This window comes from Pteropus medius, unplaced genomic scaffold (assembly GCF_902729225.1).
Source record: "Pteropus medius unplaced genomic scaffold, Ma_sr-lr_union100, whole genome shotgun sequence".
Classification (NCBI taxonomy): Eukaryota; Metazoa; Chordata; class Mammalia; order Chiroptera; family Pteropodidae; genus Pteropus; species Pteropus medius.
Window position 1 is genome coordinate 16,390,112 of NW_024349799.1, and position 60,948 is coordinate 16,451,059.

Sequence of the window (60,948 nt, forward strand, 5' to 3'; positions counted from 1 at the left end):
TTGTCTTTCTGACCCTTTAATCAATGAGCCCATTCGTTGCTCAATTCAGCAACAAACAGCATTTCTTGAGTGTCTGCCATGTGGCGGGCTCAGTGCTCAGACAGGAGCTATAGAAGACACAAATCTGCCCACGGAAGCTTACAGTCCTGTGAGGGAAAGAGAGGCGTTTAGGTTGACTTCCAGGTTTCTCAGTTGTCTGCCTCTGGCCCTGGATGGTGGCACCAGCTCCTGAGCTTGGGCATGCAGGATGAGGGGCAGGTTTATGGAGGAGGGTAAAAAGCTCTGTTTCCAACCTGTACATGTGAGTGAGTCTTTGTGGGCCATCCCACAGAAGTCCAGAATTCTGAGTGGTCAGAATTGCAGGTCTTGAGCTTAGGAGAGAGGCCTTGACTGGAGAAGGAGAGGTAGGAGTCACTGGGGTGGAGCCACGTGGTAGTTAAAGGTGGATCACCGAATATGATCACCCGAGAGTGTGTGTAGACTGCCTGGGGCAGCATTTAAGGGCAAGTGGAGAAAGGAGAGCCAGTGAAGAAGACTGGGAAGGAAGATGAGAGAAGAGTCGGAAAGGCTGGAGAAGGGGAATCTCAGAAGCCAGGAGAGGAGACATTCCAGGAGGGAGGGGAGACGTGGTACAGAGAAGTCCGGCATGATGGCCCAAACCCCTGCTTGGGCTGACAATTCGGAGGTCATTAGAGACCTCATTAAAAGTGCACTGAGGCAGTTCATGCCTCTAGGATGGCTATGATCAGAAGTGCTGGCAAGGATGTGGAAAAATTGGAACCCTCGGGCACTGCTGGTGGGAATGTGAACTAGTGCAGCTGCTTTGGAAAACAGTCTGGCAGTTCCTCAGAGGGTTAAACATGGAGTTACCATATGACCCGACCATCCCATTCCTGTATACCCAAGAGAAAGAATACATATGTCTACATAAAAACTAGCATACAGATGTTTATAGCAGCATTATTCACAATAGCCAAAATTATAAATGATCCAAAAGCCCATCACTTCACAAAGGGATAAAATGTGATATATCCAAAAAATAGAATATTATCTTGCCATAAAAGGAGTAAAGTACTGATACATGCTACAACATGATGAACCTTTAGAACACTATGCTAAGTGAAAGAAGCCATTCATAAAAAAAAAATCCACACCAGATTATATGATTCCATTTATATGAAATGTCCAGAATAGGCAAATCCATAGAGATAGATAGTATATTAGTGGTTGTCAGGGGCTGGGGGAGGGATAATGGGGAGTGACTGTGAATGGGTCTGGGGTTTCTTTTAGGGAGTAACAATGTTCAAAAATTAGATAGTGGTGATGTTTGTGAATATAGTAAAAACCATTGACTTGTACATTTTAGTGGGTGAATTGTGTGTACATTATATTTCCATAAAGCTGTTAAAAAATATAAGTGCCTTGAGGACAGGCTATTATGTCCTCAAGAGCAGGCACAGGGCAAGTAGTGGGCAGCGGTACATGGTCTTTGTTAAACTACAGGAGAAGGAAACCCTGGGGCCCTGGGCTGGGAGGAGCCCATTTACCCAGACGCCCTTCGTAGCACTCGAGGCTGTGTTGGCACACACATCCAGGGAGTTCATGTGAAGGGTGTCCCCTGGAATTATGCAGCAGTAGCCTTGCCAGCATCCCTAGGCCTGCTAGCATGTGTACCTGGCTGTGGGGGTGGATGTCCCAGACCCTACTCCATTCCCTCTGTGGCCCACTTTTGACCTAGCATTCTGCCAGGTGGATGGCCTGTGTGGGTTGCAGGTGGACTTGGGCTTGGGGGCATCAAGCCAGGGCTCCTGCCTGGTAGTTCTTGACTCTCACTTAGGAGCCTGACACGGCCCCTTGCAAAGCAGAAAACCCTGTTGTCTGCCCCTACCCCATCCCTGCAGTCTCTGGGTGGGGCGTGGGTGGAAACAGAAGTCCTGGAGGCCATGCTCTGGCAAGGAGCCTGTGCTGAGAGCTGGTGGTGGCTCTGGCTCTGACTTAGGGGTGAGGTAGGGGTTGGAGAATGGCCCCCGGGCCTCACTCCTCTTTATCCTCATTTCCCCAGTGACAGTGCATCCAGCAATCCCAAGACCCCTGATGGCGGACACTCTTCTCAGGAGATAAAGTCTGAGACCTCATCCAATCCCAGCTCTCCGGAAATCTGCCCCAACAAGGAGAAGTAAGAGTGAGGGTGGGGGAAGGGCTAACTTTAGCCACTTGGAGCCCTGAAATATGTCTCTGCCCCAGGCATCGCTTGCTTTGAGAACTTTCTGGAACACCAAAGCCAACAGGCAGGGGTGTGGGGAGCCACTGGTGGGCAAGCTCAATCTCTGCATGTGAGCCTGCCCTGCCCTCTGTCCTCCTGTGACCAGGGTGGGCCTTCCTGTTCCCTGCAGGCCCTTTATAAAGTTGAAGGAGAACGGCCGAGCCAACATCTCCCGCTCCTCCTCTAGCACCAGCAGCTTCAGCAGCACCGCGGGGGAGGGCGAGGCCATGGAGGAGTGTGACAGTGGGGTAGGTGTGGCCCTGTCCAACCCTGGGGAGCAATAAGGTACCTGGGCCCAGCCAGACACCCGCTCTGTGCATTAAAATAGCAACTGTGGGCAGAGCTGCATCCAGGCTCTGTGGATAAAGGGGAAGTGTAGAAATAGGAGGTGGCTCAGTCAGCCATCTTTACCCTCTGGGACCAGTTGTTTAAGGGGTCTCCCTGGAGTGACATAGGAGCAGCAGCAAAAAGTCAGAGGCAAGAATGAGTGGGTATCCCTCCCATGGGGTTCCTGGCTGGAAAGCAGAGGGGTCTGTGTTCCATGGGACTGGCTCAGGGGCACTTCCTAGGGGTTGGAGGGGAGATGTTGGAGCCAGAGTTGGAGGCTGCAGAAGGAAAGAGCATGTTCAAGCGAGGAGTGGGAAGTGGGGGCTGCCCTGGGTCTGCTGAGGGTGGGCTAGCCTCGCTCACCCGGCCTCTCTCCCCAGAGCAGCCAGCCGTCCACGACCTCGCCTTTCAAGCAGGAGGTGTTTGTCTACAGCCCGTCCCCGAGCAGCGAGAGCCCCAGCCAGGGGGCAGCTGCCACCCCCATCATCATGAGCCGGAGTCCTACAGGTCAGTGGCGTCTGGCAGTATGTGCCACGTGACTAGGGGCAGGAGCTGGAGCTGTGCCCTGACCACTGTTTGTGGGGCTCATGCCCCAGGCATACTGAACTGGGCAGTTTTCTCTCTAATGCCAAGTGCGAGGCCCTTGAGCTCTGCTAGTTCACTGCATCTGTTCACGAACCTTAAGAGGCCTGTGTTCTTGTCCTTTCCTTGCCTTACTCATGGGGAAACTGAGGCTCAGAGAATTCAGTGATTTGTGGAAAGAGATGGGATTGTGTGAGTCAAAAGCTGAGACTTTTCCACTGACCTCTCACTCCACTCGTCACCGACCCAGGACCCCTCCGTCACAGTGATGGTCCTGCATATGTAAGGATACGAAGTGGGGAGTGTTGCAGGTGGAGGGGACAGCACATGGAAAGGCCGTGTTCTGGGACCGCACCTGGGTCAGTGTTGCTGGAGCTCATGGAGGGGACAGGAGACAGAGGAGGCAGCTGTCAGAACGCCAGGCTGGGGCTGCCACAGAGACTCTGGTGAAGCCACTGGAGAGTCTTAAGTCTTTGAAGGTTCTTAAGCAGAGAAGCATCATTTGGAGTTAGAGAAAGACCATTCTGGCAGCTGCAGCTGGTTGAGGAGAAAAAATTGATGGGGAGCAGGTACGGGGAGTGAGATCAGTGAAGGGCCGTGGATCTGCGGGGGTGTGTCTGGAGCAAAGGGAGAAGCTCGTGGATTCAAGATGCCAAGGAATTAAAATCTTCTGGGCTCACTCTGGGCCTTTCCGGATTCTGTGATCCCTGTAGTTGGGCAGAGCAGGAGGAACCAGCTCTGTGGAGAGAATGGAGGGTTGGCACCTGAGGGGCATCCAGGTGGATGTGTACGGTAGGCATTGCTGGGCGTCCAGAAATCAGAACTTCAGTTTTGCCCTTGGGTAGGGCAGCCCATGTGAAGGCCAGTGTAGGACTCTGGAGCCTGGGTCCTAATTCTGGATCCCCCACTTACTTGCTAGCAATGTGACACTGGACAATTACTGAGCCTTTCTGTGCCTTAGTTTCCCCAAGCAAAAAATGAAGGGAGGGGAATAGTTTCTATCTCATGGTTGGTTGTGTAAAGATTAAATGAAACTTACAACTGTTAACCTAAGTGTTTGTTAAATAATAGGAATAGAACAAGAGTATAATCAGTGGCTCTCAACTGGGAGTGATCTCGCTCTCCAGGGCACATTTGGCAATGTCTAGACAAAACGTCGTTTTGATTTTCAGGATTGTGAGAGGAGGGCGGTGCTGGTATCGAGCGGGAATGCTGCTAAGCATCCATCCCTGCAGTGTGCGGGGCAGCCACCATGATGAAGAATTTTCTGGCCCCAAATGTCAGTAGGCTGAGGTTAGAAACTCTAAATGGTGGAGGCACGGGAAGGGCCGGTTCAGGTGTTTCCTCTCACTCAGTTCCCTTTGGCTGTGCAGCTGTGGAACTGGGTTCTAATCCTGGTTGCGGCATTGACGGGCCCATCTCTCTGAGCCTCAGTTTCCTCATCTATACAGTGGGATAGTCATACAAATTCCCTGACTTAAAAAAGTAAGGCTTAATTAACTATTAAAAGAATAAATGAAAGAATCTGTAACAAAGCTTGGCTCCTACTTGTTGTTAAATAAATATCAAAATAAATAAGGTTTTGAGTAAAGGGAGATGTAGAGAGTATGAAAGTCACCCAGAGAAGAAGGGGACCTAAAATGCTCCTGGTAACTCCTGCCTGGTGCTTACTGTACCACATGACCCCCTCCCCACACCGTATTTAACCCTGAGGGGCTGCCTCTCACCCTTGACCTTACAGAAGTTGTGCTCTGGGTACCGACAGAACCACTCTGGTCCTGCAGAGATCTGGAAACCTGTTTTAGGCTGTCTGGCTGTATCTGTGGAGAAATGAGGTTGAGGGGAGGGAGGTGGCCTGAAGGGCCTATCAGTCTTCCATAATCTCAGACGCTCCTACCGTCAGTCATTTCATACCTATGCTCCTTGAGAAAGGATTGGTGAGTCACACAGAGGCGCTCATGGTGCTGGGTGGAAGCCTTTGATTGAAGCACCAGGACTAAGTCAGCGGCCTCCAGGTGGCATGTACTGAGCTGTAGGTTCCCTTCCTGGGCCAGAGGAAAACCAGAAAGCCAAATGGCCCCCCTGCCAGTGGTGGGCTGGTAAATGTTTGACAAGTAGCTCTCGTGCCCCACACCCCACGTATATGTTTATTGTAAATATTACTGATATAAAAGATCTGAACACAATTTATAAGTAATGATAATATATACAGTATTCTTTACTATAAATCCCACATAGCCAATTGATGCTCCTAAAACATTTTTATTGATGTTTGCCTAACCTTTGTATTTGTAGACAGCTTAAGGTTGCAGATGACAAGCAAGTGTAGTGCGGACATGAATGGTGATTGATATTATTTTGTCAGTGACACGAGCAACTTTGCAGAATCAAACAATAGTTTTCAAATACTGGAAGAATATTTACTCAGTTTTTTGTGTTCTTCATAATGTAATAGCTATAGATACAATACATTTTCAAGTTTAATCTAGGTTATTAATATTTTCTCCATTAGTTTAAGTCTAGACAACAAAATAAATCAAGCTCTAATTAGTAGCGTTTGCTGATTTCTGTGGTGTAAATAGTCCTACCTTGACTGATTTCAAGCTACCACTGTGATGTGGAGTTGGGAAGAACTACCGGACAGATACAATCAATGTAAATAAGCTTAAAAGAATAAGTAATAGTAAAATGTAGTGAAATAACTAGGGAGTGATGACTTTTGAGTATTTGTTACCTTTGTGGAGGATCATTTATTTATGAACTTATATAATTTAATTTTTAAAAAATAAATATGTGTAACAACTAGCTCACAACATATCTAAAAATTTAAGAGTTGGCTCTCGGGCTCTTGTGAATTGGTGCAAGTCAGCTAGAGTGCCTAGTGGAGGGGAGGGGGCCACTCTCTCCTGGCCTCCCTATCCAGTTCCCCCTCAACAGCCCCAGTGACCTTTACAGCCCCACCCTCTCTTCATGGCATTCTTTTTTTCCCTAGATGCCAAAAGCAGAAACTCCCCGAGGTCAAACCTGAAATTCCGCTTCGATAAGCTCAGTCATGCCAGCTCTAGTGCGGTAAGGATCTTGGGGTGTCGGGGTACCAGGGGGAGCCTCCTGCATTCTGCATTCTAACCTCCTCTGAAAGCCAGCCTTCCTTCCTGGGGACACATCACAGCAGTGGAAGGAAAGCTCTGGTCAGAACTGGGGATGATGCTGTCAGTCCCTGCAAGGTGAAGCCATCAGTCTGGGGGTCACCAGCCACCTCTGATGTCCTGTGTGAGAGCCATACCCTTGGATACACACAGATGTCAATTGTGAATTGTTGGCTTCTGGGGCCTCCAGTCCCTTCCTGAGCTCACCAGAGAGTTAAGAACTAAGAACGTGGAAGCTACAGTTGGTGGGGATTATGTTGTTTAGTTTTTTAAAACTCTTATATGGATTTTTCTTGAAACAGGGTCACTAATGTGAAAGAGGAGTCCTTTGCCTGTCAAAGGTAGGTCAAGTGTTTGTCTGGCTATGGCCACGTGGCCTGATAACCTGAGAATGGCCGGAGAGACCCTGACAGCTGGGGGGAGGGTCATTCGCCTCTTTGGAAGCCTCAGTGATGGAGAGGAAGGCAGGTTGGCCTCACGCGTAGATGGGAAGGGTTGCCCGATACGACTGGGCCAGACTAACCGAGTCAGTCTTCCTGTCCTGGAGGAGGCTGGTTGAGGAGCAGTAGCCCAGAGCCCACTGAGGGAGGAGTCCTCAGTTTTCCCCCTGGCCTTTCTGCTCCAGGCAGCCTGTCCCTCTTTGTGTCTTTGGCCAGGGCTCTGGGGTAAGATATGTCTTCCCTGAGCATCCAGAGATGTCTTAGCCCCCTAAACATTGTGTAGGATGACCTGAGGGACAACTTCTGCTTCCATCCTCAGCCAGGGGAACTTGTGGTTTTCAGCGGAGCAGGACATGGGTCCAGCTCGCCTCAAGGCCATAATTTTTGCTGTGAAGTTACTAGAGACTCATTCGGACTCCCACTCTGCCATGGGGCTCCAGGAGTGTGAGTCATAGTTGGAAACAAGGGGAAGTGCAGAGCTGAGCCCATTTTATACAAACCTGATCACTGAAAAAACAGAAGAGAAAGTGGGAATGCTGACATTCACCTCCAACTCCCATCCTGTACTTCTCATGCCTCTGTTCACCAAATTCATGTTTATGCCCAGCTTCTCAGGCTGTATAAAGTGTGGCACTCTTGTATTCGGCCATTGCCTGTCCTAAGCACGTTCAGTGGGCTGTGGCCATGGGCACATGTGTTCTCCTTCACCCAGCATTTGGTCATCATCTCCTTCCTCTTTGTTTCCTCCAGGGAAGCCCCGATTCCGTCTTGGAGAAGGCTCCTATTCCAGCATTTGGGGGTGCCATCCACTACTCTGACCATCACAGGCCTGTTGCCCCACTGGCCACCTGCCCACCAGACCAGCTGTCTGTCCCAGTGTCCCGAGCTGGCCACAGCCCTGCCCAGTCCTTCGTCAAGATACTCTGGCAGCCTCTTCCCATCTCTGGACAAGGCCTCATTCCTCCAGGCTCGCCTGCTCCTGACTGCCCAGTGTGCTTTGTGTCTAGGTCATTTGTCATCTTGTTTTGTCTGCAGAGGCAAGAGTTGGGCAAGGGAGGATCTGGCTGCTGGGGACTCAGAGACCAGAGAGGCAGAGAGAGTGGTGAGGTGGGGAACCGAGGCCAACAGCAGGACTGCGCCTGGGGAGGGGCAGCGCTGAGTCCTGGATGTGGCAGGCACAGCAGATGCGTTTAGTGGTGGTGGAGAGAGCACTCTTCCAGAAGCCAAGGTTTGTAGCTCCTCAAAGATGTCCTGACAGAAGTCGGCTCTGTTGCTCTCACATCTCTGGTTTGCTTCTGTTTGCTTCTGTGCTAGGAGCTCCTTGCCTACCTACTGACACCGGGCCCAGGGCCGCTTCCGTCTCTGTTGCCAGTGTGTCTTGAGCGACCTGGCCGATTGAAGCCGAGACCGAGCTGGGTGTGTGTGGGAGCCGGCGCCACTTTCTTCCTTGATGGCCTCATTCACACAGGCCCCAGTGTGTTTGCTGTGGGAGAAGCCCTGTGTCAGTCTCTCCCCTTGGAGCAGATGTTTTTCCCATGAATGGGTGGGCAGCCAGGAGTGAGAAGGGAATCTCGGAGAGCGAGCCAGTGAGTGCCAGGGCCTTGGCTGAGCAGAACCTCAAACCCGAGGGCTAGGCCAGGATCCAGGTCTCTGCTGGTTGTGGGAGTTTATGAGAGAGACTTCAACCCACCTCTTAGGTGAGAGCTAGAGAGGTGAGGTGGGGATGACTTGTCAGGTTTTGTCAGGCCAGTGGGTGAGTATAGAACTTAGGTGTGGGAAAAAAGGAGCGTCCTTCTGCATTTTATATTCCCAGCATCTGTGGGGGGCCCGGTGCTGCCTAGGGGGCTCTTTCTAGCTACTGTGCCCTTTGCCTATGTCAGAGCTTGATTCCCCAATCCTCCTCTTCCCCTTTCCCACTGTGGGTCTGTAGGCAGTTGTCGCATTGGTGGGATACCTGCAACCTGGTCACTAGCTGGCTCCAGTTTGGGCACCGCCACCCTGCACCCTCAGCCAGAGCTACCTTTGCTGGGGTGAGCCAGCTCCGTCTCTGAGGAGCAGCTTTCTCCTCACTTCTTACCCTTCCCAGTCTGCAGGTCGTTTCTGCTGACTGGCCCTGGTGGGGTTTCAGGCGGGGCATCCTCCAAGTAAAGTATAGATCTGAAAAGCAGACCCTTAGAGGTGCTGCAGCTTCCAATGTATATGGGGCCTCTGTGACCCGAGGCTGCAAGGGTGACTCTGGCTGGGCTCCTGCTTTAATGAGCAGATGACAAAGATTTCCAATAGGATCTGGGCCTATTCCCAAATCAAGACACATAAACATTATACTTGTTTTTGACTGATGTGACAATTTTCCCAACTGCTTTGAACATTAGAGCAAAACCTCAATCCTTTGTCCCCCACTCATGTGGACATTGTGGGACCCTCTCTGCAGGTGGCGGACCTCTCCCCTCACACTGTTTGGGAAATGTGTTTACTTAAAGTACTAGTCCAGTAAAATTTATTCTAGTTAGAAGGTCAACAAATGTCTTTCGCTTTTATTAAAAATCACTGTAGCAGCACCCATTGTTGGAATGAGGCCCAGGGATTCTGGCAGCATTCTGTTGGCTGGGTTTCTGAAGGAACTTGGAAGGTCAAACCGCATTTCTTTGAAAACAATTCCAGAGTTCTGGCTCGCTTCTCTGGGTAGCTTGTATTTACAGCCTCTTGGTGGTCGTGCTGTGTTGTTTCGTGGTCTGGGGGTCCCCTGGAGTTTCCAGGTCATCCCTGGTCTATCCTACTTGGGAACCTCATACCCACCTTCCCCTGCTGCTCCGGCTGCTCTCCCTGCAGCCCCCGCCTCCTGGGAGGGCTTCGCTCCTACCTCTGAGCCAGGGGCCAGGATGGCTGGGTGTATCCAGGGAAACGGAGAGGCATAGCTGTGACCTGAGAACTGGTATCTACCCTCTGTTTGCTCATGGGGGTGCTCAGGGCAGGATCTGATATGTCCCTCCCTCTGGGGCCTGTGTCACCATCTCTAGGAGTCCATCCTATGACTTCCAGCCCCGCTGAGGTTCCAGGGCTAAAGGCGAGGAAGAGAATAAGAATTGTAGTCTCCCTTCACCCGTCGGGACCATGGGCAGGCAGCTTGTGTTCCTGGACGCTGCCTCCTTCACACTCCCCTTGTATCTTCTCTGGCCCCAAATGTCTTTCCTTTTATTGCTGCGCCCAGTCTTGGGGCTCAAAGATTTGCTCAAGCCTCATTGGTCCTTGTGACTAGCCTCATTCTGATGGTGCTCATGCTGGTACTTGAGGCATTCTGTGTGTGATCTCCTGGACACAGGAGAAGTGTTTCCTGGCATGTCTCTGGCTCTGGGAACTGCCTGACCCATGGAAGAAGCTGTATTTGTCAGGCTCTGTAGGGTACCCGTATGCCTCTGCTCAGTTGATGCTTAAAAACAGATTCAGAAAGAGCTCGAAATAGAAGGTCTGAGCTAGAGTTTCTGTCTATGCTAATGAATGGAAACTGGTATTTCTTAGAAAGTATTCTGTGGTTCAGCCTTGTTGGTATCATTTTGATGTCCTTGCTTTCCCTGCCCCTTTCAGCAACCATGTCATCTTGCAGATGAGAAGCCTCAGCCCCAGTGAGGGGAAAATAACTTGCTTGAGGTCAAATAATCAGCTAGTGGCAAAGCTGGGATTAGAACACATAACCCAGGGCTTTTTCTTTGGCACTGCCTACATGGTCGATTAAACAAATGACTGCATTTCCTAGGGCTCTGAGTTTTGTGGAAGCCAGTTAGCTGGTGTCTTGGCACTCACTGGGAGGTGTCAGCAGTCAAGGGTGCTGGCAGGGCCTCAGTCTCTGTCCTTTCATCAGGATGGATATCCTCTCGGATTTTTCAGTAAGGGCTCTGGGGTTTTGGATGCAGCTTGGGCAAAGCAAAGGAAGAGGGAAAGAGATTTCAGTGGATTGTTCCTCAGAGACATTGGTTCTTCATCCCTGGTCTGTAAGGGGGCTAGAGGCCAGGGCAAAGGTGCAATTAACCAACTCTCAGTTTCCCCTTTTTAAGTTAGGAAGAAAGGTGTAGAAGAAAACTCTTTGATTCTCCCTGATCCTTAAACAAAAGTAGATTCAAGTGACAAGGTGGGACGAGAGCCCGTTTCATTTTCTTACCCTGACCGTTTAAAGTGCCAACACAAACACTACCTTCTTCATTTAATTTGGAGTCGACAGAGGCAGGTCTGTTGTAGGGGAATGGTTGGGGTTCAGGAAGATCTTATGGCTGCTGTTAGCCAGCAGGGACCTGGCCACTCAGCCATGCTTGGGACCCCACAGCTCCTCCCCCAGCCTCTAGCCACTCCTTTCTCAAAGGGAAGGGTGGGTCAGTGGAGTTTGCCAAGACTGTCTCTGTAGTCTGGGGCGGGGGGTGCTGGTTGGGGTGTTCTTCTATAAGCTCTGATATCTGTTTTACCACCAGCCCCTTGTCTGCCCCAACTCCACATCTCCCTCCCTTCAGCTTGGCCATGTGCCCCTTTGAGAGAAGGAGTCAGCCCCTGCTAGGGCCAAGGACAGCAGAGCCCTGCCTAATGAGAGGCTGTTGGGGCAGTGGCTCTGTCCTGTGCCTTACCAACCAGGGGAGAGGATGTTTGGCTGGAAGACTAGAGTTTAAATGCCATCGTCTTTGATTTTGTGACATTTTGCTTGGAGGAGTCAGTCCCCCACTTCCCACTCTTTAGCATGTGTGCCAACTCTCCCCTGTCATGGCATTCCCCTTCCACATTCCAGCCCGGGGAGTGCTGACGTTTAAGTGTGAAGAGATTCCCCTGCGTGATAGAACCTAAGAAGTGTAGCTTGGAAGTGATGATCCATGTGATGATGACTTTTCTTTCTTTCCTCTTTGTGAGGTGAGTTGTAGACCCTGACTGCCTATGTAATGTAAATAGTGTACATTTAATTTATTGCTATGGTAGCATATTGTATTTGTTAATGTATAAAACAAATTCTAAAAGGTCAACAAATGTATATTTTGTTGCTTAAATGTGTCTTTGCAGAAATTGACAATAAATAACATATTTTGTGTCCATCAGTGTTCAGACTTCTTTGCTTGAGGCCCCAGTACTGAGCATCGCCTTTTAGTTCACCAGAGGTTGAATACTGGCAGCCCGTGGGCCATATCCTGTAGATATGTTTTAAAAAGTTTCAATTAGTTGCTGATGTTTAAAACTGACTGCAGTTAAAACTTTTGAAAAACCTAGAATTTTTACAGCAAACCTGAATTTTCTGCTTCTCTTAAAAATTAGATGCTGGATCTATCTACCCCTTAGCGATGGCACTAATTGGTCAGAGCGCACTAGATGCTACCCCCTTTGGTGGGACCTAAGTGTGCCATAGTCCCCACCATTCCCTATTGTTTACACCTGGAGCATTATTATTTGCTTATTCCCTGTGGGCATCTGAGTGTGCGACCACTGCTATTCGCTGATATATTTGCAACCTAGGATTTTCTTCCTTCTGCCCGCGTTCTTTCCAGATGCCCAATTCACTTCTTCAAGGATTCTTTTACGATTACGTGCCCTCTCTTCTATCCTCTTGGACTCCTGAATGGCCACACCCTTACGTATGTACGCTTTGCTTTACAACATTTGGATGTAAGTTTAGAAGTAGTATCTGTATTTTTTTTTCCTTAAGAAATTTGAAGGCAAGGACCAGGCCTTTATTTGCTGGGATTTGGTTGTGTGATCTTTGGCAAATTACTTAACTTGTCTGGATTTGCTTTTTCTTTTAGGTATAATTGGAAAAATAATCCACATGAAAAGCATGAGGATAAAAAGTGAATTTATAATTGGAAAAGAACTTTGAAGAAAATGACAGGTGTTATTCAATAATAATTGTTATTATTATACTAACAATAACAGCCGCTGAAATTTATCGAATGCTTACCATGAGCTTAAGTGTTTTACATATGCAGTCAGTTTTGCTATAACGTGACATACTAGTTCCTAAAAAGTCAACACTATGCAAAATTGTGCAAATGGAAAAAATAGGGCTAGGAATATAACACAATCTTTGTCAGTGACATGTAAAAATAAAAATTTATTCACCACTCAATGAAAATGGTAGCACAGTTTTTACACGTGTTAAATGATTAAGAAATACATAAATACTACAATAAACACAGCATTTTACTTTGAAACAGACCTGAAGTTTGACTGTGGAAGCGGGTGTTGGAAGGGTTGCCGCTTGTTATTGTGAAAAAGTGGAGTGGGAGGTTTTCTGAAGTCAGATGGAGAGCATTAACACCAGACATGGATGGGTGTAGCTCGATACATGGTGTGCCGAGGTAGCTGGTGGATGTCTGAGGTGTGTGCATGTGGGTTTTGTGTGTTCCTATACAGCGCAGTTCAGTCGGGTGCAGTTTTCTGCATTCATCTACTATTTCTCATGGAAGAGTTGCATTATCAAAGTGCAATTTGTTATACTCAGAATTTTCTTCTAATATATTAATTGCATTGGACCAAATTCCCATTTTTTAAAACAAGTATTCCTGCAGAACTGTGTTATCTCATTTAGTCATCCAAACAACCCCATTAAAGTATGTTATCATCCCCACTTCATTTAAGGAATCGGAATCAAATTTTTTTCAGTTTGGAATCCAAATTTGATGCAGATCTACATGGATATGCTGAATTCAGTATGAAGCTGTATTTCATACTGTGGTGTTCCACATACAGAGGGAGGATGCACTGGATAAAGTTCATTCCAGCCTTCTTTGGTTTCTTTGTCCAGCTTAGAGTCACATTCCTGGAACCCATGTCTGCAGCATCCTGGGCGGCTCTCATCACACCCATGCTATGCGGTGCCTCACCTGAGCCCATGGTTTCAGAGTTTTAGGCTTCCTATTTCTCAGAGTTTTAGGTTCTGTCTGTTGAGTGAAGCTGCATGCTTTATACAAACAACCCATGCCCATCTGCACCTCGTGGTTTGGCTGCTTCCTGGATTCAAGCCTTCTTCTAGAAGCTGGGGGATCACTGATTCCCCAGAGCCTTGGTGGAGGTTGAATATTTCTGTCTCTATGGGTAAGTGCTGTCGGAGGCACAGACAACCTTCAGCTGGGCCAGTTCCTGTCCTTCCAAACCTTCACCCTCCCAGGGCCTTGCAGGCTCACCTTTCAGTCTAGATCTGTGTTCAGGTGTCCCCCACTAGATGAGGCACTCCTCGAGGTTAGGGGCTCATCTTCTGGACTCTTGAAATCTATTTTCCCCGCCTCAGTATACAGCAGCTCAGAGCAGTCCTCAGACTTCCTGTGGGCCATTATTCTGCCTGCCAAACAGTGAAAGGCTGCTCAGGCTGTGCTCAGTTTTTCCTTCAGTCTCATTTTTCAAGTGCCTGCTGTGGCCAGTGGTGCTATCAGTTTTGTTCTAACCATCTCTTCTTTGCCTTCTGGTAGCTGGCTTCAATAATAATATTACAGTCCAGTTCTCTAACTTTGCAGTAGCTATCAGTTATTAAAACAGTGTCAGTTCATTTCAGACTCAGTCCTATTTTGTTTTAAATTTCACGTTCAATTCAAAGCCCTCTCCACCCTCTAGGACAGGCTAGCCTGTGGGTCCAGAATCTTGTGTGTGGCAAGGATCCCCTCCTTGACCCAACTTTAGTCAAGCTCCTCTGAACCCTCTTTTAAACTAGGTATCGTCTTTGGCCTGTTCTTGGCCTACCCAGCCCAGTTTAGCAAAGAATCCTGTTCAACTGTTTTTTTGAGAATTCCCCACTCATCACCTTTGATATCCAGTCAAATTGCTTTTTCCCCACCCTTGATACCTAACCAAGTTCCTCTCAGTAATTTTCCACCCAATCCCTCACCTTGCCTAGTGGCTAGAAATCCCCACTTGTCCATATTGTATTTGGAGTTGAGTTCTCTCTCTCTCCCTTATTGCAACAGTCTTGAAAAAAGTCTTCCTTGACTATTGAACTCTTTCTGGTGCAATTTTTCTTTGACAAGTGGCTGGTCTGCCTTCACGCCTAAGCACCTCCTCTGCAATTTTATACCGGTGTTGGGCTGGAGATGAGAGTGGCAGAAGAGACCTCTAATTTTGAGACTGACTCTGAAAGAGCACAGTGTTAGTCTGGGCACTCTGAGAAGTGGACACCAAGACAGGAATAAGGAATTTATTGGAGGAAAGGCCTGTGAGAGGAAATGGGGAGGGAGCTGGAGAAGGCTGGAGAGCGGTCAGACCCCAAGTGAAGGAGAAATGGAAGGAAGAAAGGTGGGGTGGAGGACCTTTGATATCAGTTCAGTTCTAAGAAAAATTCAGCAAGGCTGTTGGGGAGGTCCTTAGCCAAAGTCACCTGCCAGAGGAGTCTTGTATATCACAAGAATGAGCCTAAAATTATCCTACTTGCCATACCCAGCCATTGGATGAGAGCAGCTTATGGGAAGCCTGGCTTTGGTGTAAGCTATGGAACACAGTGACAGGTTTCAGAGCACAGCAAATGGGGCCATTGGTCAGTATGCCCCCTGCAGCTGGAGACATGGGAGGCATATTCTCATAGTCACTATATGAACTTGCCCCAATTTTGGTTGGTTACAGTTTCCCTTCATTTGTGGCTAGGCCCACATTAGTGTAGGGGGAGGCTGAAAACCCCTTTCCCTTAGTTCTCTGTCTGTCTAATACCAATCCTCCATCGGTTTCTTTTGCTTGGTAGGCATTCAGATGCAGCTGTTTTGTCATAAGTCCCCTGCCATGAGAGAGAAGGCTCAGGCTGGACCTATTTCTACCCTTTCCTTAGCCCCTGCTCTAAGAAGTCCACCTTGCAGCCTTTGGTTAATGGTATAAGAACTTGAAGCCCTGCTACCTCCTTGGTGTCCGCTCAACTCTCGGGCTGTTCCTTATCCCAGTCACCCCAGTGGGAAGCAATGTCTGCTGCTCTTTGCTGCATCCCAGCACTCTTTCTCTTCACTCTGTGTCTACCTTCTCCTCTCTCCAGACCCTAATAGCAACAGGTGGTCTTGGCAATGTTAAGGCAACCACCATACTGTGACCCATTGGGGGACGTTTTTGGAGGACCCTCAATCTTGTAGGAATAGAGAGAGACAGGTCAAATGCTCTCCCTCCTTTGTGGAGCCAGTCCTCCTCTTTAATTCCCTGGGGAATGAGTTGGTTTTTTTTTTTTGGTTTTATTGTTGGTTCTGATGAAATGGTGCCTCTCTGCAAGCCTGGTGGGGCTCCATGGCTGGCTCCAGTGACTACAACGTTTTTCTGAATTTGAGATGTGAATTTGGTGGGTTACTGCTGTGGCCCTTTCAAATATCTGCCCTCAAACATTTAACGGTGCACATTGTGTTCTTATGGCAGACACTATGGGAGCCAAGGTTAGGTTCTAGAGAGGAGCTCTGAGACATGGTTGTGACACCTAAGGGTAGTGATCTTTGGAAAGGGGACATCTGGTATCCATTTCTTCGGACAGAGATAATACCTGCTGACAGCATCAGGGTCTGGAGAAACTTTGCAGATGGTCGTTCCCAGATTTAGACCAGCAAACCCATCCCAGAACAGGGTACAGCTCCCATCTGCAGAGGAAAGCCTTCTTCTCTAGCAGTTCAGCTGTAAGGTGCATAAAAATCACCCAGAGAGATTGTTAACATGCATATTTCAGGCACCATTTCAGAGATTAGAATTCAGTTGGGCTGGGTGTGGCCCAGGAATCTGCATTTAACAAGTATATGGAGGATTCTGATGCAGTCTTTCACTTTGGCAACCACTAGTCCGTCCAGTCTGCAGTTACTATGTAAGTCTCTCTTCTATCTCAGGCCCAATGAGAAAGGGGTGGGGAACAGTAAAGGTATAGGGGGGTTGAGAGATGCTGGTCCCCCCACAATGTCATGATCATTATCACAAATGTGGGAGAAATGTATGTCCCAGTAAGACACAAGTTCTTGCAGGAAAATGAAAGGGAATCGCTAGAGAGAACAGAATAGAGAAATATACATAAAACATGAAGCTCTTTAAGTAGTAGTTTAGGATGAAAATGGATTATGGCTATGTGAATGACAAGGGCATCCTGTAATAAGAAACACTGGGAGAAAAGGTGAGCACCATGCACGAAACAAAGAATCTGGTGGAAAGAAAAATCAGATACTGAGAGAATTGAAAATTAAGTTAAAATTAAGATACAGCAAGAGCCTCCTCCAAACCAAAGCAAATTATTAGATGAAAGATGTTATGTGAGACTGCGGAAACCTACTTGCAACCTAGGAGCAAAATAGAACTGCTGGAAAGAGCTGAAGAGAACACCCAGCAGTAAAGTGTTCCTTGTCACTAATGATGTTAAAGGGAAAACAATCTAGTAACTACAGTAGGTAAAGAATGTGGTTGATGAATTGACTCTATCAAGTGGAACGATAATGTGAAACAGCCTATATAAAAGAACTAGTAAAAACAAGCTACAACATAAACTGCTCCACGTTAAACAAAAATAAATGATTAGCTAGACACAGGAGAGACTGTGTTATGGAAAGGTGTATTTTTGAGAAAGAGGGTAGAAAACTCAAATTATTAGATCAGATAAATTTTATCCCCCGTAAGACATTACATTAAAAATTAAAATATAAGACTAAAAAAGAAGTATTTATAGCCTTGCTCTAAAATATCAATTGGCAGGCTACAAGAATTTATCACTAATAAGGGATTTGAGGAAAAGTCCAGGGAAAATGGACAAGGCCCAGATGAAATCCAGTTATACCACTTAGAGTGCAATGGTGAATATACTAGAAAAGATTTTAAGTTTTTTAATTATAGAATTTTCCACTAAGGAAGAGAGTTTCCAAAAACTGGAAAGGTTAAAATTCCAGCAGATACAAACATCTGTAACCTATTACAAGGACTCAGCAATGATAAAATTATCTAACATTTTAATTCAGTGACTTATTGCCAGCCTGTATTTATTAGGATGACTTTGTTGCAGGGCTTTGTTGCAAGCTAGTTTAAGCTGAAAAGAAAAAAGGAGGCGTTTATTAAAAAGAGACTGGGTTGTCTGCTAGAATCCAAGGACAGAGATGCAGCTAAGTCACTGCAAGAGTCACAAAGATTATCAGGTTTCTTGCCTATCTCTTGCCTCTGTTTATGGCTTTTCTCTGTGCCTCTCTGTATTTTTCTTTCTTTTGGGGGTTTTGTCTTTCCTTACGGATTTGTGATAATTTTTTTATTTAGCTTTAGTCTCTCCCTGAAGACGAGCCGAGCTGGTCTTAGCACTGCCTAGACTATGAAATGGACCTGGTCCTTTGAACGTTTTTTTCTTTCCGCCCGTTGGCACGATATTAAGCTTTGTCAGTAGAGGGCGCAAGAGAGACGTTGCTGGAGGGGAGGAGTTTTGTTGCTGGTTCTGCGGTGCTTGCTTGGTAAACTCTTTGCCTCACAGGAGCGTTCTTGGGATTTAGGTCCGGTTCCTGCACCACGGGGAGCTCTTCCAGCCCCAGATTCCTGTAACTTCTCCAGTGCCCAGCTCCTGCAGTGCGTGACAGCCAGCATCACCCAGTGGCCAGCAGCTTCTCTTGGTAACAACTTCTTCTTGCGCCACGTTGGTTCGTAACTCGGAGTCCCAGGTGAAATCTGGAAATTGTCCCCCGTATGTGAGTGAGGTCAAGGAGAGACCGAAGAAAGAGCAGACCACTCCAGATTGGTAGGTGGTAGTTTTAATAAGCAAGGGAACTTACTTACAAGGCTTGTTTTGGGCAGCCCCAAGATAGGTAGCTCTCTATAACCGCCCACTAGAATCTTAAAAGTTTCTATAGAGATTTCACCTGAGTTCAAGCATATATTCAGCCCAGATGGGGGTCTCAACAACACATTACTATGTCAAAGCCGTGATCTTAGGGCAGCTTGTAGTGAGGGGAAAGCAGGCAGAATGCCCTTTCCAAGGACTGGTGGAGGTAAGGAGCTTCCGATTGCTCAAGGGTCAACTGACGGTCACGTCCTCTCCATGACCTCCTCCAACACTTTACCCCTTCTGACTGGCTCTTACAATCTTACCTGTCCTCCTCTTTTGTTATGTGCCCTGAGCCCAGCAAGGGCTTTCACTGACATTGAGTTGGCTTGTTTGGTGGCTATCTAGCTGCAGATACCCAGGCAACAGTATAGGCACATGCAAAAACAACAACAAAAACATCAAAATAGTGATTCCCAAAATAAGTAATAAGTTTTTAAATTAAGAGCTCCATGATCCAAACCATTGATTTTTAAGTCCCCTTGGTTAGGGTTAGATCACTTGGGATATTGTTTACTTTTGTCTTTATGACATTTAATAGAGATGATTCAATAGCAGATTTATCAGGTATGAACATACAACATCCTGTTTGGGTAATGGCACAGGTGTTTCCTTGTGAGGCAGTAATAATGTCCAAAGCTTCCTATTTTGGGGGACAGCTTTTTTCATTAGAGATATTGTAGTGTTCAATAAGGACAGGCTTTGTGTAAAGCTTGCTGGGTGAATTTAGTAAGGGCTTCTATGTGTGTTATAATGTCCTCTAGACCAATGGAAGGAACAAAAATGGTGGCCAGATGATCACACTAGTGGAAAACAGAATGTATCCATCTGGCCTTGAGAAGAGGAAGGTTGGCAATAGCTGTTACTGTGGGGGCAGATTCTCCTGTGTGCTGAGGGAAAACCCAGGTGCAGGAGCTCAACCACCCAGGTGGACGCCATGGCCAAAGACTTGTGCCGTGTAACTACTGGGTCCCACTCGGGGCACTACCTGGTGGCGTGACCGGTCAGCATCAAACTAGTTGCTATCCTTTAGTGTGACACAATGACTGCGTAATTCCAGTGATATCCATTTCATATTTCTAGTGCAACTGGTTTTGTTCTGTTTAGAGTGATGTTTTTGTTCCCAACGTAGGAGGGTTGCCCAGCGGGGCTCAAATGTCCATACCCGGGGTGGCCATATAAATCTCTCCCATATCCTATCATAGTCATGGCTCAAATGGTGGTATTTTTAGGACCCTTTCGGTCAGCAGTTTGAGGGTCTGCATGTGTAGTTTGAAAGACAGAAAAAGAAACCCATACTCAGTGTTACTGATAGTGTGTGGCACAGAACAGGTTTCTGGATCAGGGTTGAGAATATCAGATGAATTAAGAATATGAGTCCCAGGTTGCTTTTCCTTAATATACCACTTTAGGGCCTTCCAGTACCCTCTGGAGTGGTGATGCCTACTATGGTAATTCCGACAAGCTAGAGAGGGGCAGCTGCCCCCACACCAAGCAATTGGATTTGTTCCTTTGTGAGACATATGTGGGCCCACTGACGAAAGGTATTTCCATTGTGTGTCTATCCTGTGACCGGACATCATGGGAGCACAGAAGCCTAAGGTCAAAAAGACATATTTAAAAGGAACTTGTATGGGAAGGTCTTTCCCTTCTAAAAGAATACACTTGTGGCCTGAGATGTTAATGTGACTGCAACTTTAGGAACCTGACAGTATTTGCAAACCACGTATCTGATATGTGCTTAATATCCAAAGTATGTAAGGAACTCATACAACTCAATAGCAAAAAAATTCTAAATAGCTTGATTTAAAAAATGGGCAAACTATTCTCAGAAGAATAGTTACACATAGCCAAAAGGTATATGCAAAGGTGCTTAACATCACTAATCATCAAGGAAATGCAAATCAAAACCACAGTGACCTATCATCTCACACCTGTTAGGATGGTTATTATAAAGACAAAAGATAAGTAAAGGCAAGAATGTGGATAAAAGAGACTTCTTACTGATTTTTTATAACATTGCTTTACCCTATTATTTAAATGGTTGCATAGTGTTCTACTTTATGGATATAGGAGTGGTTATTTAATCAGTTTCTCTTAGGACAGGTATGGAGTTAGTTTTCGTAGCTCTCCTCCCCTTTTTCATGTCCCCAAAATATAACAGTATTTTCAGTTATGTGAACAATCAGGGTTTACTAGTGATTATAATGATATAAATTTTGTTCAGTGTAAAGATGAGTAGAATTTCATTTTCTTGTTCAGTTTTGTGTCTTCCCCCGAGAGAATAGTTACCTGAATTTTATTTTGCCTACTTTCTCTCATACGTAGACTCATTTCTTTCCTGAAGATCTGTGGAACTTCCTTTTATCCTGGCATGGAGCCCTTTGTCTTTTGCTTCATCTGGCCTGGTTGCTTGCTCAGCCTCCTGTACAGCCACTATCCTGGGACTTCTGTTTTGCTCTCCTGAGTTAAATCTGTGACTTTTCTGGATCCCATGAACTCTTTGTTAATTTACTCCCTGATTCTCCTGGGGCTGGTCCCCTAGTAGCTTCTAAATAAGAATGGAGGACAAACTTTTTGAGTCCTTTCTTATCTGAAAATATCTGTTCTGCCTGTAATAATAGATTATTAGTTTGGCTGGAATTTCTGGGTTGAAAATATATATTTCTCCAGAATTTTGAAGGCATTGCTCCACTGTCTTCTAGCAACCAGAATAACTATTCTGATTCTTGAGCTTTTATAGTTGATTATACTATATTTCTTTTCTGGACGCATTTATGTTCTGCACATGCAGTTGATCTGAAATTTCTTGGTGATATATAAGTCCCGGTGTGAGTTTTAAATAGATTGCTTTCATTGTTTTGGGCACTTAGCGAACTTTTCAGCCTTGATGTATGTGACCTAAGGTAGAGAAATTTTTATTTCTTTGATTTTATTGCAAGTTTATAATCCCGTGTAAATTTAAGATCAACTTTTCTAGTCCCTCCCTCTCCCCCAATTTTTTGAATTTTTATTAGGATCATATTAAAGTTATAATTTAATTTAGGGAGATTTGGCATCTTTATTATATTCAACTTTCCTGTCCACAAACAGAGTATATATATCTTTCTATTCTTTCCAGTTTTCTTTTATGTATCTCAGTGGCCTATAGAAGAAACCGAACATTTCTTGTCAAATTTATGTATAGTTATTCTTCCTTTTTTGCTGCTGTTATACATGGGAGCTTTTTATTCCTATTATATTTTCTACCCAGTTCTTTGCATGTGGAAACATTATTATTTTTGGATATTTTTTGTACCCAGCCAAATTATGCTATTCTCTTATTGTTACTAGTAGTAGTTTCTAAAGGACTTCGTTTTTTTTCAAGTATACAATCCACATAGCCTCCACATAACACATTTTTGCCTTCCCTCTTCCAATGAAGGGGATCTTTTTCCTCCACATCTTTTAAGTTTTTGATGCTAGCATAGAGGAAAGCTATAGTATTCTTTTTCTTTTTTTCCCCTTTATTTCTCTATACCCACACACGACACATTCTACACACAAATATATCTTTCTTCCAGATAGCTTACTGAATTCTTTAGTTTTTATTGGATTTTTTGATTTTTCAAGTATAAATCATTTCATCTGAAATGATATTTTCTTTCCAATTTTTACTGCCCTACTCCCTGTAAGGTCTTATAACTCAGTCAGGTTCTCCGAAACATTAAATGAAATCGGTGAGAGCAGAAATATTTGTATTCATCTTGACTTTACTAGGAATGCTTCTGGTGTTTCACACATCATGAAATTGTGGTTTCTGAGCCTTTATTAAATTAAGGTTTCTTTAAATCCCTAGTTTACTGAGAATTTCATTTTTCTTTTTAAACACAGTAATCAATGTTAAATTTTATCAAGTGCCTTTGCTTATCTCAGGATGTGATTGATCATTGTCATTGTGCATTGTTCTCTTAATGTAATCCTGTACTTAATCCGATAGTATTTCGTTTAGATCCTTGCATCAAATGCCTTCACTCATGAGAAAGCCTGGCTGTGGGAGCGGGCGCCTGGTGGTGGTGGTGGTGGGTAGGACTATTTTGCTCCTTGTTGGGTGGGGCGGGTAGGCAGGATCATCCTTTTTTCTGAATTTGAGGAATATTGGAAGAGCGGAATTTTGCTTTTAAAAATGACGCTTGGGACCTTTGCCCGTCAGCCGCGGGATGGCGCACAAAACCTTCGAGTCAACGGGTGACACAGCGGGGGACAGAGCGCCGACCTCTCTAGGCTTTTCTTTAGCTGGTTCTGCGGGAGACCCGCCTTTCCGGTCTCCCCATTGGCTATCGGCCTCAATGTTCCTTCTTACTTTCTTTTTGTTGACATAACTCCTTTTTCTTGTCTTCCCAAACCCAGGCTCAGGGTACATCTCCTGCCTGGCCCTGCCCCGTGGCTCGGTTTGCTTCTCTCTGATCTCTCACCAACCAGTATTTACAGAACACTGCTGTACTCGGTGGGTGCCGTATGAAGTGTGTTTTGCTCCGGAAAGCAATGAACTCTAGGGCAGGAAGGGACTCCGGACTACCTGACAAGGCGAATAATTGTGACTCTGTAGTGAGAGCAGCAATAACATAACTCCTTGGGTCAGATAGCAGTGATGGGTTTATTATCTGCAAGTGGGAGGGACAGAGTATGGAAGGTTGTGTTTGGAGACAGAGAAATGTCCTGCGTAGCTAGTGAAATCTGGGGAAGACAGGGAACACTTGTCCAGAAGGCAGCTGCTGAGTTCCCTTATCCTAACCAAAATTCTTATCTACACCCAACTCTTAGGATAACAGTGCGGAATGCAAGTCTCCATATTAACTTCCACCCCCACTCAAGCAGGTGATTTGCAGAAACAAAGGACAATTAAATAGAGAATCTCAGCTACAGACACAAGTACATACATTAAGAATCACCAGCCATTTCAAAAGCAGGAAATCCATGAAAGCGTGATGATAAACAACAGACAGACAAATAGGAGAAGCTTACCAAGGAAATAGACCCAAAAAAGCATAAGAACGGGATTTTAAGACAAGTATAACAGTATCTTCAGAGAAATATGGGAGGGTAGCACATCCATGAAACAAAGACAGTCATTATGTAAAAGTATTGATTAGCAATCGCGCAAATGAAAAATGTAATTGTTAAAAAGTGAATAAATGGCCCAATAGCAGAATGGACTCAGCTGAAGAAAAAAGTAATGAGGTAAAAATCAAGCTGATGATTTTCCCTAAGACATGACACATAGGGATAAAGAGATGTGAAATATTAAATGTCTGAGGGCAGGTGGTTCACTTCCAGCTATGACCCTGGGTCAGAGGTTGGAAAAATTTATGAATGAACAGAGCTTTCTCAGCTCATTTACTTTTTATATACAGGAAGCTCAGTTCCAGATCCCACTGACGTGAGTCCTCTAACTTTAACGCCTGTCTCTATGGGAGTTAAAATTCCATCTCCTAAAGTTCCCAGTAGTCCCAGAGGCCACCGATTCAACTCTTTACTGCTCAGAGTTCACTCTTCACTTCTGGCATCTGGTCGTTTTTCCTTCTAGGCTTTCAAACTTGACTATTTTTAAAATTAAAAGTATATTATCCAGATTTTCTATGTTTTGGAGGGGAAAAAGTGTTTCCCACATCTGATCATTCCTCCCATTTAGAAGTGAAATCAATGGCAAATCAAGCTTTTAGATCATTTAAAAGTAAAAAAAAATATGAATACTTTCAAACATACAATAAAATATGAGAAATAATTCTAGACATATAGGCACTCCCTACAAAAATTAGATGATATTAATTTATTACTTTTTTTGGTCACGTCTCTCAAAAAAATGTTATAAATACTACCAAAGAATTATCCCAATTCCTTCCCTACCATTCTGTCCTCTTTCTCAAAGGAACCATTTTCCAGAATTTGATGCGAATCATTTTCAAGCATGTTTATATTTTAGGAGACAATTCTTAAACTTGTGGTCTCAGGATATATTTACACTTTAAAAAATTTTGAGGACCCCCAAACCCAAAGAGCTTTTGTTTACATGGATTGTATCTACCAATATTGCCATATTAGAAGGACATTTAATATATTTATTTATTAATTCACTTAAAAAACAATAAGTGCCTATTATATGTTACCATAAGTAGGATTTTCACTGAAAAGTAATATACTTTCCAAAACAAATATTTAGTGAGAAGAATGACATTGTTTTACATTTTTTTTCCAAATCTTTTAATTATCTGGCTTAATAGAAGATAAATGGATACACATCTGCTTTTGCATTTATTCTGTAGTGATATCTTATTTTGGTTGAAGTATATAAAGAAAATCTAGATATATAAATACTTGGCAAAGGGAGGAATATTTTAATAGCCTTTTCAGTTAATTGTGGATATTTTTCTATTATACTACATCAAAACTTGAGAAATGGTAGTTTCTTAAAGGTCAGTACCAATGTGGAATCTGATACCATATTAGTGAACTTTTTACCCTGTATGACATTAAAATCCTTTGGTCTTTCTTGCATTTTGAATTGATCTTTCACCCATGTGTGACTTTGTTACATAATGCATTGGTTTTTTTGGAAAATATTGGCTCACTGAGTTATCTGAGTTATGCATAACTTCCAAATGTTAGAACATTTTATTATATATTGTTGATATATTTCATTATATGTTGTTGAATATATATGCGTATATATATATATATATATATATATATATATATATATATATATATACATACATCATCATCATCATCGTCACTGGTCTGATCAGAAAAGGTTTAAAGTATTAGGAAGCTGTAAAGCTCACCATGCTGGATACAAGTTTTCTAAAATTCTATTATTTGCTTGAAAGCTCAAATATTACCAGCAATGGATGCTGTCAGTTGTTATCCTAACAGAGATAGGCTCACTTCATTTGTTTTTGAGACTATCTGCCAAGCACTTAAGTCTGAATAACCATTGTTTATCAGTCAGTTGTTACTTCAAATAAAAACTGCTCCTGGATCAGGGCACAAATGTTTTTGAAGCTAGAGCTATAGACCCCAGGCACTCTGGCTTAGCTGGCACTGAAGCCATGGTGGCTGCTGCTTTGGATCCTCATGGTGGATTTGCTAGACATGGTTTCTGAAGAAGGGAAGGCTGATGAAAGCTTGAGAGGCTGGAGAGTAGATCTGAGAAGACACTGGCAGCTAGTTGTATAAGGGGCAATAGGATGGGTTCAGTCCTGGAACGTGACCTTGCAGGTTGGGAAGGGTTGGGCTTTAAAAACATTGAGACCCCCAATTAATCTATGACAAGAGAGGCAAGAATATAAAATAGGGAAATGATAGTCCCTTCAATAAATGTTGTTGGGCAAACTGGATAGACACAGGTTAAAAAAAAAAAAATCTGGACCAGTTTCTTACACCATATGCAAAAATAAACTCAAAATGAATTCGAGACTTAAATGTAAGATCTGAAACCATAGACCTAAAACTCTTAGAAGAAAACATAGGCAATAAACTCTTTGACATCAGTTTTAGCAGTATCTTTTTGGATATGTTTCCTAGGGCAAGGGCAAAAAAAGCAAAAGTAAACAAATAGCACTACATGAAGCTAAAAAGCTTCTACATAGTGCAGGAAACCATCAACAAAATGAAAAGAAAACCTGCTTGATGAGAGAAGATATTTACAAATGATATATTCAATAAGGGGTTCATATCCAAAAAATATAAGGCATCCATACAACTCAGCATCCCCCCAAAACAAATAATCCAATTAAAAAATGTGCAGAGGACCTATGTAGACTTTTCTCCAAAGAAGACATACAGATGGCCAGCAAACATATGAAAAGAGATGCTCAACATCACTAATCACCAGAGAAATGCAAATTAAAACCATAATGAGATGTCACCTCACACATGTCAGAATGGCTATCATCGAAAAGTCAACGAATAACAAGCATTGGCGAGGATGTAGAGAAAAGATAACCCTTGTGAACTACTGGGATTGTAAATTGGTGCATCCACTATGAAAAACAGTATGGAGATTCCTCAAAAAATTAAAAATAGAACTACCACACAACTCAGCAATTCTACTTCTGGGTATTTATCTGAAGAAAACAAAATAATTCAAAAAAATATACTCAGTTTTCTTTTGATTAGTATTTTCTAAACATGTCTGTTTCTATTCTTTCAAGTTTTATGTATTCTTACATTTTCAGTGTGTCTCTCAAATACATATATCTGTATTTAATTTTTAAATCAATCTGTTAAACGTTGCCTATTAACTGATGAGTTAGATCTATTTATATTTACTATAGTTTTATCTACTTCCCTCAGTAGAGTTTGAGATCCTTATTCATGTTTGTAATGCAATTTGAGGCCCCTACTGGACATTCAGCAATCATCAATTGAGTGAATTGATGAATGACTGAATGAACATCAAAACAGTTCAACTCTACCTGTCAAAATCAAGGTCAAATGCTGGCTCTGCTGATTGATCTCTAAAGGATTGCTCTTTCTTTCAAACCGCCACAACCCAGTGACTAACCATTTTATCAGTTACTATTCACTTTCTATTTATTGCATTTTCACAAGGCAGGTTGAACCTAAGTAGAGATTGGGTCTCACAATTACCTCCTCTTCTATGGCCTTCACCACTGCTCCTGTTTATGAATTTGTGTTGATATGCTTGAGAGTTTTCTTTAGATAGAAGGGTGGAGTTGTTGCATGAAGAAGAGATGGGAAGTGAGAAGCCACATAAATGAAAGACAGGATAGACTTCCCGAGGAAGAAGACTGCCATCTTTCAGAGAAAAAGAATGCAGGAAAAAGTCAAGAGAGGCAGTATCGCTTTGGAACTCAAGAAATAAAAGTCAACCCAGAGCAAAGGAGAGGAATCTTTTTGCTATTTTTGTCTAAACCACAGGGGCTGTGTTCAGGGGCACTGTGGGTCAGTACTGAAGCAGGGAGCTCCACCTGGCAGTGCCTCAGGCAAGGGGAGGCCTCACCCAGGACACCTTCACTGGGGGTAGCACAAAGAGTCTTCTGTAAATAGCTTATAGGCAGTTCAGAGAAGGCCAGAGTTCAGAAACATGAGTGGATGTGTGTTAGAGGACACAAGTGACATCCTGAGGCTATAACTGGATGTATCTGGATAAGGCTGGGACTGAGGTCCTGTGTCAGGCAAGTTGAAGGATTTGATCCTGCAAACTTGTAGTATTAGTGTTAGTGTGACCTTATTTATTGCCATAACTTGTGAGGTCTGGGGGCCTTTGGGTTACACATACATGTCTTTTCTTCATCGCAGATATATGAGCTCATTCTAAGCTGGAGCTATGTCCTAATCACTCCTGTGTCCCCCATAGGATAATACTTTGCACATGGTGGAAGAAATGCCTAGTCTTTACTTTAATGCCCTTTCCAAAATTACCCTCACATCAACCTCTCCGGGAAGCCTTTCCTAGGAAGAGTTTTCCCAGAGCCCCATGTATGTCCTTGTTCCTTAGGCTGTAGATGAAAGGGTTCATCATGGGGGTGACCACAGCATACATCACTGTGGCTACAGAGTCCTTCATGGGGTAGGTATGGAGGGGCTTCAGATATACCATACAAAGAGACCCATAGAAGAGGAAGACCACAGCCAAATGTGAGGCACAGGTGGAGAAGGCTTTGTACTTGCTAGAGGCTGATTGTATTCGGAGGATGGCTCTGACAATCCAGACATAGGACATAATAATGATCCCTAAGGGGGTGAAGAAGAATAAACAGCCTGGGATAATCTGTACTGTGTTAATGACTTGGGTGTTGGAACATACAAGACTCAGCAGGACATTTATCTCATAGAAGATGTAGTGGATCTTCTGGGACCCACAGAAGGTTATTCTGGTCATGAGGAAATCACCCAACAGAAGGAGAGGAGCAAAATATAGAGCCCAGGGCTCATGGCTGTGACATAGTGGAGGGCATAGCAGATGGCCACATAATGGTCATATGCTTTATTGCCAAGATGAAGTTATCCAGGGTCACCAAGGAGACAAGGAAGTAGAGCTGCATCAGACACCCCACATAAGAGATGGCTTTGTTCTGGGACTGAAGGTCTTGGGGACAAATAAGAGGTTAGTGAAGGAGAAATTGGTCAAGAAGAAGTACATGGGAGTGTGCAAGCATGAGTCAGAGCCGATGGCCAGGATGATGGAGACATTTCCCACCACTGTGACCAGGTACATGGACAGGAACATTTAAAACAGGACCCTCTGGTCTTCAGGACTCTCTGAGGTCCCTGGGAGCAGGAACTTGGAGACCCTACTCTGGTTGCCTCCATCCATTTCTCCACTGTCTGCATCAATAGCACCAACAAACATTTATTAAGTGTACTCAGTTGAATAAGGACATTCAGATAAGTAGTCAGCTATTTTCTTAGCATTAAAACTAAGTAAATTATATCTATATATATCTATCTATTTATATATATCTTTTTACATAAGCAACAAAGTAACAACTGACATAAAAGCATTACATGGAAAATCTTTCTTCACTTTAATTATTGCAGCAACTTTTAATCTGGCATACTCAATATTATAGAAATAATGCCTGTGTTTTATTTTAAATCCTCTCATCTTCCAATACTCTTGAAGTGCTTACAGATTAGTATGTTATATTATGATATTGTATAGATTTTAAATATTTAAAATGGTATATGCATTATAAGAAATGGATATTGTGCTATTGGACAAAGGGGAAAAATAAAAATATTAGAAGGGAAAAGAAAAAATTTTCATTTGCTGATCAAATGATCTAACCCAAGACAATCAACTGAAATGCCATTAGGAATTAAAAGAGATTTCAGTAAAGTAGCCATTTACACCCATGCTAATATTGCTCTCAGTAGGCCATATAGTGAGTGATTAAGACTGTGCTGTCCAAACACTAGAATTCAAGTGTGAGTGCTGCTACTCACTAGTTGTGAAACCTCAGGCAAGTTATCAGAGCTCTTGAAGACTTTCTTTATTTGAAAAATGAGTCAGATATGGATAAAATTAAGTAATAAGGTGCTTAACACAAAGAACTTGTATGCAGTGAGCACTCAACAAATATCGACTATTATTATATGTAAACAATAATAAGGAATAATAAGGTTAAAATATAATGTGAAACAATTACATTCACATTATTAACAAATCTATTCATTAGTATGTTAACAACAGTCAGGCAGGATCTTCACATTCTCCAGAGAAGCATAGAGTAAAAATTTAATAAATGAATAGACATATCAAAATTCCAAATAAAAAGATAAAATATTGCAAAGGAGCATGTTCTACTATTAACCTATTCAAAATTCTAAGAAACAAAAGCTAATCTAAATTTTATCTAAAAATAAGCATGAAAATAACCTAGGAAAATGTTGAAAAAGAATAACAAGGAGACACTTCCTCTGTCAAATATAAAGGATTCTAACACAGTGTGGTACTGGTGCTGGACTGAACAGGTCAATAAAACTGAACAGGAACTTCAGAAACAGAGCCAACTACATTGGGATTGCGTGGAATATTATGATAACAGGTAAAGTTTGCATTTTGCACTGAATGGCATTGGGACAACTGTCAATTATTTTTGGAGAAAATTTAGATCAATGTTTTGTATCTTACCAAACACATTTCAAATTTACTAAAGATTAAAATAATTTATTGTAAGGTATAGTTTAAATAACTTAGAATTTTATGTCAATTATACTTCAATAAAGTTGAAAAAATAACATAACTTGTCTTTTTCCTTTTGAAACTTAACATATATATATAATAAAATATTAATCCAAAAAATGAAGTATAAATAAATCATATCGAATTCTACCATGTAGAGACAGTTAAACACTGCTTTTTAGTTGAGACTTGAAGGACCTAAAAAGCTAGTCTTGTCAAGCCCTGGGTAAAGAGCATTTCCGAAAAAGAACTATATGTGCAAAGGCTCTGAGATGGGAAAGGTCTTGTGTTTCAGGAACAAAATGGGGGCCAGCATGACTGCGTGAAGAGGATATCAATGGGATATGAGATTGTGCAGTAAGCAGTGACCAGATCATGCAAGCCTTGGTAATAATTTTGCATGGTGATTGTTGGTTACTAGATTTAAAATGATGATCGCATTAGAAGGTTTATTAATGTTGAATTACTATGTTGTATACCTGAAACTAACATAATAGTATGTGCCAACTATATTACTTTTTAATTAAATTTATTGAGGTGACATTGGTTAATAAAATTATATAGGATTCAAGTGTACAGTTCAGTAATACATCATGTATATATTGCATTGTATGTTTACCACCCATAGTCATTTCTTTCTGTAACTTTATATTTGAACCCCTTTACCCTTATCTACCTCTTTTCCTCCCCTCTTTCCCTCTGGAACTTTAATAAAATTTTTTTAAAAAGATGGCACTATAATATCTTTTGGTTTCCATCATTTCTCTTATGAAGTTAGCTTCTATTCTAATTGCTGTTTTTTTGAAGATAACGTTCTCCCACCCTCACCTCTGACTGCTTTTAAAATTTTTTCTTTGTATTTAGTTTTAAGAAATTTACCCTTATATGCTTAGATTTGTTTGAATTTATACAACTTGACATTTCCTGAACAACCTAAATTTATTGTATGCTTAGTAGTTTCATGTAATTTTCTTGGTTTTGAAAATATTTGGTTATCTTTTCCTTTTCTATTTTCTTTCTTCTGTCCTTTTTGAATTCTAGTAATACATGTGTTAGACCTTCTGTGCATGTTCCATATCTTTCTTATGATCTCATCTGTTTTTTGTTTCCTTGAATTTTTCGATTCAGTTTGGATAATTTATATTGACATGTCTTCTAGTTTATTAATCCTATATCCTTCTATGTCCAGTGTGCTGTTAAACACATCCACTGAGTTCTTAATTTCAGATATTCTTTTTTTTTTAATTCTAGAATATCCATTGTTTTCTTTTTATTTATGCCATTTGCTGGTGAAAATTATGCATCCTTTAATTATGTTCAGATATGAATTACTGTATTTTAAATTCCTTCTCTTCCACTTCTGACATCAGGCTTATCTTTACTCTTCTTTCTCCTTCTGAATTTTTTTTTTCTCTTCATTATTGGCCATGTGATTTTTGCCTCTTCCCTATGTCTAGTAATTTCTTATTGTATGCTAGACATTATTAATATTGGGATTATTGTAGTCCAGATAATGCCATCTTTTAATAGAAATGGTTCCCTCTTTCTTTTTATGCAGATATGGTAAATAGGTTGATGACTTTAATACAATTAGGGATTGATTTGGTTTAGGGTTGGTTGCCGTCTTAGGAAGACTAAGTTTAATGCTCCCTAAGATGTGATCCTTCTTGACTTTTGATTGAGAACCTGATGAGTTCTTCAGCTCTGTAAAATAATGGGAAATTCTCTTTAGAATTTTTTTGCTTAGCTCTTTAGCCTCTTGTTCCGTGGAACTTTAAAATTTGGCAAATAATCTTTTTTTTACATTTTTTAATTTTATATTGTACTAGTCAAGTGAAGCAGTGGGAGTGGAGGAGGAACAGAGAAATATGTAACTTGTGATCAATTAATTGTAGACACCACTGCACTCAGACCAGCCTGGCAAAAAATCTTAAGGGAGATATCAGATGTGGGTTTGAAACTGTCCTCCTTTCTTGATGAGTCTGATTCTCAGTCCTAAAAGACAGCAGGACATTTTGTTCTGCCTTTTGGAGGACTCAGCCTAACTCCCTAGAATTCTATCAGATTCAGCAAATGTCCTCTGAGAAAAGCCATCCATGTGTTTGTGTCCTCTCAAGTTTCCAATCGGTTACTCCAGTAATGTAAGATTGCTACAAGATTTGATGATTTTTCTTTCCCCAGCAAGATCCTCTGCCTCAGTCTGTGCCCAGATTCAGCAAATAGCCTCCTATATAAAATTAACCAGTTGTACTCACCTCATCTCTGGACAGTTCTTCTCTCTCTGAAACTTTAGTTTATGTAGATTTTGTTGCTTCTGCAACTCTTTGATGCCTTTAAAATATTATTTAAAATTTATTTGTTTTTTTAAATAATTGTTGCAGCAAGTATATTGCTTGCTGCAACCTACTACATTCTATGTGGAAAGAGATGTTTATTTTATTTCTAAAGGGACTGGTGTTGAGAAATTTTAATTTGGTTAAACCATTCAGCTGATATTTATAGATGACTACGTTTCTCTAACATATCCACTTTAAAACCTTGTCACCACTACCTTAATTAAAGTCACCGTCCTCAAGGTGCTGAAATGCCTTCTAAATGATTTATCTGACTTTTTGATTGTTAATGCTAATGTATTCTCTTCACTTTAAGATGAATTATATTCCTAAAAATTAAACTTGAGCATAGAATTGCCTTCTTAAAACAATTTGGAGAATTTTTGCTTAGGATGAAGGTGGCATACTTTACCACGTCTTTTAAGGCCTTACATGACCAGGCCTGACTCTTGCTCTATCTCTCGCATTCTCTTCCGTCACATAATATGCTATAACCATGCTAAACTTTCCTTAGTTTCTTGAGTATGCCATGTTTCCTTTAACTCTTAAATCTTTGCATGCAATGTTACTTTGCTCAGAACACCATTTTTTCTCCATTTATTCTTTTCATCCAATTACCTTATAGAGATCCAAGATGCAGTTGTGAAATCTAGCTTGGAGATATTAAGAAAGGCATTCTGAAGGAGTAGCAGTTGTGCTGTGTTTAAGGACAGGGATTATAGTTCAACGTTGAGTAATGAGAGATGTGTCAAAATAACTCGTAGTTACTCTGACTTAAGTGTAGAAGAAATAAATTATGCGACTAAATGATTGAATAAGTTGTTCAATAAAGAACACTTCTTTCTTTTTTTTGAAATGATATTTCTGAAGCAATGTTTGGAATGCACATTGTTCTAATAGGTTATCAGTCTTATGCACTTCAGAACGCAAATACTTCAGGAGTGAAAATAATTAAGAAGTCGAAGAAGAAAGTGATCTGGGCTGTGGGAGCCAGAGCAGCATTCCTGGTGGGACTCTGGCATGAGATTGCTTCCTATGCCACCTGTTCCCCTACCCAAAGGATGGCTAGTCATTAAGAAGTCCCTGCCCTAGACCTCCTAGGAGATTTGTCCCAGGGAGGCCTTGGAATTTACTTCATTCATTATTAATGAGATTTTCCAAGACTTAATTTCCACTGGGACCCAATGTTTCACAGGCTCAGGAAGACAGAATGCAAGAAATGAGAAGCAATGGTGTAAAGACTCAGGTGATGACTACAGAGGCTGTATCTCCTTGTGCCTATAATGAATAAAAAAATGAAAGATCCTAGGCCAAAGCCCTGAAGTCACCTTCAACCACAGCCAGTAAATTAGGCTGGAATGTACATGCAATAGGGTTCTTCCAACTTTAGGTCCAGTTTACTGAACTTCTGTGATGTGACTCTGTGGGATTGTTCTTCAGGCAGTGTAAAATCCAAGTAACTGCTCAACATTTTAGAAGTATCTTGATTAGTGTCTACAGGTCCAATCTCTTTATTTAAAATAGTTTTTATAAGTACTTCATAATGGAGTCCTCTGTATTTTTCAAGGAATTCTCAAAAGAGACTTTCAAGTTGGTAGTAGTTTTGTGAGGTAGACAGGGACAAGTCAGTATTTTCATTTTAAAGCTGAAGAAAACATGTAGAGAAATGAAAGGAGGAGGCAGGCTAATATATCTCCTCAGTGACAGCATTTGTAAGTGATATTTGACGATTACAGCTCCTTAATCAAACGTTTCATAAAAAAGATGAATCCTACCTGGTTCCCAGAAAGGAGAATTCCCAAAGAGTCAGAGCTAACTAGTTTCTTCTTTCCACGAGTACATAGTAATACAGCTCTCTTTCTCTGTCCAAGTGTGAAAAACATTCATTTGCCTGGTTTAAACTATGATCTTGGTGAATATCCTGCAGTAAGGATGCTGTTTTGTCTCTTCAGCATTAGATATTTCCTTGTCCTGAAATGCTCCCTCTTGATTATTTATTTTGTTTTATTTTGTTTTGTTTTTTAGTCAAACCTGAGTCACCCTTGGGGAAAGGTATCCGGGGGAGACCAGGAACTAGATCCAAGAGATTTGAAATTATCCTCATTTTTTTTGGCTTTTGCATGATCTTTAAACTTTCACATCAGTCTCATTTCTTTCCACATCAATATCGCTATTACGTGGGATGAATTTTAAGGAAAAATATAATAGCGTTGTTGTCCGGGTAGATTAGTGTTAATCCATATGATAGGGTAGCTTGAGATGTGGTAGTATTCTGACCTGGAGAGGGAAATTCTGACCAGTCTGCAATGCAGTATCAGGAAATCAATACAAAGGGTTTAGAGAAGGGAGATTTTGATTTGGAAAGGCTCAGTGTAAATGGATGTTTCAATCTCCAATGTTTTTGGTGTCTGTTGAAATAATTCAGTAATCCCTTAGATAAATTTCTTTCTTTCTTTCTTTCTTTCTTCTTTCTTTCTCTCTTTCTCTCTCTCTCTCTCTCTCTCTCTCCTCTCCTCTCCTCTCCTCTCCTCTTTCTCCCTCTCCTCTCTCCTCTCCTCCTTCTTGCCTGCAAAAAATGAGGTAAAACTTTTTTTTTAACTCTTAAAATATAGCAAAAACCAAATAATCCATATTTAATGATCTGGAGGATGAATTTCTAGAAGGAATAGAATGGTATGGAAACAGCACATTCTAGGTAATGGAAGCATGATGTGCTATGGCAGGTGAGAGCAATCTGCCTTTGAGAAAATGAGAGATAACCAGTATGCCTAGAGTAGGGTGGGTTAGCTATGAGCTAACTGATCTTATGAAATAAGGGTCTTGTGGGTCAAGTTAAGCATTTTGGACTTTATTTTACTGGAAAGAGGAAACTCTTCAATTAGAATAGTGACACAAGCAGGTTTGAGTTATAAAAAGAATGATTCTAGATAATGTCAGTGGGTTGGAAGGGAGGAAAAGTAGATGTATGGAGAGCAAATCTGTTGTAATTGTTCAGGTGAAAAAAGTAAGTGAGCTGAATGGTGGCTGTTAAGGAGACTGACTGTCATGGCTGTGATGTACACTGTGATGACAACCATGCTGCACACCTTCATCTGCAGCCCAAGGAACAGAGACATGAAGTGGGTCCTGGGAAGAGTCTCTGGAAAAAGAAAATGTCTTTCTCTCTAAAATGGTAACAATTGGGCTTTTTATATTATTTAGTTCAGTGGGTATAGTAATATTGATAAAGGAATTTTACACTAAGTCAGTGCTTTTTTTTCAATTTTAAAGCCATTAAACTTTTTGTTCAAACAAACCCTGTGCTAAAGGCTAATATGAAAATGTGATGACCCTAGAGCTGTGTTTGAGGTAAAGTTGGCAGGAAACCAGTCTGCGCTGCATCCTCTCTCCAGGTGGAATTAAAGTTTGAAATTAAGATTTATATGCCTTTAGGCAAAACATCTATTATTCATATCAATTCAGGAATTATCTTCTTAAAACATCGCTATAATTACTGCTTTCTTCCTGCTCAAGAATCCTCAATGATGCTTTCAAGTGGAGAAGGAAAAAAATCCAACCTTTTCTATCTCACAGAGCACAGAGACTCCTGGAGTTCTTTACTTCTTCACCTTACCCTTCACTGTGAATAGAAGCATCTTTTACTACCCTCTCTGCGTCCATATGCCCACATTATTCTATCCTTTAATTTTTTACTTTTTTTGGCCCAGATTCAAACAACTTTCTTTAAAAGAGATAATAAATAGCAAACACTTGTTGGCTGCTTTTGTATGTGTCAGATACTTTTCCAATCTATTAATCTACACATCTATGATATTAGTCCTGTTATTATTCCTATTTAATAGGTGAGAGATAGAAAGGTTAATTTGCTGTCTAACATCACATAAGAAGTTAAGTTTGTGTTTTAGATTTGAACCCAGGCAGTTCGGCTTCACAGCCCAAGATCCTCACAACTGCACTACACTTGAGACTATAGAATCTTACTCCCCTCCATTATAATGGTGCATTCTGTTCCACTTCGATCACTTGTAAGTCATTCTCATTTCTTGCGTATCTTCTTTCTGTTTCTCATTGTGGTCTTGAATTATGATTTTCTTCATATACAATCAGAAAGTATAGAACAGGATTGTGCAGCTATATTTTCAGGAGGCCAAGCAGGTAATGTAGATGAGTGTAAAGTATGCCCCATTTAAGAAAAATCAACTGTAGAAATTTGATCAAAGACTTTTTTTTATTAATATATGGATTATGCCCCTATCATAATTCAAAAATACATGCTTCTGGAGATGATATTTTAACTTGGAATAAATTCAAATAGAAAATGTAAATATTTAATCATTAAATATATTTTTGTGTTCTGTTATTCCTTTGATTTAGAAGTAAAAGCCTGGTACTTTTTTTTTTTTTGACAAGATGTCAGTATGAAGCCCTTTGCTTTTTCTTGAATAGTGTAATAGAGAATTCAGGCTTGAATCCAGTAACTAGGAGTGATATGTAGATTTTTAAAATGTAATACTAGACAAGAACTGTTCACAAATGCATGTACTTTTAATATGGATCAAATCTTTGCACAAACATTTTTATATTTTGTGTTAATTTTCTAAAGATAAGTTTAGAATTCTGCTATTCCAATGTTATCATAATATTTTTCAGTATTATATTTCATTAACTTCAATTTTTTGCTCTTCATTTACACTATCAATATTAATTAAAAAGGTGAATTACTGTGTTAATATAAATATAATATTTTATTCCATATAATTTGAAATAAATGAACTTTTTTGAAGAATTCATCCTTCAACTTCATAATTTTATATATGGGGATAAGATATTACTTTTCTTTCTGTAAATGTATTTTGGCCATTGTAAGTGTTTGCATTATTCTTTGGTAAATTAAGTTTTCAAAGGCAGAGTTTTTTTTAAAGGAATTGGTTAATTAAATGATATATTCATGCAATTATTTGAATGTCTTTGCAGAGATATATTCTGATTGTTAACATGGTTTGTAATGTCAAAACAAAGGCCATATATTTAATCAAATCTTTACAAGTGGTGAGTTTATAAAATTTTTGCATGACATGAGTAACTCATTTTCTTTAAACATTTCTAAAGTCTTTTTTGGAAATGTTTTTGCCTAACTTCCATGGAGTACTGAAAGCCACCATCCGATGAGTCCAAGTGATCAAGCAGAGCATTGGATGGGTGGTTCAATTTTTTGGAGCATACTTGGTTCATAATATTAATCACTACTTTATGATGATTACTGTACATCAATAGGACAATATTAATATTGCAATAAATAATTTATTACATATTGCAATAAATGAAATTACATTCAATGTTCATGCAAAATATTGCCACTTCCGATTTAATTTTTTAAAACGAGTTTGACATTACTACCAATACTCCTGGAGTGCAGTTTGTAGTCAGACTTAATGATTTTGACTACCTAACATTAAAAATGTTCAATTTTTTCCTCAGGAGAAATATAATTAATACCTTGCAATTGTGCTTGTGAGGAGAATCTTATCCAAAATTTCTTTGGAAGGATTAAAATTTTCACTAACATTACAAACAAATCAGGTGAATTGAGTAGTATAATTTATGTAAGTATTCTTATGTGGCAACAGATATGTGAATACTGGTTTCTGTTTCAAGCACATAATTTTTGCTCAACCCCAAAGACCTTCATTTACATACTCAAATTCTCCAAAAAATTTGATGCCCAGTTAATTATTTCACTTAGTACAACTTTTCACAATATCATTGTTCAGTTTATAATCATTGAAAAATAAACTATGTAAAACTTTTAGTCTTATTTTCTGTTTGTTAAATTTTTCACCTCATAACTTTTCTGTATACTGGTCATTGTAAGATTTGTTTAATGTAAGTTTTGACACAAATGAACTTTGTTTCCATATTAAACATATTGAAATACTGTATACTTCCAGAAAGAAACATTTTTTCCCACTTTTTCCTGACAAACATAATTGTTTAATTTTTCCATTTTTTGATATCTACATGAATCCATTAAATATTACCTTCTTCTGAGGAAAAAAAGTATCAAAAGGGCAATGATAAATGCAACTTTTCTTATGACTGAGAAATATTCCATTGTATATATGTACCACATCTTCTTTATCCAATCATCTATCAAAAGGCATTTCAGTTGTTTCCATGTCTTGCACACTGTGAATAATGCTGCAGTAAACATCGGGGTGCATATACCTTTATAGGTAAATATTTTCAAAAATTTTTTTTGGTAAATACCCAAGAAGAGGGATTGCTGGGTCATACGGTAATTCTATTCTTAATTTTTTAAAGAAACCCCATACTGTTTTCCATGGTGGCTATGCCAATTTACATTGCCACCAGCAGTGTATGAGGGTTCCTTTTCCCCCACATCTTCTCTAATGTTTGTTATTACCTGTCTTGTTCATGATAGCCATTCTAACAGGTGTGAGGTTGTGGGGAAAACACATTGTGGTTTTGATTTGCATTTTCCTTATAGCTGATAAAGTTGAGCATATTTTCATATGTTTGTTGGCCATTTGTATGTCTTCTTGGGAGGAGTGTCTGTTCAGGTCCATTTTTTAATAAGATTTTTTTGTTGTTGTTGAGTTGTATGAGTTCTTTGTATATTTTGGATATTAGCCCATACTGGAGGCGTTGTTTGCAACTTTCCTCTCTCATTCAGTTGATTGCCTCTTTGTATCTAAAAATTTATTGCCCTATCCAAGGTCATCTAAGTCTTCTCATATGTTATTATCTAGGTGTTTTATAGTTTTACATCTTACATTTAGGTCTGCAAGGCATTTGAATTAATTTTTGTGAATAATGTAAAGTCTGGGTCTAGATTCTTTTTTTTTTTTTTTTTTTTGTATGTGGATATCCAATTGTTCCAGCTCCATTTGTTGAAAATATCTTCACTGTATTGCCTTTGCTCCTTTGTTACAGATCAGTTGACTCTATTTATGTGGATATATTTCTGGGCTCAGTGTTCCATTACATTAAAGTTTTTGTCTATTCTTTCTTCACTACCACTGTTTGATTACTGTAGTTTTACAGTAGGTCTTGAAGTTGCATACTGTCAGTCAACTTTTTCTGTTAAGTTGTTATGTTGACTCTTCTGAGTCTTTTACCTCTCTCTGGAAACGTTAGAATCTGTTTCTTGATATCCATAAAATAACTTGTTGGGATTTTGATGAGATTGCATTGCATTTGTAGATTAAATTGGGAAGAACTGACATCTTGACGATATTGAACCTTTTTATTAACATGGCTGTGATACTTTGATTTATAACAAATATATATTTGCCGTTCCTCCCATTTCTGGTAAAGAGCTCCTAAGACCTTTGGAATTTCCTAAGTGATAGAAGTGTAATGGTGTTTGATGTTCATTACAAACTCCTTTCAACAAGTCTGAGGTTTTTTTCAAACAGTAAGGCATATATGTATTTACACTGTGTGTTCACCTCCATAGTTAGATTTCTTTCTGTTACCACCTATTTGACCCACTTTACACCATCTACCTCCCCTCTTCTTTACCACTCCTTACTCTCTGGTAACCACAAGTCTATAGTCCATGTCCATGAGTCTAGTCTGTTTGTTTGTCCTGCTCATTTGTTGCTTTTAGGTTTATATCTCACATATAAGTGATTTCATGGGATTTTCTACTTTATCTGTCTGGGTTATTTCACTTAGCATAATTATCTCGAGGTCCATGCATGTTGTAGCAAATGGCAGTATTTCATCTCTTATGGCTGAGTAATATTCCATTGTATATATGTACCACAGCTTCTTTAGCCAATCATCTATCGTAGGACACTTCAGTTGCTTCCATGTCCTGGCCACTGTGAATAATGCTGCTAAGAACATCGGTGTGCAATATCTTTTGGGATATGGGTTTTCAAGTCTTTGGGGGAAATACCCAGTAAAGGGATTGTTAGATCACGTGGTAGATCAATTCTGAGTTTTCTGAGGAACCTCCATACTGTTTTCCATAGTGGCTCTACCAATTTGCAGTCTCACCGGCAGTGTATGAGGGTTCCTTGTTCTCCGCATCCTCTCTAACATTTGTTATTACTTGTCTTGTTGATTGTAGCTATTCTAACAGGTGTGAGATGGTATCTCATTGTGGTTTTGATTTACATTTCCCTAATAGCTAGTGATGTGGAGCATCTTTTCATATATTTGTTGGCCATTTGTATGTCCTCTAGGGAGAAGTGTCAGTTCAGGTCCTCTGCCCATTTTTTGATTCAACCATACCTGAGTTTATGTTCATGAGGGTACTTTTAGAAAGTGCCTAAGGCTCATTGCCAGGGGAACCAACCATGTGACTGAAGGGTTGGAACTTTCAGCCTGCCCCCAGCCTCTGGAGAGGGGCAAGAGATTGGAGGTTGAGTCAATCACCTGTGCCCAATTATTTAATCAGTCATGACTATGTAATGAAGCCTACATAAAACCCCAAAGGATAGGGGTCAGAGAGCTTCCAGGTTAGTGACATGTGGAGACAGGCAGAGTGGCATACCCAGAGAGGGCATGGAAGCTCCATGCCCTTTCTCACATACCTTGCTCTATGTATCTTTTCCATCTGGGTGTTCTATCTTTTTATAATAAACTGGTACTAGTAAGTAAAATATTTCTCTGAATTCTGTGAGCTGTTCCAGCAAAGTTATCGAACCCATGAAGGAGATTGTTGGAACCTCTGATCTATAGCAAGTCAGTCAGAAACAGATGACAACCTGGACTTGCAATTGGTGTCTGAAGTGTGTGTGTGGGTGCAGTCTTATAGGAGCTGAGTCTTAACCTATGGAATGCGATGCTATCTCTCAGCAAATAGTGTCAGAATTGAGTTGAATTGAAGGATGCCCACTGATGGTGGAGAATTGTTTTGTGGTATGGAAAAGAAACCACACATCCGAATTGGTGTCAGAATCATAGAACTTAAGTAGAGATTGAGTTTCACAATTACTTCTGCAGCCTCCGCCACCATTCCTGTTCATAAGCGTGTGTTGATATGCTTGAGAATTTTGTTTAGAAGAAATGAAGAAGCGACGGGAGATGAGGAGCCACAGAAGTAAAGGCAAGGGTGGACTTCCCAACGATAAAATATGACTTCTCTCAGAGAAAGGAATGCAGAGAAAGGCAAGAGAGATAATATTGCTTTGAGGATCAAAGAACAAAAATCTTCCCAGAGCAAGAAGATGAATCTCTTGCCATTTCTGTCTAAATGGCAGGGGCTATGATCACAGGGACCGTGGGTCAGGTTGAAGCGGTGGGAACTGTGCCCAGCAGAGCATTAGGAAAAGAGCGGGTTCACCCTGGGCATCTGCGGTGGGGGTGGTGCAAGGTATCTGCTATAAACGGGTTGCAGGCAGCAAGCCCTTTAGAGAAGTTCAGAAGAATATGAGTTGATGTGTGCTAAGAACCTGAGAGACCCTACTAGACAATAACTGGATATATCTGGATATGGCTGGGACTGGGGTCCTGTGTCAGGTAAGTCCAAGGATTTGATCCTGCAAACTTCTAGTATTAGTGTTAGTGTGACCTTATTTATTGCCATAGCTTGTGAGGTCTGGGGGCCTTTGGATTAAACAAACATGTCTTTTCTTCATCGCAGATATATGAGCTCATTCTAAGCTGGAGCTATGTCCTAATCACTCCTGTATCCCCCATAGGATAATGCTTTGCACATGGTGGAAGAAATGCCTAGTCTTCACTTTAATGCCCTTTTCAAAATTACCCTCACATCAACCTCTCCGGGAAGCCTTTCCTAGGAAGAGTTTTCCCAGAGCCCCATGCATGTCCTTGTTCCTCAGGCTGTAGATGAGAGAGTTCATCATGGGGGTGACCACAGCATCCATCACTGTGGCTACAGAGTCCTTCAGATATACCATACAAAGAGACCCATAGAAGAGGAAGACCACAGCCAAATGAGAGGCACAGGTGGAGAAGGCTTTGTTCTTCCTAGAGATTGATTATGTTCAGAGGATGGCTTTGACAATCCAGACATAGGACATGATCATGAACCCACAGGGGATGAGGAAGATGAAATATCCTGTGGCCATCAGCACCACATGATTGACTTCAGTGTTGGAACATGCGAGCCTCAGCAGGACATTCATCTCACAGAAGATGTAGTGGATAATCTGGGACCCACAGAAGGTGGACATGAGGAGGATGAGAGTGAGGCCATAGAGGTCAGAGAGTCCTGGCATGAGGAGCAACATACAGAGTCTAGGGCTCATGGCTATGGCATAGTGGAGGGGGTGGCAGATGGCCACAAAGTGGTCATATGCTATTGTGGCCAGGATGAGGTCCAGGGCCACCAAGGAGACCAGGATGTAGAGTTGTGTCAGACATCCTACATAAAAGATGGCTTTGTTCTGGGACTGAAGGTTCACCAGCATCTTGGGGATTGTGTTGGTGACAAAGAAGAGGTCGGTGAAGGAGAGGTTGGCCAGGAAGAAATACATGGGAGTATGCAGGTGAGAATCAAAGCCAGTGGCCAGAATGATGAGCACATTTCCCACCACTGTGACCGGGTACATGAACAGGAACATCCAAAACAGGACCCACTCGTCTTAAGTTTTCTCTGAGATCCGAAGGAGCAGCAACTCAGAGACCCCATTCTGGTTGCCTCCTTCCATTGGTCAACTTCTTGCAACATCAGGACCAACAGATGTGTACTAAATTCCCTCAATTGAATAAGGACATTCAAATGATCAAAATTAACTGTTTTCTTAGCATTAAAAATATCTTAGGCTAAATTTTATATATGTATACTTTACATAAGGAACAATGTAATAACAGACACGAAAACAGAACATGGAAAATCTTTGTGCAACTTAGTCATTCCAGCCACATCTAATACTCAATATTATAGGAATAACATCGATGTCTTATTTTAAATAATATCATTTTACAATTCTCTTGGAAGTGCTTAAAGATCAGTATGTTATATTATGAGATTGTAATATATGTAGTGATATTTAAAACAGGTGTATGCAGTACAAGAAATTGATGTTATACAATTGAAGAAAGGGGAGAAGTAAAAATATAACTGAAAGGAAATGGAAAAATGGTCACTGTTTGCTGATCAGATGATCTACCTGGGAAACCGAAACGAACAGCTGAAATGCCATTAGAAATAAAGAGGAATTTCAGAACACCTGAAATCAGGTTCAAGTTCTGATGCTTTCTAGTTGTGAAACCTGAGGCAAGTTACCTGAGCTCTTTAATACTCCATTTCTTCATGTGAAAAATGGATTGGGGTGAGAATCAAATGAAGCAATAAAATGCTTAACACAATGAGCTGGCCTTCAGTGAGTACTCAAGAAATATTCATCATCATCATCATTATTCTATGTAAATAATAATCAGGAATAATAAGATTAAAATATAATGTAAAACGATCTTATCCACATTATCGACAAGCAAATCCATGTATTAAGATATTAGTAAGAATCAATCAGGGTCTTCAAATTCTCCAGAGAGGCATATAATCTTAATAAATGGGTAGACATGCCACGATTTCAGAAAGAAACAAAAACTATAGCAAAGGTGCTTATTCTACCAAATTAATCTAAAATTTAACCTATTTGAAGTTAAAATTCTAACACAGTTCTTAAGGAAGAAAGCTAGCTCATCCAAATTTAATCTAAAAATAAGTAAAAAAATTAGACAGGAGAACAGGGGAAGTCCTCCTCTGCCAAATATGAAGAACTCTAAAACAGTGCGGTAGTGCCGCTGCAATGAACAGATCAATAGAATTGGGTGGAAGCTTCACATACAGACCAAATAACATGCAGGATTTAGATGATTATTATGGTAGCACTCTTATTAGCAGATACATTTTGTATTATTCAATAAATGGCATTGAGACAATTGTCTATTTGGAGAAAAATGTGAAGTCAATATCTTATTTCTTACCAAACACATTTCAAGCATACTAATAACTTAATGTGCCTTTCCATTTGAAAACGATATATAAGGAGTAAAGAAATTTTAAATTCCCCAAATAAAAAAATAAATAGAAGGACATACAAAGAAGTTACATTGAATTTCATTATGTGGAGATAAGTAACAACTGCTCACATTTTGATGTTTTTATTATTTGCGATGTGAAGGATAGGAAAAGTCAATCTATGTAGCCTTGATCAAAGAGCATTGCAGAAAGAGAGGTGCATGTGCAAAAGACCTGGTTGGGCCTTTGTTATATTTAAGGAATTAAATATGGGTCAGGATGCCTGAATAAAGAGAGAAGTGGTGAGATATGGGATTGTGTAGGTAAGCAAGGGTCAGGTCATGTAGAACCTTTGTTAAGATTTAAAAATTTAACATTCCAAGTACAGTAATGAGCCTTAAAAAGTTTAAACATAAGAGAGTATATATATAGTTAGCAATTATCCTTCTATTTATGTTTTATAATAGTATTTTAATAATTAGCTCTGGCTTTTTATTTTTATCAAGTGCTTTTTCAGTGCTTATTACATTAATAGTTTTGGTAATATTGAACCACACTTGCATTCCCAGCATAAAGTACTGAAATTGATTTGCAATTGTTTTATTTAGATTTTTGTGATTATATTTATAAATGGGGTTTCTCTATAGTTTCTTTTTATGTGCCATTTTTATTACATTTTTGATATGATTTGTTTGCATTAGAGTCCATCTTAAACTTATATTCACTTATTTCACAATTTCTACTATTGTGTATTTGTTGAAATTTCTTCAATAATTTAAGGTGTAAATTTTTATAAGAATCCCATGAAATTCATTTTCTCAAAATAGCTTTTAATACATTGCAATCTATTGATTATAAGTAAAAATTACAATGTGCATAATTCAAGAAATGCAAAAAATTTAAATTGGAAGGAAGCATACATCATTCCAAATTCTGCCATGTAACCACTGTCAACATTTTGGTGAAAATACTTTTAGATTTTTTTTCAGTCATCTTTATTTGCTCAACAACGTGATGGGCAACTTTCTCCAAGTCAACATTGTCATTATATTATCTATTTTTTTCTTTTCGAATAAACTTATATTTCTGCCTGCATGATTTTTTCTTTAATATTAAATTTAAAATTTACCAAGTTCTATTCAGTGATATATCTTCATTGATTTATCTGACTTTGAATGCCTTTCCAACCTAAAAATCTAAAAATTATGCTTCCTCTCACGTTGTTATATTTCACTTTCATTCTTTATTTCTGTTACATTTCTTGGAATTTATACCATAATAAAATAAGATATAAATTAGCGTTTCATTTTGGTGACTCTATGCCATCTCCCCTAAAAATAACAAAAACAAAAACAAAAAACCCTGTAGTAAATCCGGCTTGTCTCTTTGAAAATGAATAGATTAAAATTGTGTTTTGAACAGCCTCAACAGTCTAAAAGAAAGATATCATTCCTAATATTCGGGTGAATAATCCTTTTATGCAAAAGACTTTATGAAAAAAGAGAAAACAAAAAACTTAATTCATGATATCAACAGCAGGAGGATATTGTCACAGGAATAAAGAATGGTAACAACTATATAACCAATAAGTACCTCAAATAGAAAAAAATTAAGTGCTCCAACTAAAAGAGTGGATGAATGGAAAGGAAAACAAGACCCCTACATGTTGCCTATAAGAGACTCACTTCAGATTAAAAGATACACACGGACTAAAAAGGGGATGGAAAAAGATATTGCTTTGATGGACCTAGAAGGTATTTAAGTCAGACACAGAAAGATAAACACTATGAGTTCACTTATATGCGGAATCTAAGGAATAAAAAGAACAAACTAACCAAAACCAGACTCACAAATATAGTGGTCAATTTGGTGATGGACAGAGGGGAGGGAGGTTTGGGGGGCTGGGAGAATGGGGTGAAGAGTTAAAGAAGTACAAATTAGTAGCTGATGGATGGTCATGGGGATAGGGAGCACTACATAGGGAATGCAATTAGCATTAATATGTTGGCTAGGTAGAGGGTCAAGGGAGGGAGGGAGCAATTGAGGGGATCATTTTACAAACTATATAGATGTCTAACCAGTGTACTGTATGCCTGAAACTAATTAAAATAAACAAATTAAAAAAAAAAGTGCTCCGCTATAAAGGAATTTTGCTTTTGGGTGAAAAATAAGATCATGACATTTAAAGATATAATGAAGTAGGTGATTGACTTTTGGCATGATAGTCTGAGGAGCTTCATGGAACCACACCCCAATGAAACTGGTGAAAATATAAAAAAAAAATAAGGATTTAAAACCTGTGGAAAAGGTCCTAAGGCAAACAACAAATGAAGAAACATTTATTCAAAAACATCTGAAATTTAGTAAGAAATGTTGAAAGTAAAAGGATGGGAAATTTAGTAAGAAATGTTGAAAGTAAAAGGATGGGAAAATATATAAAAATATATATCATGCAAACAGCATCTAATTAGAAACTAGAGTGGTTATACATTAGTCTTTAAATACAAAAAAAGATTTTAGAGATTAAAATAGGCTTTAATTAAAAATTTAAAAATGTTGCTAAAGATAAAGGGGGGAGATATTATGATAATGTGTAAATGTGTTCTGGGAGACTGTGAGAGCCTCGAGAGCAGGGACAATGCAATTTTCATTTCTGTATCCACAGGACCTCTCACAGAGCCACATTCAGTTGCTCCACATTCTTACCATGATTTTGTATTTTTCCATACTTTTCATTTGAGCTTTTTATTGGGTATGCAGTAATATTTTATTGTGGTTTTAATTTTAATTTCTGTGATGACTAATGAACTAATGATCTCCATAAGTATATCCTCTTGTGTAAGATATCATTAAATCTTTTGCCCATTTTTTTTCTATTGGATTGCCTGTCTTTTTCATGTTGATTTATAAGAGTTCTTTGGGTATTCTGGTTATGAGACCTGTGTCAGATATATACAGAAATATCTTCTCCAAGTTTGTGGATTGGCTTTCATTCAGTTAATAGTATTATTGGGAAACAGAAGATTTTAATTTTAATAGAATCTAATTTATTAATTTTAATTTCGAAATTAGTGCTTTAAAAAATCTTGTTTAATAATTTTCACTAAATCTTTACCAAGGTTCTATATTTTCCAATATATCTATAAAAGATATATTGTTTTACCTTTTACATTTAGATCTGCTGTAAATCTAGAACGATTTTTGTGTCCAATGAGGGAGAGATCAAGATAACATTTTTCTCCGCAAATGTAGCAACATAACTGAATGGAATCTATTTCCATTCATTGAAGAAACCATCTTTTCCCTGTCCCTTGTTGTGTAAATCTTTACATTAGTCAGGTGACTGTATATATGTGAATCTGTTTCTGGACCCTGTTTTATTTGCCAATTTGTCTTTCCTTACATCAATACTCCACTCATTAATTACTATATCTTCTGATAGGATTGATATAAGGTTTAAATTCTCTGTTTTCTTCTACAGTACCTCTTCCTTTAGCTATTCTTGGCTCTGAATTTCCATATAAATTTTAGAGTAAGCTTGCCAATTTTCTCAAAAAGATATTTTGACAGTATTGAAACTAGATTAATTTAGGGGAGAATGGGCATCTTTGCAATATTGAACCTTCTAACTTTTGAATTTGGTATGTTTCTCCATTTTTTTCTTTGATTTATTTCATTAACGTTGTGTAGTCTTCAGTAGAGTTCTTCTCCATCTTTTCTAGATTCATTACATATTTGATGCTTTTAAATGCTATGGTAATTGATGACATTTTAAAGATTTTTTTTCCCTACTTGTTTACTACTCATATATAGTAACACAAAAGATATTTGCATATTGATCTTATATCAGGTGATCTTGCTAGGGATGCCAATATTCCCATTGGTTTGTAGATTCCTTTGTAATTTTTATGTTTACATGCAGGTTTGTGAATCTGACATTTTTTTCTTCCTTTCCAATCCTTATACCTTTTATTTCTTGTCTTGCAGCACAAACTAGGCCTTTCAGTACAATGTTGAATAAATGTGGTGATAAATGGCTCTTGCTTCTTCATTGATTTCAAGGAAAGCTTTAAATATTTCACAGTTGTGTATGTTTGTTCTGAATCAGGTCAACAGGCTATACTTTGTGAGTAAAATCTACCTGCCATTTGGTTTTGTAAATAAATTTTATTTGAACACAGCCTGGTTCCACTCATTTACATATTGTCTATGATTGCTTTAATGCTATAATGACAGAATTGTGCAATTGTTTATTTATTTATTTGCATATGAACTTTTATATTATGTTAAAATACATATAACATTGACCACCTTAACCATTTTTAAGTGTACAGTTCAGTGGTATAAATATATTCACATTGTTATGCAGCCATCGCTACCATCCTTTCTTATAACTCTTCCTCTTGTAAATCTGATGCTCTGTACCTATTAATTTTCCCCTCCCCCAAGCCCCTGGCAATCATCATACTTTCTGTCTATATGATTTTAAGTATTTTAAGTACCTTATGTAAGTTGACTCGCAGTATTTGTCCTTTTGTGACTGACTTATTTCATTTAGCATAATGTCCTCAAGATTTATCCATATTGCAGCATATTGCAGAATTTACTTCCTTATAAAGGCTATATAATATTCCATTGTGTGACTATACCACATTTTAATAATCCATTTATTCATTTGACACTTGAGTTGCTTCTGTATTTTAACTATTATGAATAATGCTATAAACATGGGTATACAAATATTTTTTTGAGACCCTGCTTTCAGTTATTTTGGGTATATACCCAGAAGTGGAATTACTGTGACATATGGTAATACTATTTTTAATTTTTTGAGGAATCTCCATACTGTTTTCCACAATGGCTATACCATTTAAATTCCCACCAACAGTGCACAGGCTTCCAATTACTCCAATCTTTGCCAAAACTTGTTTTCTGTTTTTTTTTGATAGCAACCATCCTAATCGGTATGAAGGAGTGACTTACAGTAGTTTTGATTTGCATCTCCCTAATTATTGGTGATTTTGAGCATATTTTCATGATCTTATTGGCCATTCGTGTATCTTTTTTGAAGCTTAGACATGTCGATTAGACATCTATATAATTTACAAAGTAATCACCCCGATAAATCTCATACCCAACTGACACCATACATAGTTATTACAATATTATTGACTATATTCCTTATGCTATCCTTTATATCCCCATGACAATTTTGTGACTACCAGTTTGTATTTCTTAATCTCTTCCCCTTTTTCACCCATCCTTGCAACCCTCCTCCCATCTGGCAACCTCCAAAATGTTCTCATCAGTATCTATGAGTTCGTTTCTGTTTTGTTTGTTTATTTATTTTGTTCTATAGAGTCCACATGTGAGTGAAATCATATGACATTTGTCTTTCTTTGTCTGACTCCACTCAGCACGATATCCTCTAGGTCCCTCTGTGTTGCTGCAGATGGCAATATTTCATTCTTTTTTTTATGGCATGAGCTAAGATACCATTCGTATGGAAAACCACTGGAAGAGGCTTGGTTAGGCCTGTGGGTTGGGTGGTGCTTGGTCTCAGGGAATCACCAGGGAATCACCATTGTTAGCCAGGTTGATGGAGACTCAGATATGGTGGCCGCCTGCATCTGCACCTGGGAGCAGGGAGGACACAACAAAGATAGAATGCCAGCACTTTTGTCTGGGAGAAAACCGCCCTTCAGCTCTTTCCCTAAAGTCAGACAATCCAGTTCCTCTCCGTATGTTCCTGGTGCCTTTCAAGCTTCTTCCCCAGCAGTGGAGCTCAGAGTGAATGAATCTGTCAGTAGTAAGCTCATGTGTGGACTCCAACTGCCCTCTGTCTCACTCAGCCACAATCTCTGCTGGTTTCCACAACCAGAAGTTCTGGGGACTTCTCTTCCCAGCACTGGAAACCTAGGCTGGGGAGCATGGTGTGGGGCCAGGACCCCTTACTCCTCCCAGAGGAGCCAAGATATCCCTCCCGAGTTTTAACCGTGTAACATGGGATTGGGACCAGCCTGGTTTTCATCTCTGCCTCTCCTACCAGTCTCAATGTGGCTTCTTCCATATGTTTTTAGTTATAGGACTTCCGTTCAGCTAGATTTTGGGTGATTCTCAATGATCCTTGTTCTGTAGCTTAGTTGTAATTTTGATGTGGTTGAGAGGCTGCAAGCACAGCATCTTCCTACTTGGCTATCTTGACCAGAAGTCTATCTCCATTTCTTTAGGGTTGGTACTGGAGTTTTACTTTGTTTCTTTATGGTGACATATTTTCCTGATTCTTTGTGATCCTTGTAGCCTTTCATTGTGTGTGCATTTGAAGAAACAGTCACCACTTCTAGTCTTTCTCCTAGGTTGTGGCAGGAAAATCTCTTTAGTGATCTCCCTGGCAGAAGATCCTTCATGGGTCAGTTGGCAATGTATGAGTGGTTCTGATGCTGGCATCTATGGGTGGGCAGGTCGGGTGCTGGTGTCACAGGTAGAGAGGTATGGTTCTGGGCAATGTGGGCTGGCAAGTATCATGCTGGGGTCCATGAACAGGTGGGCCTGTTGCCTGGATATGCAGATGGGCAAGACTATTCCCAGGGGCCACAGTTTAGCATGCTTGCTGCCAGGATCTGTGGATAAACCTACTACCAGAGGTGTAGGCTGTTTGTTGATTCATTTGCTGGTTGTTGAGCACCCCGGCCTCTTTTTTTTTTGTTCTTATCTCCGTCCAGGCAATCAGGCCATGCCCATTGCCTGTGTTCTCAGTGAGTTGTGAACCAAGCAGGCCTATTAGATAATGTCCTGAAATCCTGGGAAAGTCTAAAGCTCACTTTATTCACTTTCCCCCATGAGGAATCTCATGGACTGAAAGGAGCTCTCTCTGTTCAGATCTGTACCAGTTTGGGAAAGAGGTATGTGGAAAAGTGAAACTCTTCTTCTCACCCTTTTCAATGCATCTTTACTTTTTTTTATCCTCCTCTGGGGTGCTATACACTCGCATCTGAATCTCAAAGCTCTTATGAAGGTAATCTTGTGCATGAATAGATGTTAAATTAGTATTTCTGTGAGAGGACGATAACTGGAACCTCCTATGCTATTTGCTGAACTAACTCATTTGGATATGTTTTGAAGTTATTTTTATCTGATGTTAATATAGCTATATTAAGTTTTCTTCCTTCGTTCCTTCCTTCTTCCCTTCCTTCCTTCCCAACTGTATTTCTTCATTCCTTTCATTCCTTCCTTCAGCTTCCGTCTTTCCTTCCTTCCTTCCTTCCCTTCCTTCCTTCCTCCCTCCCTTCTCTCTCTCTCGCTCTTTCACAAAAAGTAATTTTATTAGAGAAGGCATAATGACCCATACGCAGAGACCTGATCTTCTCTCCAGAGACTTAAGTTTTCTTTTGATAATTATTTTCCAAATATGCCTGTTTTATTCTTCTACATTTAATTTTTTTTGTATTTTTGTGATTTTAAGGTGAGTCATTTGAATACATATATCTCTATTTAAAAAAAGTAATCTGTTAAACATTGACTTTTAACCAATAAAGTAGGTTCATTTACATTCACTATAATTTTGTCTATTTCCTTCAGTAGATTGTGAGCTTTTTATTCATGTTTGGAATCCAGTTTGAAGTCCCTAACGGGTATTCAGTCATTCATCAATTCTTTCAATCAATTGATGTTTGACTTAGTGAATATGAAATGAATTCAACTTTACCTGTCAAAGTCTACGTCAGTGCTGATTTATCTGTAAAGGATTGCCCCTCGCAACCCAGTGACTAATGTCGTCAGTTACTATTCACTTTATATCCATTGCATTCCTCCAAGGCAGGTTGAACCTAAGTAGAAATTAGATCTCATAAATACCTCCTCCCCTTTTACTGTCTCTATCACCACTCCTGCTTATGAATGTGTGTCGATATGCTTGGGAGTTTTATTTAGAAACTGGATGGAGTTGTTGCATGTAGAAGAGATGTGACATGAGGAGCTACAGAATTAAAGGGCAGGGTATACTTCCCAAGAATGACATCTGATTTCATGCAGAGAAAAGAAGTGCAGGAAAAAGCCAAGAGGCAGTTTTTTTGGAGGTCTGAGGGACAAAGACAAATCTAGAGAAAAGAGAGGGATCCTCAGGCCATCTCTGCCTGAGCAGCAAGTTCCGAAGGACTCTGGGTCATTTTAAAGCAATGGTAATTTTATTGGCAGAGTTTTATATCAAAGATATTAATGGTATTTTCTCCAAATGCCTTAAAGGTAGCAGGCTCTCTAGAGAAGGCCAGGACTCAGGAACATGAGTGAACGTGTGCTAGAAAACACAAGTGACTCTTGTAAGCCATAACTGGGTTCATTTTTAAATGTTTATATGGTGTCATTGTGGAATTGCAGTTAGGGAAGTTGAAGGATCTTATTCTATAAACTTCTGGTATTAGTTTAGAGTGACCTTACTTATTTCTAAGGCTTTTGTATTTGGGAGACATGGGATACATATACATGTTTTTCTTTAGCACAGATATATAAGCTCATTTGGAACTGGAGTTATGTCCTAGTCACTACTTCTGTATACCCCACATGATAGAAGAAATTTCCAATGTCCATTCAGTGCCTTCTTTTCAATATTACCCTCACGTCAACCTCTGAAAGCCTTTCCCTAGAAGTAGTTTTCCCAAAGCCCCATTCATGTCCTTGTTCCTCAGACTGTAGATGAAAGGGTTCATCATGGGGGTGACCACAGCATACATCACTGTGGCTACAGAGTCCTTCATGGAGTAGGTTTGGAGGGGCTGCAGATACACCATACCAAGTGTTCCATAGAAGAGGGAGACCACAGCCAAATGTGAGGCACAGGTGGAGAAGGCTTTGTACTTGCTAAAGGTTGATGGTATTCGGAGGATGGCTCTGACAATCCGGACATAGGACGTGATCATGAACCCACAGGGGGTGAGGAAGATAAAGCAGCCTGTGGCAATCAGCACGATGTGAATGTTCTGGGTGTTGGAACAGGCCAGCCTCAGAAGGACATACATCTCACAGAAAATGTAACGTATCTTCCGGGACCCACAGAAGGTCACCGTGGACATGAGGAGGGTGAGAGTGAGGCCATAGAGGACAGAGAGTGCCCAGCATGATGTGAGGAACAACATACACAGCCCAGGGCTCATGGCTGTGACATAGTGAAGGGGGCGGCAGATGGCCACATAGCGGTCATATGCCATCATGGCCAGGATTAGATTGTCCTGTGTCACCAAAGAGACCAGAAAGTATAGCTGTGTCAGACATCCCACGTAAGAGATGGCTTTGTTCTGGGACTGAAGGTTCACCAGCATCTTGGGGATTGTGTTGGTGACAAAGAAGAGGTCTGTGAAAGAGAGGTTGGCTAGGAAGAAGTACATAGGAGTGTGCAGGCGGGAATCAAAACTGATGGCCAGGATGATGAAGACATTTCCCACAACCGTGACCAGGTACATGGACAGAAACATCCAAAACAGTACCCGCTGCTGCTCAGGATTCTCTGAGAGCCCCAGGAGCAGGAACTCAGAGACCCCACTCTGGTTGTCTCCATCTATTTTCCCAGTCATCTGTAGCATCAACATCAGTAAGCATCTGCTGAGTGCTCTCTATTGAATAAGGACATTCAGATAAACAAAATCAACTGTTTTCTTAGCATTAAAAATATCTTAGACTTAATTTTATAATTTCTTTTTATATAAGAAATGAACTAATAACAAACAAAAACAGAATGTAGAAGATTTTTATGTACTTTAATCCTTTCAGCAGCTTCTAATTTGGCATACTGAATATAGACGACTTATTTCTATGTCCTATATTTTAAAATCTAGCTTCTTACAATGATCTTGTAGTGCTTCAAGATTAATATATTGTGTTATGATATTGCAAAGGATTTTCAATGATATTTAAATATGCATATACATTGTAAAATGGGTTATATATAAATGAACAAAGAAAGGGTAAATTAAAATATAGAAAAAAAGGAAAAATTATCATATGATAATCTATCTGTGAAATCTAAGATAATCAACCAAAATGCCATTAGAAATAAAAGGGGTTTGCATTAAACCAACAATCACACAATATGTGGACCCAAAACTAATGGTGCTCTGTAAGGCATGTCATTCATACAGTGACTAAGGCTGTATTATTAGAGCATTTGAATTCAAATCTGAGTTTTGCCACTTGTGAATTCTCTTTTCATAGTTGAGTTCTTCATGTCAAAATGGGTGAGAATAATATTAAGTAATAATATGATTAACATGGAAATCTGTTCTGGTTGAGTAGTAAAAATATATTGGCTATTATTGTTATAAAATGTAAACAGTTATTAGGATAAAATATAATCCCATACATACTCTCAACGAGCGTAGCTGTGCATTAAGAGGTTAACAAGAATCAGAACATTCAAAATCTTTAGTGAGGCATAATGTACAAATTTAATAATAGATACACTCTGATACCAAATAGAAAGATAAATTTATTGTAATGGTGCATATTCTCTTGGATTTATCTAAAATTTATCATATTGAAGCTTAAAATTTTAACCTAAATTTCACCTACAAATAAGCATGAAAGTAAGCTAGAAAAATGTTGGCTGAGTAAGAAATAGACACTTGCTCTGTCAAATATCAAAAACTTAAAATAGTACAGCACATATGTTGGAAGGAAAACATCAACGGAAAAGGACAGAAAATTTAGAAATAGAGCCAAGTACATGTGGGGTTGGATAGATAATTATGATACCTTTTATATCGACAGAAAAAGGTTGTATTATGCAATAAATAGCATAGGGATATTCATTGTCTATTATTTGACAAAAATGTAAATCAATATTTTTATATTACTAAACAAATTTCAAAGATAGTAAAATCTAAACTATCTTAATACATCTTTTATTTTCTTGAAAACAACGTTTATGGGGTAAAGATTAAAAAAAAAAAGAAAAGAGACATAAATGAATTATACCAAGTTCTACCATGTAGAGTTAGGGAACAACTGCTCACATGTTAGTGTAATTTTAGCTGAGGCAGGAAAGGCAAAATAAGTCAGTCTTGTCAAACACTGGGCAAAGAGCTCCCCAGTTAAGAGAGCTGTATCGTGGCAAGGACCTTGAGGGTGGGAGACAGGTCTTGTTGTGTTCAAGGAACTAAGTGAGAGCCAGTACAGCTAGAGTGAAGAGTGTATCAGTGACATAGGAGGTTGTGCAGTAAGTAGTGACCGGATCATGTGAGCCTTGTCGAGATTTAAACATTTTATTCTATGTGCAACGAAGACTGGTAAAGGAATTTAAGCAGAAGTGGTTGTGTATATTTAGCAACTATCTTTCTCTTTGTATTATACCAATAATATTTTTAAAATTGGGTACAGCTGTTACATTTTTAATCTAATACTTTTCCTGTGCCTGTCAAAATATGTTAATAGTTCTTCTAATATTGAATCACACTTGCCTTTGTGATATAAACACAAAAGTTTGCACTTGATTTGCTTGCATAGTTGATTTAGACTTTTGTAGTTGTATTTATAAATGAGATTTATCTGTGGTTTCTTGTTTTATATGCCATCCTTATCAATTTTGATATGACTGGGTTTACATTAGAGTGCATATTAAACCTGTATTCATTTACTGTCAATTTCTAATATTTTGAATTTGTTGAAATTTCTTCAGTTGCTTAAGATATAAAATTTAAATGCCTTCCGTGGAATACTTTTTCCAATCAAAAATAGTTTTTTCTTTTTTACTATATTGCCATCTGTTGCTTAAAATTAAAACAATTCCAGTGATTTAATTTTGAAATTTAAGCAATACACAATAATTTAAATGAAAAAAAGTAAAGCATACCGAATTCTGTTAACCATTCTTAATATATTGGTGAACATACTTTCAGTTTTTTCATTTGATCATTTTTATTCCTTCAGCAATGTGATGGGGAACTTTCTCCAAGTCAGTGTTATCACTTATTACCTATTTTTTCTTCTTGAATAATCTTATTTTTCACCCTGCAATATTTTTCCTTTAGTCTTAATATTTTTCTTTAATTAAAATTTTTAAAATTTATCAATCTCTTTTCATTGGTGTTTCTCCTTCAGTGATTTATCTGAAAAAGGGTCTTTTCCAACCTAAAATTTATTTCTCCCCTCATTTAATTCCATTCTTTCATTATTTATTTCTCCTACATTTCATAGAATTAATATTATAACTATATTGGATATATACTAGCATTTCATGATTGGAAGCTCTAATCCACGTCCCATGAAAAAAGACCCGTAGTAAATCCAAACTTGCCTCCTGAAAATGAGCAAACATTAAAATAGTCATTTGAACAAACTAAGACATCTGAGAGTAGATTATCATTCCAAATAATCCGATGAATGGTCCTGTATGCAGAAGACTTTCTTTAAGAAAAATGAGAAACTTTAAATAATTGATCCATTATACCAAATACAGGTGGATATTGCACCTGTCTTTGTATACACAATGAAATATACATATGTTGTATTATTGAACATACAATGTAATATACATATGATGTATTATTGAATTGTACACTTAAAACCTATATAATTTTATTAACCAATGTCACCTAAATAAATTTAATAAAAAATAAAGGCTACTTTATTATCAGGAAATTTTGCTTTCGGAAATTGATACCTCTGCTTTCTAGCTCTCATGGTAGCGTCTTCCACACTTTGGTACACATGAGAATCACCTGTGATGCTTTAAAACAAAAGGCTGAATTTCTGGCCCCATTTCTTGAAACAGTTCTGTTCTAAAACTAAGCGCTTTTTAGCAATCTCCCAGTGATTTTGATCCTACTTTGAGAAAAACTGTTCTGAGTCTGTAAGCGTCCATGGGCTCTGAGCATTTGTGTGGTCAGATGACCTTATAGATGCAGTGTGATTGGGTAGAGAGGGGAGAGAGTCTGGGGGTGATATGGAAAAGTATTTTATACTTGATGCTGGAAAACGGGTCTTTTGTACCACCTGTCTTGCTCCCTAGCTGATGATTTTGAGGAAGATATGCAACCTTTCCTCATCTAGCCTATGAGGCCTTTCTTACAAGTTCGAGAATCATGCATAATGGAGTGCATGACAGCACGTTGAAAGCTAAGTCACATTTTCTGACTTTGAATTATACTACAAAGCAGCAGTAATCAAAACAGCATAGTATTGGCAGAAAAAGACATGCAGACCAATGAAACAAAATTGAGAGTCCAGAAATAAACCCACATGTATATGGGCAAATTATTTTTGACAAAAGAGCAAAAACATACAATGGAAAAAAGAAATTTTCTTCAGTAAGTGGGTCTTATTATTTTAATCCATTCAGACATTCTATATATTTTGATTGGGTAGTTTAATCCATTTACATTTAAAGGAATTATTGAAAAACTATTGCCGATTTTTAAATTGTTTTCTATTAGTGTTGTAGGGCGTTTGCCTGTCTTTTGCACTCTGCTGTCTTTGTGTTTCGCTGATTTTTTAGTAATGATATTTTTTGATTTCTTTCTGTTTTTATGTTGTATAATTTCTATAAATTTTTCTTTTGTAGTTACCTTGGTGCGTACATAAAATACTTTATATTTATAACTGTTCATTTTAAGCTCATAATAAGTTCAGTTGCATATAAACTAACGACATGCTACCCCACCTCCATTCTCTTAGTTTCCCCTCTTAAATTCCCTCTCTTTCTGAATTTATGCTCATCTTTAAACTGTTTTCATTTTAATGCACTTTTATTGCATTTATGTATATTTTTGCAATAAAAAGTGCATTTTTGGGTCATTTTAGCTGTTTATTATCTTATGAAAAGGGTGTCAATAATAATCTTTTGGGATTTACTTTTTATAAATAATATTATGTTGCTATTATTCAACCAAACTGTAACATATCTCTGGGCCATTCAGAAAAAGGGAATTTACTACTGACTAGAGTGATAGATTCCAATTATCAAGGAAATTATGTTGCTGCTACACAATGAGGGGCAAGGAAGACTATGTCTGAAGCTATGTCTGGGGTGAACTTAGTATTTCCTCACCCAATAGCAAAGATTAATAGAAAACACAGCAACCAGAAAAATAAAGGCAATACTTGAGGACTCAGACTCCCCAGGAGTGAAAGTATGGATAATATAGTTAGGTGAAGACCAATGCTAGTTATTGGACAGTTCCCCTCAGATCTGAGCATCAGATGATCAAGACTATGAAAGGTACACTGATATATTAAGACAGCTCCTGTGTTAAGAGGCTTTTAAGCACAGTAGGGGTGAAAACATAATAGTCCAATAAAAATGACACTTCAGTAGTGATTTACTGCCTTCAAAGCATGAATTGTTGTGATCCTTACACCTTATGACAATGAGAGGGCAGATATTGTTCTTCCTACTATGTAGACGTAGAAGCTGAGCCTCAGTCTTTTTCAACTCTACTCTGATAGTCAGTACAAAGCTGAGACATAAACCCAATGTTTTGTGCTGCCACTCTGCCAAGGGACAATATGTACAAAGTGATAAAAATTTCAATAGGATGCCTCATAAATTGTTACAAGATTTCGGAAAAGACTTTCTAACTGGAGATATCAAAGGTGGCTTCTTGGAGGGGAAGGACATGGATTTTCAAGTGCCTCCTAATTGGTGACTGTGGTCTCTAATATGACCTCACACTGGTTATGAGGAGATTCTCTTACTGAAGAGTTTCCCCAAGGCAGCCTTCATGTCTCGATTTCTTAGACTATAGATGAAAGGATTTAACATTGGAGTCACTGCGATGTACATCACAGTTATCACAGCATCCTTTAGGCTGTAACTAGTCAGAGGGTGGGAGTACTTGCCCATGACTGTCCCATAATACAAAGAAACAACTGTGAGGTGGGAACCACAAGTGGAGAAGGCTTTGAGCACACCCTTTTTGGATGGAACACGTAAGACTGTGGAAAAGACTCGAATATAGGAGATGATGATGCATAGTAACGGCACAGAGAAAACACCAACCCCTAGGTACATCATCTTCACATTGAAGTGGATGTCAGAACAGGACAGTTTGAGCAAAGAGGCAATGTCACAATAGAAGTTGGCCACTTCCTGGTTGCCACAAAAAGACAGACTAGCTGTGAGTAGAGTATGGGGAAAGGCATTGGCATTTCCAACTACCCAAGACCCAACAACTAGCAGGACACAAGACCGTTGGCTCATAATTGTTGTGTAATGAAGTGGGCGGCTGATGGCCACCGCACGATCATATGCCATTGCAGCCAGGATATAGCTGTCTGTGTTACCCAATGTTAACATGAAACACATCTGTGTTAGGCATCCCCCAAAGGAAATGGCTTTGGTGCCCAAGAGATGGTTGGCCAGCATCTTAGGGATGGTTACAGAGGAGAAGAAGATGTCCACAAAGGAGAGGTTAGCAAGGAAAAAATACATGGGGTTATGAAGGCGAATGTCAGAGCGGATGGCCAAGATGATGAGCAGATTTCCAATCAGCGTGATGGGGTAAATGAACAGGAAGAGGACGAAGAAGAAATCTTCCTGTTCCTGCTGACCACTAACTCCCAGGAGGATGAAATCCAGGGCAGAGGACCTGTTGTCTTCTCTCATGGATCCTTCAGCAGGAAAGGGGATAGGAATCCAGTTATTAGTAAAGTTGCTGTGTGTAATTATCATCCTAATCCACAACTTTTGTCTCCTGTAGTTGCCATGTCTATACCTGGGTTTAATAAATTCAGATATAGGCAATACATTGTTGGGGAATTCCTATTGATCAGTAGGACTAATTGACAGTTGACCCTGGACACTCATGTCTAAGAAGTAAGCAAACCTGAATCAGTGGTGCCCATCCTCCTCAACCCCAGCACCATCACCCAAACATCTAGGGTTTAATTATTTATCAAATAATTAAAGTTAATATTTGATGTGCTAGGCACTTTGTTAGACCTTATAGAAAAATCATAAATATATGAAAAGTACATATATTTATTTATTTATATATGGCATAGTCTTTGCTCTTAAGGTCCTTACATGTTAATGTAAAGTCAGAATTACACACTAGTTTTTTGCACATGAAAAGGAAAAGACAGTATTTTGAAGTTCATGAAAAACATTCTAGTGTGAAGAACGGTCAGTGAGCACCCTGAACAAGTAGAAATTGTTCCACTGACCAAACTCAGAGCAAGCCCAAAGCCAACAGGTAACAAGTGTTCTTCTCTGGCATCAGAAGATTGTAATCACAAAGACCACTGGGGTTAGGTCATAACAAAGCATGATCAGTGAATTTACTTCCCTGGTATCCCATTTTTAAAGTAGATACCACCTTTGATAGGTTTTATCTTTATTTCAAATGCTTAAATGTATGTAATCATAATATATTTTTCTCTTCAACCTTCTCCTACCTTTCTTTATTATTTCCTTTGGTGACTCATCCAACTCCATCATGTCTTCAACTGCTGCTTAGTAGAATCTCAGGTCTATA

General features: G+C 39.8%; 3 protein-coding genes and 2 pseudogenes across 14 annotated transcripts in view; 1 reads left to right on the plus strand and 4 right to left on the minus strand.

The window, feature by feature from the left end:
* Positions 1-12,931, plus strand: part of RAP1GAP2 (RAP1 GTPase activating protein 2) — a 220,120-nt gene extending 207,189 nt beyond the window's left edge. For 10 of the 12 annotated variants that reach the window (XM_039886366.1, XM_039886364.1, XM_039886365.1 and 7 more), the window contains 6 exons: positions 2,063-2,176; positions 2,394-2,511; positions 2,971-3,097; positions 6,165-6,241; positions 6,621-6,659; positions 7,509-12,931. In XM_039886366.1, coding sequence (XP_039742300.1) covers positions 2,063-2,176; positions 2,394-2,511; positions 2,971-3,097; positions 6,165-6,241; positions 6,621-6,629 — 445 coding nt within the window. In that variant the 3' untranslated portion in view covers positions 6,630-6,659; positions 7,509-12,931. The remainder of the gene's footprint in view (positions 1-2,062; positions 2,177-2,393; positions 2,512-2,970; positions 3,098-6,164; positions 6,242-6,620; positions 6,660-7,508) is intronic. The other 2 variants (XR_005658073.1, XR_005658074.1) reach the window with 1 other exon arrangement.
* A 14,884-nt stretch (positions 12,932-27,815) lies between these two features.
* LOC120621169 (olfactory receptor 1D2-like) lies at positions 27,816-28,819 on the minus strand (annotated as a pseudogene).
* Positions 28,820-42,372: 13,553 nt separating this feature from the next.
* LOC120621186 (olfactory receptor 1D2-like) lies at positions 42,373-43,172 on the minus strand (annotated as a pseudogene).
* A 9,925-nt stretch (positions 43,173-53,097) lies between these two features.
* On the minus strand, positions 53,098-58,139 carry LOC120621187 (olfactory receptor 1D2-like). The gene is made up of 2 exons (XM_039886542.1): positions 58,134-58,139; positions 53,098-54,090 (listed from the first exon to the last, which is right to left on the minus strand). Exons 1-2 carry the CDS (start codon positions 58,137-58,139, stop codon positions 53,098-53,100), a joined length of 999 nt encoding a protein of 332 aa, XP_039742476.1.
* A 1,008-nt stretch (positions 58,140-59,147) lies between these two features.
* Positions 59,148-60,077, minus strand: LOC120621170 (olfactory receptor 1A1-like). The gene has a single exon (XM_039886527.1). It carries the CDS (start codon positions 60,075-60,077, stop codon positions 59,148-59,150), a length of 930 nt encoding a protein of 309 aa, XP_039742461.1.
* Positions 60,078-60,948: the final 871 nt, after the last annotated feature.

What these genes read in the sequence shown, in the direction of transcription:
- LOC120621170 (XM_039886527.1), bottom strand. Translation starts at nt 60,077, where the DNA reads ATGAGAGAAGACAACAGGTCCTCTGCCCTGGATTTCATCCTCCTGGGA.